This window comes from Taudactylus pleione, unplaced genomic scaffold, assembly GCF_031769625.1.
Source record: "Taudactylus pleione unplaced genomic scaffold, aTauple2 ptg000434l, whole genome shotgun sequence".
In the NCBI taxonomy this organism is placed as follows: domain Eukaryota; kingdom Metazoa; phylum Chordata; class Amphibia; order Anura; family Myobatrachidae; genus Taudactylus; species Taudactylus pleione.
The window spans coordinates 1028930-1101018 of record NW_028284836.1 but is presented as its reverse complement, the minus strand read 5'-3'; the positions used below and the strand labels follow the sequence as shown (position 1 = coordinate 1101018).

General features: G+C 46.9%; 1 protein-coding gene across 1 annotated transcript; it reads right to left on the bottom strand.

The window, feature by feature from the left end:
• Positions 1 to 17652: 17652 nt before the first annotated feature.
• RP1L1 (RP1 like 1) lies at positions 17653 to 39908 on the bottom strand. Its single transcript, XM_088447544.1, has 3 exons — positions 39285 to 39908; positions 32649 to 32820; positions 17653 to 25060 (listed from the first exon to the last, which is right to left on the bottom strand). Exons 1-3 carry the CDS (start codon positions 39906 to 39908, stop codon positions 19815 to 19817), a joined length of 6042 nt encoding a protein of 2013 aa, XP_088303670.1. The 3' UTR covers positions 17653 to 19814.
• Between the last annotated feature and the right edge of the window lie 32181 nt (positions 39909 to 72089).

The window sequence follows — 72089 nt, the reverse complement described above, 5'->3', positions numbered from 1 at the left end:
CGGATGAAGTGCATATACTGAACGTTCAGACGTTCAGGGTATGCAGATCAGTCATCCCTGAACATGGCAACCTGACGGCGGTCGTCAGGTTGACCGTCATGTTTGGGCGATGATTGATGTTAAAAATGACCAGCGGGCGCACGCATCGCTGGTCGTTTTTAACCTTTTACTGCCCGATTTGAAAGCGATTACCGAGCATTTGCACGATAACGACGTCGTTATCGTGCAATCGCCTGTCAAAATTGCCTAGTGGATGGGCAGCATAACACTGTGTATGCCCTGGACTGACATCAAAGGCTATTATACAATAGACCCTTAATTTAGAGGGAAAAAGGCCTGTATCTTACATAGTAATTCACACAATGTAAACTAAAGGTAGTTGACTGCACCTCTCAATTCTCTAATATATATATAATATATATATATATATATACACTGTATATATATATATATATATATATATATGTATGTATTGGTAGTCAAACCTGGCATCACACACATTATGTATATATATATATATATATATATATATATATATATATAAAATTATAGATAGATATGTGTGTATAATTACAGTGTAGACATACATAGAGAGATAGATAGATAGTGTACCTCATGTTATTTTTTTTTACTGTTCAACTATACAGTATAATAAACTCAAAATAATATTAAATATATAAAAAACAAACAAACATAAAATAGATATCCTAAAACTGCATGTTTCATTGTATCCTTAGGTGACAGTTTATGTGATGTTAAACAGGCCTCCCCACCTCCCCAGTATTTCCATTCTTGTCTCTCTCCTAGCATGTTCATCTGTTGGGTGTGTGCGCAGCTGGCAACGCAGTGCTGCGATGTCAGTCTGGCATAGGAGATCCCGGGAGTAATTCGTGATGACCAGACAGACTGTTGACACTGCCCGCCGAGCCATGCTCCAGCCTTGATTCCCCCCTTCTCTGGTGTGAACCGCAGCAGGGGGAGGGGTGGAGCATCTGACAGCCACTGAAGGCGGCCACTCGCAGCCTGCTGGGGGGGAATGGGGGGAGTGCCCTGATGCCCCCTTCCTGGTGTGATCTGCCGCGGGGGGAGGGGCATCAGATGGGACAGCCACGCGAAGCCTGCTTGGGGGGGGCGCTCGCGGCCCGCGATTAGGGGGTGGGGCATCGGACGCCTACTCGCAGCCTGCTGTGGCAGGTAAAAAAAATCCTGGCTACAACAGTCAACAGCACAAGATGCTGTGGGCCTGTTTTGACAAGGGGGCCTGGAGCTGTAGCTCCATCCGCCCCATTGTTAATCCGGCCCTGACTATGCATGCAGGGCTGGCGCTAGGTTTCTCAGCGCCCAGGGCCGTCCTGTGCTGCGCTATCGCCCTCCCCCCCGCGCTGCCCCCCCCTCTTGAGCAGATACCAATAACGCCAGCGGGTGGGTGGAGAGCGGGTTTTTTAATGTTCAGGCAGGGCTGCGCCTCTTCAGGCTATGGCGCTCCGGATGACGTCCCTGCTAGCCCGTGCCTTCAGCCAGCACTGCGTGCATGTGCTGATAAGTGTCTGTGCAATCACTCACAGTGCCCCCTAAGCCGCTGCCCGATTGAGATGCTACAGCCGTTTGAGGGTAGGGTAGGGTTGGCAATGGCCAGAATCCCAGAAAAAGGGGGCATGTCGACCACATTTTCTTGGCGTGTCGATGCCAATGTCTGCGTCTTCCGATGCTGCTTCACTGGCCCCGGCTGCGAGAAAACACTGGACATCCTGAGTAGCCTGAAGGTTACGCAGATGGACGATATTTGCGCAAATAATCCGATGGCGGTGTCCTCAGATGCCGCAGCTGATCACAGAAGCCGTCAGGAGGTGTCTAGCACACAAGGCGTCTCCTGCGGCATTAGCTGTTAGCATCACTGCTGTCTCCAATTCTCTGAATCAGTCCCATAGTTCCTTTTCTTATGTATATTGGATTAAATATTAGGGGTCAATTGTTATCAATGCCGGTGACTTAGTGCGCCTATGCCGGTAGCCCATAGATTGCGTTTTTAATATGCATCACAATGGCAGTACAAACTAAAATAGAAGTTGCTGCAAATTGGAGCGATTCGGTGTGCCACTGCGGGTGCTCTAACACCGTTACAACTGCATATCACCGGACTTGCCGGCAATTCGCCCTTAAAATTAATTTACCCCCTAGTGTCTATTTATATATGGGCAGCAAGTACATTTTATAAGTTCTCAGCCCCTGTTCTTATACTGTACATGTGAACATTTCAGTTACCTCTCACCATATAAAACACATTCTGCGGGTAAACTTGGATTTAACATTTAACATCAGGAGCATACAAGTTTTAGATCACTTTCATTTTGACTATAAAAGGGGGGAGATGTACTAAGACTTGGCGAGAGAAAAAGCGGACGGAGATTAAAGTACCAACCGATCATCTTCCACTTTGTTGGAAAAATGACAGTTAGGAGCTGATTGGTGGTACTTTATCTCCGGCCACTTTATCTCTATCCAAGACTTAGTACATAGACCCCTGAATTTAAAAAAATGACAGGAGCTGATTGCTTGGTACTTTATCTCTCCCCAAGCTTTGATACATCCCCCCCTTAAGGTTACTTTAGGCGTTTTTTTCTGATTTTGGAGTTAATGTGTTTTTAATAAATCTGAATTTATTAACATAGTTTTCTTTCTAACTCAGAAACGTCTCAGTTTGTAATTCAGTGTTTAATCCCAACGTGAAACCCAATCTCTTTTTGTCTTGTATTATTATTTGTACTTTGTTCTCCATTCTGCTAATTAGAAAAGCAATCAGGTTTGTGTCTCCCTTGTAGGGCTGAGGCAGGAGCTGTGTAGTACGAGGCCCTGGAAATCTCTTATTATCGCTCAGAAGTTTGTAATGTGATAAAAGAGACAGGAAGCTCAATGATTTCAGGCCTAAATTACACTCATTTAAGCAGTGGATTAATGGGCTGTCTCTTTGGCGTGCCAGCTGCAGAGATCCACCCACGCACTGCCAGTGTGGTATATAGGAGTCCTGCTCTTCCCCTGGGTGGAGAGTGGGCGTCAGAATCCATTAAGTAACAAGACCTTTGTTTAAGATACACTAAGAAACCAGCTGCACTTATAGGCGCCTGTCACTTACGGATAGTGACTTAGTGTTGCGGGACAAAGCGAATGTCAGGGAAAAATTATTATAATGTGACCACAAAAGCCCCCGACATTATTTCAGCACAGGGAGACACGGCCAGGAGTCCGCAGAGACGCCCTTTGATGTACGTCTGCCTTCCAAATTTGATCACGGTATTGCACTAGTTAGCACTTATCCGCCGCTTTCATAAATCTTGCCAGAATTCGCTTGGCGCAGGGGAATAGTACAAGAGCCAATTTGTTTAACGTGGCAGGGGCCAGGCGGGTGGGTTGGGGATGCGCTAAAGATCTTAGACCAAACAATGTGGTGGCTACCGGGCAAGTGTGATCTGAAGAAAAAAAAGTGATGCCGTAATCTAAACAGCATGCAACTAAAAAAAAAAAAAAAAAAATCTAAAAAAAAAATTTAATTTGAGAGGTAATATATTATATAACCTCGGGATTGTGAATTTTTGGGATGACTTGAGATTAAGGGGGAGGGCGGTCAAACTAAAGGTCTATGTTGCAACCTCTGTGAAACATATTGTATTGGATATAAATCACCAAAGTAACACGGAATTCCTTGTCCCAACTCTTTTATCTATGAAGTTGCAATTCTAGAGCAATTTCCATCAATCATTTTTTATTTTTTTATTTTTATTTTTTTTAAAAATGTGAATTCACAAGCCATGCTTAATCATCTCAAATTAAATTATTATTATTTTTTTAATATATAATTAATACAGTTCTCCCTAATCCATGTGAATATGGGACTGATCAATATCTTGCTGGAAGATGCAATAAATGTTTTACCACTTAACTGACGATTTTTTATTTTCTTTTTCAAATCCGTACAGTAATTGTCGTCCTTTTTCTTGATTATTTAATTAAGTTTAAAAAAGTACTTTTTAAAATATATTGAATTATTTTAATTAAAAAAATATATCTAGGGGATGATTTGCATCCCCCCCCAACTCCCCCTGTTCATAGCCCCCAGAGTCAAAAGATCCCCTGCAATAACAAGCCCCATCCTCCTAGTTATAATAGGTACCTGAGTAGAGACCTCACTCTCATCCCCAGGGACAATGGGTGCCCAATTTAGCCCCCCCCCCCCCACATGTGCCAAAATATATACATGTTAAAACATTTTTTTGATAACCCCACCCCCCAGCCAAAAAAATATTTTAGTGGCCTGCACCCCCCTCCGCCAGGGCCAAAAGATACCCCCGTTATCCCCCCTCCCTCTGTGACTTAGCCCCGCCCCCTCACATTTGCAGAGCGCAGCGGAGCGTTGGGCAGGGGGGACTGATCATCTCCTCTGCTAAAGCCGGGGGACAGAGCGGGCTGGTGTGGTCGCATGTAGCATGTAATGCAACCTTGCCAGATGAAGTGGTTAAATCCGCGCCACTGAAATCTTTGCATTCTCTTGTACAAGATAAAAGGACTCTTCACATCCATATTATTTCCCATATCTATATATGCTGTAAGGGCATGATTCCATGGTGCACGCTATTGCAGCTGCGACTGCCAGTTTTATGCTAATGCTGCAGCCAATGGGATTAGTACAGATGCATCATGCATCAACACTATGGGCCTGATTCAGAGCCGGTCGCTATTTGCGCTCGCTCGTCCCGAAAATAGGGGTGGCTATTCAAATGAACCGTTCGCTGTTTGCGGTATGTTCACGCCTCTAGGTCTGAACGAGCGAACAAAACTTGCGGTCGTTTTTTGGGAAACTACGCCCCCTGGCCGCTCGCATCCTACGTCATGTCCGCTATTTATTAGATTAATCGAGTACATCGAACAGGGTATGAACTGCTCGCTATTCTTGTGGTTGGTTTTTGCTACCACAATTTTGCGAGCAGTTCAGGCTCAAAAATAACCCAGTGACGTGGTCAATGACGCTGCTGTTTTAATTATGCACACCCATAAAACGCCCGTTTTGACCTTTAAGCATGCCTGCGATCGGATCTCCACTCCCCGTTTTCAAGCACCTTCCCCTGTTACCACCCACATACGCCTCATCCTGTCACTCAAAATAGCAGGCATTCGCTATTTTGCGAGCACATGAATTTCGGCCGCACTGACTGGTTCGCGCATGCGTATAACGATCCGTACGCATGCGCAGATGTGCGAACATCGGTCAGAACGAACGAGCGGCCGCTTACGAGTGGCTCTGAATCAGGCCCTATGTCAGGTGCAATTTCTCTATCTTGACATGGCTGCCGGGGTCAGAGCAGCGGCGTCTTAAGATGCAGACACTGACCGTGAGACGCCCGTGACATGCCCGCATCACCCGTGTTATCACCCAGGGATGCCCGCAGAAATTGCCTCTCTCTGTGTCCAAATTCATTCAGCGTCTTTCAACGGCAAACATTGGGACTGGGATATGCAGTGCAATGTGGACGTATGCGCATATTGAAAACACCGGCCACTTGCGTGCATCTTCGACATAGTGTGAACTTTTGTATCAGGCCCTAAATCAGAATACAGTGGATATAAAAAGTCTGCACACCCTGATTGACATGGCAGTTTTTTTGTCATGTAGATCTTTTTCTACCCTTTATGTGACCTTGAAACCAACAAAATGCAAGCGGGAGACAAACAGATATTATTTTTGCAAAAATAAGTTAAATACAAAACCAACAGTACGCTGATTGCATAAGTGTGCACACCCTTTCATAATGGGTTGTAGCTGTGTTTAGAGTTTACCTCCTGTTTGGATTTAATTAGCAGCATACACAAGGCAGCAGCAATGCCAGCAAGAGCAGATTGGGATGGAATACCAACCTGGGAAATTTATGGAAGCAGTCCTAATGGGGGGCGGGGTCCATTGAGGGGGCGTGGTCTGTCAAGGGGACGGGATCCCTCCTCTTAGGGTCTGATTCTGAGTAGGATGCAGTTGTGGCATTTTGCTGCAGTTGTCCCTGCAACTTTATGCCAGTGCCGCTACAATGCCCTTCCCTGGTGTACATCCGTATGCCCTAATGCGCAAGGACTAAGATGCTTTGTGCATCTTTAGACGCTACCATCGGTCACTTTAATAACTTTCGCCCACTCTATGCTAGGTGCAGATCATCCATCTGTGTATGGCCTCCAATGTGAGCAATTCAACATCTCTATACGTAAACACTTTCAGCAACACACCCGTGTCACTCCTGTAACATGGGCGTGTCACTCCTGTAACACGGCCGTGTCACTCCTGTAACACAACCGTGTCACTCCTGTAACACGCCCCTGTCACTAATGTAATGTTTCTATACATATTTGGTAACAAAACCGTGAAATTATTCTTAAATTTCTTTAATGGCTCCAGTCCTCCTATGGTCACTCACCCTTTCAAAACACCTCAAGGCTCTTTTACTTCTACAAACGCTGAAGCGGCAGAATTAATGAGATCCTTCTATTCTATTCTTAACTCGGATACCCCTTCCTCCTTTGTCAGATTTGGCGCCCCAGTTGTTGTAGAACTGTACATCCCAGCATGCCCTACCACAGTGGTGAGTTTTATAAAATTATTCTACCTAGAATAGGAGACCCTGGTTGTGGTCCTTAATTCTCTTCTCAAGTTTACTAACTTACCTCCTCACTTCAACTCAGCAATTTTGGACATTTTACCAAAACCTGGCAGAGACCTTTCTCTTCCTGGTTCCTGTCGTCCCATATTGCTCCTAAATCTGGACTACAAATTGCTCAACAAAGTTCTTGCAGACCGTTTGAAAGTTCTATTAAACACTATAATCCACTCAGACCACACAGAATTTATCTGGGGATGCCACTCTGAAGTTAATGTGTGAAGGGTAATTTCAGCTATCCATACATCTACCTCCACTTCCACCTCCCAAGATATTTTAATACTTTCTCTCGATCCCGAAAAGGCATTTCACCAGGTGGTTTGGAATCACTTATTCCAGACTCTTCCATATTTTGGCTTTCCAAATTATTTGTCAATATTTTAAAAGTATTGATACTCCTCACCACAGACCCAAGTCACTTGTAATGGTTTTCTTTCATCCCCGATCATTATATAAAAATGGACAAGGCAGGGTTGTGCACTTTCTTCACTTCGTAGCGATGGAGCCTCTGGCTATTGCGCTACGAGCTTCCAATGTTTTTAAAAGAATCAGAATTGGTGACGTTGATTTAAAAATTGCTCAGTTCAAGGATGACATGCTGTTATTCGTATCTGATCTCCATTCCTGAAATTCTACGGGTAATTGATTCTTTCAGGATGAGAGCAGGGGGGTTCTGGGCTATAGCAAGACAGTAATTGGTTAGACAATGTCTAGACAGACACCAGATGTTAGACAGTTAATAGTTAGACAAGGATAAAAGTTCGACACAGACAAAAGTCAGACAAACTAAAGTTAGACATGTAAAAAGTTCAACAGGTACAAAAGATTGACCGGGTCAAAAGTTTGAGATGAAAAAGATCGACACAAAAATGGTCGACACATTTTGTTTTTGTTTTTTAGGATTAGGGTTAGGTGTAGGGTTAGGCACTTACTGGAGGGTTTGGGTTAGGCACTTACCCCCACGGTTAGGGTTAGGCACTTACCCAGACGGTTAGGGATAGGAACTTACCCAGACGGTTAGGGTCAGGCACCAGGATGGAGGATTAGGCACCAAGGGGAGGGTTAGGGTGAAGATTAGGGCTAAAAAACAAAATAAAATAATTGTCGACCATGTTTGTGTCGACCATTTTCATGTCGAACTTTTGACTGTCGACCTTTTGTACCCGTAAAACTTTTTACATGTCTAACTTTAATGTGTCTGACTTTTGTTTGTGTCTAACTTTTTTCCCTGTCTAACTATTGATTGTTTAACATCTGGTGTCTATCTAGACATTGTCTAACTAATAACTGTCTATCTCTTATACCACACCCAGAGCAGGGTATCGAATAAACATTACCAAGTCTGAACTACTATCTCTCTATAAATATCGGTCAATTACCACTCCGATTGCCTCTTTTCCGTGCTCATTTCGGATTGCCCCCACCAAGATCTCTTATCTTGGGGTACAAATCCCTGCAGATCTTTCCAGATTATACAAAAAAAATTTTACATCCATGATTTCTAAAATCACTACCATGCTAGATAATTGGAAGCTCCTGCCTCTCTCCATTCTAGGCTGGGTTGCGGTGCTTAAAAGTATTATATTCACAAAAAAACGTTTTACTTAATATGCATGTTACCGATTTAGTCTTTCCAAAAAGAATATCACATGCCTTAGACAGTTAATGACATGTTTCATTTGGAAATTAAAAAAACCCTCTATAGCCTTGAACAAACTATTTGCTTCTAGACGGGTGGGAGGCATAGGAGTTCCTGATAATGCCGCCTATTCACTTTCATTATTTTTCAAAAATGTTGTGGATTGGCTACTAGACAGTGATGTGTTTACAGATTCCAAACTAGATGAAGCTTTGTTCTTCCCGTATTCTCCAGGCGCTCTTTCACATTGTAGGCCCTCCGATATCCCCCTCAAATCCTTTAAAATCCTCTGTTCCATGACACATTTTATGATTGGTTTTCCCTGAATTAGAAATGTAAAAGAAATCACTTATCAACTTCTCATATTCCTCTTTGGGGTAATCCTGCCTTTCTCCTATCCCTTTCAAACATTCACTTTAGTATTTGGAGAGATAAAGGATTATCAAACTCTTCAAAAGTTTTAGACACTGGAGGTAGACTTTATCAATTTTCTGAACTTAAAGAGACCTATAATCTTTCCCATTCTCATTTCTATATGTTCCTACAGGTACGACACTGTTTATCCTCCCTGCCCACTACTGGTTTCCCACCCCCCCTACAGATCCTGACCCGTTGCAGAATATACTCACTCTACATATCGCATTAGGTACCTTTATTCAGTACTCGTTGACATTTTATCTAAACCTAGCTGGGATAAACTGATTCTACAATGGCATAAATACATACCAATTCTCTCTGATACGTCACAACATAATCTTCAAGAAGTCCATTTACGCACACTTCAAAGGCCTACTGTACATCTCCCCAGCACAACATGCACAACATCCTACTAACTCTGGTGAATGTAATAAATGTCACATTAGCACTACTTCCTTTCTCCACTGTATGTGGGAGTGTGGGAAAATTAGGTATTTCTGGAATAAAGTTATTGCCTTCATCAATGACCTCTTTTCCATCAGGGTATCTCCAGATTCTTTAGTGTGTTTATGCGCTAATTTCTCTGAATGGGACTTGGGACCTGCTCGAAATGTCCTGATCCCAATCCTCACTATGTTAATTAGTAGTGTATGTCCCATTGGCCACGAGGGGGGGTAGTTTAGGTCTAGGACAAGAGGGCAGAATATACTCATATGCTGCTGCTCCTGTCACCTGGAAGTGGAGACAAACCCGCAAATCCTGGAAGCGTGGTGGCCAAGGCTAGGGTAAGGTAACTAGGGTGGTGCGGCCGGTGCCACCACACGGAGCGCAGGTGCCCCGTAGGCGGAACTGGCTGCCACCACCACCATGGTACAGTAAGTGCCCCCACTGCCTAGCGCCCACTGCAATGCATAGTAGTGGTGCACCCAGCTCCTTCACTGCCGGGCGCACCGCTATTAATATGTATTGGAGCGGGTGGTGCCTGTGACAGAATCGGTCTTCTGTAAAAGTCTCCCACAGTGTCTGCAGGGAGAGACGGAGAGATGTCATGATGTCGCGTCTCTCCTGCAGAAAAGCCGCGGGCTGGCGTCAGGTGGGTAACCAGGCAGCTGAAGGTAAGTCACTTGTTAGGGTTGGAAGAGACACTGGGGCTGGAATAAATGTAATCATGATTTACTAAAAGAAGTATAGGGAGGGGATTGGAGGGCGGTGATAATTTGTGCTATAATGTGTAAAGGGCATTACTGGGTGGCATAATGTGTTAGGGGCATTAGGCATAATGTGTATAAGGGCACTACTAATGTGTGGCATAATGTGTATAAGGGCACTACTAATGTGTGGCATAATGTGTATAAGGGCACTACTAATGTGCGGAATAATGTGTAAGGGGCATTATGGTGTGGCATAATATGTGAGGGGCAATACTGTGGCATAATGTGCACAAGCACTACTGTGTGGCATAATGTGTAAGGGGCACTACTGTATGGCAAAGTGTATAAGTGGCTCTTCTGTGTGGCGTAATCTGAATAAAGGACACTACTGTGCGGTGTAATGTGTAAGGGGCACTACTGTATGGCATAATGTGTATAAGGGGCTTTACTGTGTGGTGTAATGTGAATAAGGGACACTATTGTGTGGTGTAATGTGTAAGAGGCACTACTGTCCCCTGAATTACAGTAATTGCTTTCAGGAGTCAGTTCTTTCAGAACATCTACAGGATCTCATTGTTTAGGAGAGAAAGTTTATGGTCCTAGCACTGGTATGCAATAATGTGTCAACCACCTTATAATGGTACCACACAGTACACACATGGGGTGCTCCCAGAAGCAAACTAATTCAGATAAGAAAATACAGAAGAATGTGCACAGTATTTTTTATATTGAGGCACACACGGCACCAAAACCTAAAAAAAATAAAAAAATTAAACCTACCCTACACCTAAGACAGACAAACACAGATAAAAGGGAGATTTAGTATGTACTATGTAGTAAGTCTCAATTATATGTCTATTATAATAAACTCAATATAACCTGGGTTTAATTGCCCATAGCCGATGGATGGGAATGCACAATAGGACTCCTGGGTCATATATCCAGAAGTCTTCTCATCGCGGGGGGCATCTCTTATCAGTAAAACTGTGCCCGGGAGGTAAGTATTCCTGCATACCGGTGATCAAAACTGCAGAATTGCAGGCGAATGAGGGCTGGATGTATGGGAATTGTCTTGTGAACATTGATATTGATACCAATATTGCAATTAGTGCCATTGAGATCATTTGGAAGCTTGTACCTAGAAATGAATGATCTGTCCTTTCTATCAAGGTCTTGCATATAACCTTTGCAAAATAGTGTATTGCCTTAATCCCAGTGCATCATTTCCTGGTTAGCTCATAACTTCCTGTTATGCAGCAAACACATGAATGAGTATTACAGCTGCTGCCGAGACTTAGTCACTCACCGGTTTCAAGGGACTCATGGAAATACCATGGGCATGAGGCACAGATAGACCCATCCTTCCAGGTATGAATTGTCTGTTTGCTGTATTTATGAGGCCATGATTTGGGCTCTCATCCAATTCTGCTCCACATGCTTTCTCCGTCTCCTGCGTCCTATTCACCTTCTTTTCGTGTCTCCCCTGGGATTTTTTTAGAGAGGAGGGATGGAAATCTTGCTTCAACTTGTCTTTAGGTTTGTCCTTGTGACCAAGCGCTGGTTACCCGATACAATTTAATAAAGGTTATCCCCCATTGTCCTTATGTAGCCACGGGCAGTGTATTGTAATACACGTACAATGATGAAATATAAAAATGTTGGAGAAATATTGTAATAACTTCCAGCGAGAGATCTACAATCACACTGTCACACCTTCCCTTGAATTTTGTATCCTTTTATCCTGGTCTAACCACTACCCGTGTACTTGCCATTGTACCACCTTTGAGGGTGATCACCCAGTCTCTCGAGGGACCAATGCCATGGGAAGTCGTAGGTAGAGAGAGAGTCCAGCCTATGGCTTTTAAAATAATGGGTTATCCTGACGATGGAGCCAAATCCTCCACACCTTAAAATAGTCATGGGCCATGGTTCCCTATATAGAAACATAGAATTTGACAGCAGATAAGAACCACTTGGCCCATCTAGTCTGCCCCTTTTTTACCTTTAGGTAACCTCAACTCTATGTCTTTCTCGTCACTGCTTGGATCCACTGTCTGACAGCTTAGCGAGCCAGCCAAATCAGGGGACCTAGGAGGGACTAGGTAGAGACAAAGTTCCTTTACCAGACCGTAAGATAGGGGCAACCTATTCACAAAATCATGTTCTCCGAGTGCTCAAGCGTAAGAACTGGGGTAAACATTAGAAATGATGACCAGTTGGACGGAGGTGACCATTTCCCATTGGACTGTCATCGCTGATAGGGGGTAAGGGGCGAGATGTATCAAGCCTTGGAGAAAGATAGAGTGGAGTAGCTATCCAAAGCAACCAGTCATCTTCTAACAGTCATTTCAAAGGTATCTGGTCGACTGCCAGAATGTCGACAGGTTCTGAATGTAGACAGTCAGAATGTCAGCATAGTCATTAGGTCAATAATCAATATGTATATGTCATGCATTTAGGTCGACGTGGTTAAAATGTCGACACATTCACAATGGCGACATTTAACATTTCAACATTACAATGTTGACTTATTTTGATGATTTTTAGGGATAGGGCATAGAGTTGGGGTAAGATAAAAAAAAAATGTAGACATCTTGGTGTCGACAGGTTAAATGTCGACATTCTGAACGTGTTGACATTTTAACCCTGTTGACCATAATACTTTTAGACATTCAAAACCTGATAACATTCTGGTGTTGACCTTCTGAATGACGGCAAGTCGTACCACGCCCATTTCACAGACTGCGCTAGATATATGCCAATCAGAATTGAAGCTGTTTGCAACTCCCCCAATAAATTAAACTGTTGTTCGTTAGTAAATATACCTCTTTGTTTCAATTTCTTTTTTTGTGCTTACAGGTGAAAAATGTTAATAACATCGTTTATGAAAACATGCAGACACACAACATACTGGAAAAAAGTACAAAATAGATTTCAGGTTTTATGGAGGCTTAAAACACAGCTCTGTCCTCCATTTTCCGCTCAGATTTTTTTCACTGTAGCTTAATGTCAACAAAATATTTTGCCAATCCCGAGCTCTCCTGAGCCCAGTGACTCAGAACAACAGGAAGCAATCACAATGCATGTTATTAACAATTCTGGTGGGTGATCAAGGTCGTAGCTATAGGAAATACTTAACACTTCCAATTATGGTTAATGTCCCATCCTCTATGCCATAAGTAAGCCGCCAAACTTTTATTTTACTGCTGACGCGTAATAAGACACACTCGGGATGTACGGTTTGCAATATTGTTGTGTATTTTCCATAAAAGATATTGCTGTACGAAAAGACAAAATAACACTTCATAGGAAATATCCACCACTACTGAATTTTCATTATAAAATTCCTCGCCCCATCTAGCACAAGAGCCTGATATCCGAGACCCTTGTGCCTCCATGCCCTCTAATAGCCATTTATTTTGCTGCAGATGGTAGGAAATATTTGTAATTAATTCAGGCGATCATAGGTTTGAGTGCTGCTAGTCTGCCCAACGCAAGAGGGGGCAGCAATGCAGAAATTCTAGCAGCTGCAACCATGAAGTTAGCACCTACAGAATTTTGAGGGCCCTGGTCATCTGACCCTTACGCTCCTACTAGTTAGACAGAAAGAGATAGACAGAAAGAGATATACCATTAAATACGTAACATAGGTAACCATTTTTTTTTTTTTTTATTAGTAGGTACCTATTTGTCTTTACCTCTAATGCCATCTCGTTGCAATTGTTGGAATACATCAATAGCCTCTACTTAATGTTTACTGAGAAGCTAACTGGAGGGACTGCAGGGGGCGCTGTTACTAACCTGTTACTGCATACCCGCTCTATGTTGTAATAATCTTTATTATTAAAATGTTTTGCACTCCTCTATTCAGGGGCGGATCCATGGAGGGGGCGGGGCAAACACCCCCATCTCCCTTAATACGTTGTTTCGGCCCACTACTGCTGGGCAGGAGAGAAGTTTTAGAGGTTGGGGAGGCCTGATCGCCCCACCCTCTGGGTCCGGCACTGCCTCCATGGTGGTCTCAAGTTAAGTTTAGGGATAGCAATCGATGGGTTAACCATCGATGGTCAGCGGTTTCTAACCATCAGGAGGAAGCTATTGATAATGAAACCATGCACAGACCATGGGCCTGTTTCAGAGCCACTCGTAAGTGGCAGCTCGTTCGCTCCGAGTGATGTTTGCCCAACTGCGCATGCGTACGGATCGTTATACGCATGCGCGAACCAGTCAGTGCGGCCGAAATTCATGTGCTCGCAAAATAGCGAATGCCTGCTAATTTGAGTGACAGGATGAGGCGTATGTGGGTGGTAACAGGGGAAGGTGCTTGAAAACGGAGAGTGGAGATCCGATCGCAGGCGTGCTTAAAGGTCAAAACGGGCGTTTTATGGGTGTGCATATTTAAAACAGCAGCGTCATTGACCACGTCACTGGGTTATTTTATAGCCAGAACTGCTCGCAAAATTGTGGTAGCAAAAACCAACCACAAGAATAGCGAGCAGCTCATACCCTGTTCGATGTACTCGATTAATCTAATAAATAGCGGACATGACGTAGGATGCGAGCGGCCAGGGGGCGTAGTTTCCCAAAAAACGACCGCAAGTTTTGTTCGCTCGTTCAGACCTAGAGGCGTGAACAGACCGCAAACAGCGAACGGTTCATTTGAATAGCCACCCCTATTTTCTGGACGAGCGAGCGCAAATAGCGACCGGCTCTGAATCAGGCCCCATGTCTACTCATGTGCAGAACATCGCTGCCATCTGACATCGGACCTCCGTGGCCGATGTTCACCATAGGTAAAAATCCATCGATGGTAAAACTTTACCATTGGTGTCAGACCATTGATCGTTACTAACCATTGATGGCCAACCCTAGTTATGTTATGTATGCAATGACTGCACTGCTCGTACTAAATTTATTCTACATACATTATTTCTGTGTGTTTGATGACCGGAAGCACATTCTGCAACAGTAATCTGTGGAAGGCGTCTCATGGTTCTAAGGCAAAATGGCTGACAGGATTGGTGGGGTTCTCAGACATGTGTCTTGTGCAATGATGGCAGACAGGACAGTGATAAATTTTTCCTCATGGTCCCGATGCAGTATGTCCATAGTTGTTACTATCCCCAAACTAAGAAGATGACGGGGATGTGACTGTTGCCCTCTTCTTTCAAAACACTTTACTCTTACAACAAAATTCCAATTGGGCACCCTGGGAACTATAACACACATAAGAGCCCCCTTAATAAATGGTCTAAAGGTATAACTGCATCCTACACACTAACATTCCAGACAGGATAACTGGACGTCTGACACAAACCAGCTAGGATACAAACAAGGAACAAGACAGGAAACTCAGTAAAGAAACTTGGTTAAAACTTTTTTGGTTAAATAGTCCTGGGTTTATTGGTTAAAGATGTCTGCTCCACACCGTTCTGAAACGAGTTAAGGTGTGAGTAAAAGTATACGTACATACTGTGACCAGGGCTGGTTCCAGACTTTGCGGAGCTCAGGGCGAAAGTTTTCTTTGGCGCCCTGAGGTCAGGGGGCGTGACCTGATAGGGGCGTGGCCATGGGCACAAAAAAAAGACAAATTGTTGCAGCACGGATGGCGTAGTTATTAGCATCACATTACTGAGGTCATGAGTTCAATTCCTGACAAAGGCACTATCTGTGTGGAGTTTGTATGTTATCCCTGTGTTTGCGTGGGACTCCTCCCACACTCAAAAAACATTACTGGTACATTAATTGGCTTCTGACGAAAAAAAAAAAATAACAACCCTAGTGTGCATGTGTGTGAGCATATGATAGGGAATGTAGATTATAGACGCTAATGGGGCAGAGACTAAAATATTCACCATAAAGTGTTGAGTTTCTTAGCATGCTCAGAGGACGCGATATGATGATACATACAGTATTGGCCCTAGAAATAAGCAGTTTGTATTACACAATGCTATCTACTGTACATGCTGGAGGACAGTGGATGTCACCCAAAAATAATTGTTACACAAGGGGATGGGATATTCACGCGTAAGGCAGAGTCTAGATACCCTTCACGGAGAGGACCCTGACGTCATCATTTACTGTCCAATGTCATTCCCTACTATCCACGTGGACATAGAGGGGGAATATGAACCTGTGGTGAGCGAAGTGAGACCTCGAGGGGACAAATTTCTTCTTTCGGTGGCCTTTATGGGCATGGAACCGCACTTCCGCCCTCAGTGCACGTCACTTCCAGGTCCTTAGCATGAAGGAGAAATATAACTTACCATTCACGTAATAAATACAAATGCTGGATCAAGTGAAGAATACTGTATGTCCCCCTAGGACAGAATCTTCACTTGTTGCAAATCTTGTTAATACAAAGGAAGACACAGGGGGACATAGGGCCTGATTCAGCTTCAGAGGGAATGCAAAGCTGCTCGCAAGCAGCTCAGCTATTCCGTCTCTGCTGATATGATAATACACAGGGGGCGTCACGCGGTTGTCCAACGCAGCATCGGATACTTTGCGGGACATAGGCCGGCTAAGGTGACCCATGGGGTCACGCAGCCGGCTGCCGCAGTTGAGATGAAGATACCAGAAAAATTCCATCAGCCGACGGCTTCTTCTCACCCACCCCAACGGCGGCGACACGCTTCCGTTTCGGGGAACGGAGGGCATCGCCGCCCCCTTCCCGCCCACAAACGGCAGCAGACTGTCAATAACTGACAGTTTGCTGCCAGTATGTGCGCGGGATCACAGACCCGTTCTGCACATGCGTAGAACGGGTCATGCACCTGGGCAGATTCCCGAACATTTTTTTTTTCTGCACTTACAGTGCTTGCTAAGCTGCAGATTGTAAATATGGCGACAGGTGTAGGTGGGCGATAGCACACGGGCAAGCGGGTTGGTGCCAGCGAGGTGACTGTGGCTACGCCCCCCTGGGCAATAGCCCTGCTTGCCCGCCCCTAGAACCGCCACTGACTGCGACTTATTACTATTTTTTTTCCCCACTTACTGTTTGTCATACAAATTGTTTATGCTGTCTTAACTGAACCACAGGTCTCATGTTGTTATTACCTTCCTTCCATAACCGTATGTACTCATAGAGTTATAACCATTTATTATCTTGAAGCAGCGCACAATCTACTGTGATATTTGTAACTGACTTATAGCCAAGTAACCCATCTTACATGTAACTGACTACAAGGTACCACATGTATGGGCCCAAAATGATTTTGGACCCCAGTTAACATTTAATCGAGATCCCGATGTAACTACCATAGGTGCAAGAGGTGCAGCTACTATGGAGCACAGAGCCCAACTTCCTTGCCAAAATGACAAGGGTTATATACATTTTTCACCATTGGGTGGCACATAGCAGTCCTCACAAACTTTTGCTATGGGGGGCCTTTATATACCTAGTAACGCCCCTGCGGATGCAGACGGGTGACAGACGGGTCTGATCGTGTTTGCACTCATCATCCAACCAAGATAATGGTTCCATGTCAGCAATGGCCTTTCTGCCTGAGCACCATCCAGCTGTATCTTCCTGGTGTGTATGTATGTAATTGACCAATTCTGACCGGCTAAATCTGATCACTTGGTGGTTAGGCAAAGCAGCACCCTCACCCAGCAGATGGGCACCACAGGGTGCCTATATGCTGGGGTCTGTAATGTACACTAGCTGTCAGCAGAAACCACACCCACAAAGTAAACAAGACACACCCAGCTTAATTATTTTTATTTTATATACACAGCAGCAACACATTACATTATCCAGTGTCTGTTTCTCAACTCAGTGTTAGTGTATCTGCTCTGATGCACTAAAACATCAGTTTGGTTTCATAAATTCTGATGCTCTATAGCGCCGCCCTAAAAAAACAATGGGGTAAGTAATTTGTACCGCAGCTTCCAAACAGTGTTTTTTCTATTATTTATTTACCTAAATTCTGCATATATCATGGGCAAGCAGAAATCATTGTGTGTGGCAGGGAACAGCTTTCATTTATTGCCCCATCTGCAGCTTTATATGACCTTACGCGTTTCATCGCAAGGCAAAAACCAAGACTCTTTGAGCTGCACTTGTAAACTAGATAAGCCCTGAACATGATACCTAAGCATGTTAGTCATGCACGCCTGCCCTTTAGTGACACGATAGCATTAAGATCAATAGAATATTTAACATTGTTTTCTCATGTCCTACATTATGTACGAGTCGGATTGTTTAATGCAGGTATTGAATTAAATGCTTGGAGTGAAGCTGTTTTAACTGTAGAGAAAACACTAGATGACTCCAGTTGGTGAGTTATATTATATATTCCTCGCTGCCCCGTGTGTCTGTGAATTACGAGGTCAGCCTGCTCTAGCACCAGTGACGCGTTTGGCGACAGAGTCTTCCAGCTGTAGTTAAGCCGTGCAATACAGGTACATGTGCATTCTGTGGTACAGTAAAAAAGCAAAAGCAAGGGAAAGTAAATTCATCGCTTACCGAAAACACATATTAAGAGTCGTGTAATCAACGTTAAATAATGCGTAGGTCCTTTTTACAGTGTTTACATAATATATACACTCCGAAATTTCTTTTTTTTTTTATTTACGTGTTCCTGGCTCTTTTCAGTTTTATTATCAAAGTTTCCAAAACAGTTGACGTATTGCCTGCAAAGTTTCGCATGAACGTGACAACAATTCATGTCACTTGATAAAACTTGGATAAATACGATGAACGCCAGTTTGTAGAGCTCGCACAACGCTTGTGGCGATCATTATGAACACTTATTCCTCTAAGCTCGCCAATTTTGAATGTGATGTACTGTAGTGAGGAACTGAACTGGAAATCCCAGTAAGCGGGGTGGCAGTGGATCCTAACTGCAGCCTTTCATGGTGAAGTTATCATTCATATAACCTTTACACATTATGATTTCCAATTTGCACCCTGTAAGGGGGACAATCACATTTTACAGAGACACACTTACACACTCTGTAGCAACCAATAAGAAATGTCCTTTATTTTCTAAAATGAGCTGAATGTGATTGGTTGCCACGAGTTACAGAACATATGTACATTAATATAATTGTATTACATCAGCCCCCGTGTGTCTATTCATCCTCTAGAGCCATTAAGAGCTCTGGTGTTTCATGTGCTGACGGAATGAAGGAGAAAATTGTATTAAACCTTCTAAAGAGGACTAGTGGAAAAGCTGCAGCCAGTCGGATTCTACTTATCTTACCTAGTGTACATTTTATAAAATGCTAGGTAAAATCTGATTGGCTGTTATATGAAACTTCTCCTGTTGTCCTCTTCGGAAGTTTTTACACACTTACTGCCTGCGCCCCTAACTTATAACATTACATTGGACAGAATGTCCGCAAGATAAGTAATATAAACAAATAAAACGGACAAGCAAAATGGACCAATTGGTCTTTATCGGGATTCAACATTCTATTTCTCTGTTCAATTGTTCAGACGTTGATAATGCTGAATAACAGTTGTTGTCAAAACCAATCCCCTGGAAATGGTTACACTAGTTAGCTGTGAAGTTATTGGATCATTTTGTTTCTCTCCTACTGAATGTAACCTCAGAGATTATGACGCAGTCATGGAAACTTGTGTTGCAAGCAAATAATTGAATAATCGCTGTTGCCAACTTAACCAGCCAATCACAGATCAACCTGCTATTTAGAGTCCGGGAGGCCTCTTAAAACTAAGTGTCCAACACTGGTCCAGCAATGCCAAGTTACAAGGTCAAACTTGAGGTCTAAAATCTTCCTAACCCCTAACATCAGATTGCAGAGGTACTCATAGAAATAATACAGATAGAGATAAACTGAACCGCATTTTATGGTTCTGTAATTTTTATATGAACAATATTTCTCAATTTCGAAAGATTCAACTTCTCCGTTAGTGTCAAGCGAAGAGATTCAAAGCTCCAATGCTTCCTAGAAGTCCAAGTCGTCTTGATCAATAATGTCCTCATCCAAAATCTTCTTCGATTTATTGTCACCATCCTCAAAGCTGCCATCCTTGTTTACGTAACCCTGATCAATAGTTTCATTTTTACTTATGCCGACGGGACTTGCACACGTTGTGACTCCATCCTCGCCTTCAGAGGAACTCGCTGGGTACATCTGTGACAGTTTGCTACCCGAACAGTTTGACTGTCCATTCGAAGATGTTTCTCCTAAGTTGCTATTTATTTCATTGCACCCTCTGTCTGCGTCTTCACTAGAGTCATTCTGTGTTATTAGAGAGCCCTGACACAAAGAATACTTCTGGAAGTAGGAGCCACTGGTTTCTAAAGTCTCATCGTCTCTTTCCGGAACATGTCCTTCAACATTGTTGATGGCGTTCACCTTATTTTCATTGCAATCCTCATGTTCTGAAGATTTATCTTTTGAAACATTAGCAGGGTCGGTCGTATTTGGCTCATCGCCAGATTCTGAGGTCTCTTTGGTTTGCTCGGAATTAGTTGCTGACTGTTGGGTGGTGACTTCAAGTAGTTCTTCATTTTGCTCATTTTGCTTTTCCTCTACGCACTCACTTGTAGTTTCATCATCTGTTGGACATTCCATGCTCATCTCTTCCACTTTTACACTGACAAAACTTTTGTCCGCCTCATCAGACTTAGCATTTTCCAGTTCTTCTAAACCTTCTGAAGACTTGTTCTCCTCTTCAGGGTTACTCTCCAATGGTTCTGTGTCCTCTTCATTATGTGTAACATTACACTGAAAATCATTTGATGTACAACCTTCACATTCATCCACTCCTGACCTGTCCTCGTGACAATTAAGTTCATTATGGTCTATTGAAATGCCAGATGTTGCTTTTATATTTTCATCTCCAGCCCCACTGGGGTCTTCTTCACTCTCAGAAGAGCAGTCATTTCCCATGCTGGGTTCAACATCATCTCTGCCATGATCTTCTAGTGTAGGAATGATAGCTCCGTCATTTTGATTGATTTGGGGATCATTATTCTCCCTCTTCATTTTTAAGATCTGTTGAAGGTCAAATGCTTTAATGATAGGAGCATCAGCAACAGCTTCCCGGGGTTTGGCTAATTTGATTGCCCTTTTCTGTTGTATACATTTATCACATGGACAGAATTCATCATATGGTTGTCCAGTGCTCTCATCTGCAAAAGAAGCACTGAAAGTTAGGTCTTCTTCATCCGTTTCACATGAAATGTAATTTGTGCCATCTTGGAATGACCGCTGGTGCATTGTTTGTAAGCGTCTTCGTCTTTCCTCTGCTTGTATAGAAGACTTGCGCCTTGCACTTTCTGGGGGTCTCGGCACCTTAGTTCTTACCCTACTTTTTATTCTCTTTAGTTCATTTGAAATGCTCCTCTCGATCCTTTTGCTGACCTCATTCTTAAGCTCAGCAATCATTTCATCAAGGTTCTCGTTGTCTTCTAAATTCCACCTGACTTTGAATTCATTCATTGCATCCACGTAATGAGTCATGAATTCTTTCTCAATCTTTTTCAGCAGTTTCAATACCCAAACTGGGTCAGCATCAGATGCTTGTTTATCAATAATTGGTGCATTTTTCCCATTTGAATCAGCTGTAGAAATGACAGTTGACTGACAGTTAATTGGTGAATCAGTGCAGTTTGTCTCCTGTGAAGTGGACTTATTGGATGTGGGAACATTTTCATTGTGGTTAAGAATGTTCATGTTATCATGACTACAAATCCTGGGTTCCTCTAGGGTTTCTATGCACTCATCATTTATATTATTCACAGAATCATTATCGCCGCACTCTTTCTTCAAGTTCATTTGCAAGTTATTGTCACTGTGGTCAATCTTTTTCTCATTCATATTTTCATCCATAACACATGATTTGATCTCATGAAAGCAATCGTTAAGGACTTCCGCTGACATCTGTTGTCCATGACCTGTGTCTTCATCTCCAGAAGCAACTAGCTCTTGTTCACAGTTTTGTGTATTACTGGTAGCACGCTTGATGTCATTGGTTACTGTGGACAACTTTTCAGCTATTATTGCATTGTCACCTCCACCAGTTAAACTGCCATCACCAGATCCTCCGAAACCACTGTTGATATCAACTCCTGAAGAGGAAACAGGAGTTAATTCATCTTCTCTGATGTAGTTCTTTCCAGAGGTTATGCTTGTTATTATACTCTTACTAGTTGGATCTCCTGCCCATAGTGCCTGAAATATGTTTAGTAATTCAATGTACTTACATTTGTTCAAGTCATTTGAGTTCTTTGTGGGGTCAGTAGGACCTTCATCGAGAAGCTTAAGACTAGCGAGACATGAGATCAGGACTTTTGCTGAATTACTGAGCTTTCTCCCCATGGTTTGTGATAGTTCAGGTAAGCTGTTCGACCGATCAAACTTTGATTCTAGTGAAGGGCTTAACAATGCTTTCATTATCTGCACCGAGGTCTGAATACTGTTGGGAAGGGATTTTTTATCCCACGTAGCCTCTGTAGTAACGGCCCCACTCTTCAAATTATTTGTTGTTATTGTTGTTGTGTTACTTAACACCTCACTTTCTTTTTTGTCACAAATATTTGGATCTGGAGTGTTATCTGCGCTGTTAAGATAGCACACACCATGTGCAATCTCCTCTGTAACTTTACTGTTATTTTGTATTTCTGCTATAGAATCCTTACCCAGCTCTCCGTCTTCTTGTTCTGTCTTTGATGTTTCATTTTCTGCTTCTGTACAAGCTTTTTTTTGGCATTCTTCCATTTCATATTCAACGACCATTGTTTGTGAAGGAATCTTCCTTAACCATTCATTTACCACTTCCTCTGGGGTCACATTTGGTAACGCAGATGGGGTAAGATCACCACTTATTTTATTATCTACATCTGAAGATTCTCCTTTCAGTTTTCTCTTTGAAGAACCGGAGCTGTTTTTACGAATTTTGTTATTTTGGACTTCCTCCGTACTATTATGTGTAGCTACAGCTTTTTTTGTGTTTTTGCAGGTCTCCATACTGGCCCTCGATGCCAACATTCCCTTTAATCCTGGTGTAGAAGACCTTGAGCTGTCTGTATTTTCGCCATTGGCAGTTTTCATTGCGTCACTGCCTATGCTAGTATTGGAATATTTAAACTGGGCTGATCTTACATGTCTGATTGCTGGTTTCCCCTTGGGTGGAGATGGACTATAAATACAATTAGTCTCGGAGGTTGTTTCTCTGCCACACGTGACAGCATCTGGATTGTGGTCATTTGGTGTCTCACCTTCTTGTGATGTTTCTCTGGCACTGCCTTTTGATGAGTCCTGGTCGCACATTTCAGGGGAACCTAAATGTCTGCTCCTTTTTTCAGATATTGACGAAACTCTGGAACTAAAACTGAAAACTTTGTCATTTTCCTGGCAGCTAACATTGTTGTAGTTAGAGTTAAATGACTGGGATTTACTTGATGACCGTGAAATGGGAAGTCTAGCCTGACCATCGTCATCTGAAGTAGCTGTGGAACAAATATCTGACTTGTCTGTGTGGTGTGTTTTAGTGGGTTCTTTGCAGCCTTCCTGGTGGTTTAGGATTTGAGGTTCTTCTTTTGCTGATAAGGCTGATTTAGTTACAGATGACATTGATGCATGTGAACTGTCGGATTGAATGCTTTGTCCCTCATTTCCTGTATAGGACTTTCTTTTAGACTTAGGGGTAGACTGGTTTTCTTGCTCTATGTCGTTCTCACATGCATCTATACTTCCATGTTTGTGCGATAGGCTTTCACTATTTTGTTTTGAAATGGAAGTCAAGCATGGAGAGCTACATAAACCCTGATGATCAATTTGGCTATGAATGTTTATTTCCTCCTTAGCAGAAGATATGGAATGAGAAGAAGATCCTGTTGGACAGTTATCACAGTCACTGTGACTGGATCGCAAAGGACCAGTTGCTGATATATTTTCATCATTGTTGTGCTCGTCAGGCATTTCGCTATCATTTTGGCTCTTGTCTTGTTCTGTAATCTCGTTATGGAAGAAGTCTTCTGAGACTCCTGTTTCCGTTGACATGCCTTGCGTGTTCTTCAGTGATGCTTTAGTGCTAAGTTGGTCTTTTTCCTCTTCATTATAGCTGATATTTGACCCAAAACTTTTTGGGTTACTGCTATTTCGCTTCAGCAGTCTCTTCTGACTCTTTGCAGATTGTAGCGATGACTGTGAAATAACACTTGCTCTTTGACTACAGTTCTCACCATCAAAACAGGGTGTGGGTGAAATTTCAGCCGGCTCTTCAAAGCTACCACCTTGGCTTTTCAGGTCTTGCTGTCCTTCGAAATTTGGAGATTGTTGGTTTTGCAAGGAAGCTTGACTTTTTAAGCTGGAACATGACTTGTATTGGCTGTCACCTGTTTTTTTTTGCCCATTACCCGATATTGCGTCTACGTTCGAGGTTATAGCCGACTGACCACTACAGCTTGTGCACCGACTAACACTTGAATATCTAACCATTGTTTCTCCACTTTCTCTGGATTCTGAATAATGTGAAGATTTGTGCACAATATGTTCTGTGTACTCCTCAGAAGACATGGTATGGAGACTATCTATAGATGTATTTTGATTGCACGTTAATTTGTGGTGTGAGGACGTGCTTGAAGCAGATGACCGTGTCTGCCATGTGCATCTCTTGATGTAGTCCTCTTGCTGATTGGCATGCATAGGGTTTTTCCAAATATCATACTCTTGACACTGCATGCCACAGTTGGCACAATACATGTCCTCTAAATCTGCGTCATTAAGCTTTGAGCTGTATGAGTCAGCATCACATGGGTAGAAGGAATCATCTGTCTCTGAAAAGGTTTCCAGGTTCATGCCCTCTGTTTTGCCATTTTCATTGCACATGGAAAGTTGCTCGTACTTTGACTTGCCAAATGCGCTGGACTTTTTTATCTGTGTGGACCATTGTAGCGTTTCCTCGTTGAGCAGACGAAAGCGGACCTTCATCTCAACTGAAAGGCTGCCGTCTTTGTTTACGTGGACCCTTTTCTCAATGTCATCGTTCACTATAGAGTGCCCAGTGTCCTCTGATTCTTTACGTGGGCACGTGTTCGGATAAGAGCCAAAGCCGCTGTTGGCCGGCGACATGTTTAAACCATTAGGGTAAGATTTTTCTGAGGACAAAGAGAACCTGGTCTTGTTGCTTGATGGTGAGCGAGGGTGGATCACACTCTTCTTGGCTTTCAGACCAAAATTTGCTGGAGGACGCCAACAGGCCACCAAAGGATAAAAAGAAAAACATATGAGAGGTATTAGAAATTCATAATTCATTGAGCACACGTATTAGAAGCATTTTTCTTTACCAAGTAAACCCTGTGATGTTTTTAATTAATATATGAACCACTTTAGTGGAATGGTCGCATGGACGTCCACGGTTGCATACCATGCAACTGTGCCCTCTTGCTCCATCTCCTGCCGCCCGTCACACATGCATTGCTGAGCTCTGCTATGTTGGAGGGGCTAACAGCACGGGGTTGGGGGTGAGGTCTGGGGCCATTTTGGGAGCGGGGGGAGCAAACCAATTTCTACTGGGGGGTTTTGAGAGGTGTGAAGTTGATGTTGCTGAGGGGTCGATTGCTCCTGGGGGATGGGGGCTAAAACAAAATTAGGGACATATGGGCACTGGGGGTGGTGGTGGGTAATGTTACAAATAAGACTTAGGGACAGGGGGATTGAGGTAATGTCACAAAAATTACATAGGGACACGGGGGGGGTGGGGATGCTACAATAGGGTGGTCTCAATGGCTACAAGAAGATCTATGCTGACAAAGGTGTAGGGATAATGCTGCATAAGTCTGCTAGACATGCCCTTAGGGTGGTCCTAGACACCCCCAGGCACATTTTCGTTAACATAGCTAAAATAGTTTTTAAATAGCTATACTAATCGCAAAGGGGTAAATTTACTAAAGTGAGCGTTTTTAGAAGTGGAGGTGTTGCCCATAGCAACCAGATTCTTGCTATTATCTTCTTGAAGGTGCTAGTTAAATGTTAAGTAGATTCTGATTGGTTGCTATGGGCAACATCTCCACTTCTAAAAACTCTCACTTTAGTAAATTCACCCCAAATAATAAAAAAGTCAATTTCTGATTATTTTATTTACTTTTTAAATGATATCCGCCAGTTATGTGGCTAATAATTGTGGCCCATTTAGCAACTAGTTTTATCACATGCAACAAGTTTTAAAACTCGCTACGTATGATAAATGGTGCTCCAGCCAATCGGCTCCCAACTGTCATTTTTCAAACAGACGGCAGTTTGGAAGAGATTGGCTGGGGCATTATCCTATGGAGTTTTATCATACGCAACAAATTTTAAAACTTGTTGTGTATGTAAAACTCATTTATAAATAGGCCCCTTAGGGGCCCATTATCATTCAATATTTGAGGTAAAATCCCCGAAAACACACATTTTCGGGGGTTTACTTCAAATACTAAGAATCCCCCGGATGTATAAAGAAGGGACCGCAGCGGGTCCGATACCTGCTGCGATCCCTCCATTGCCGCTGGCAGCCGCCCCCCCCCCATAGGTTTCTATGTGGAATGTGATGCTACCAAATGCATCAATATCGGGAATGTGAAGCATTCCCGATATTGGCCCCAGCAGCTAACGCCATCTGAAGATAGTGTTAGCCGCTGTAGCCTATGGCAACTTACCGCATATCAGCCAGCGGAGGGATCTCACGGAACCCTCCGCCGGCAATGAGAGCCACTCATGTGCAGTCCGCGGGACTGCGCAAGTGCAGAAGCCCCGACTGCCCTCCGGAGACACCGCAGGGATGGGCACCTTTCGGAGCCCGTCTCCCTGCATGTCCCGGATAATACATCCAGCCGATAGGATCGCATTTTGCAATGCGATCAGGGGCGTTACTGGCATGCCCTGATTGCATTGCAAAAGCGATCCTTGAGAAATGGGGCTGTTAGTCACTAAAGATGAGTATTTACTAGTACATTTGTCTAGCGTACAAAATATAAAATGAACACAAAAAACAAATGGAGTTAGAGAACTACTAGCGCTTGTGATTTCTAACACACTGTTGTTGATCTATGCTTTATTAATAGTGGTGTTTGAGAGCAACTCCGTCTCCATAGGAGCCCTGCACAGGGTGCGCCTTACCATGTGATCGCGCTTCATTCGTTCAATCAGGCACGTGTAACCTATCCTAATCATTCTCACCAAAGTTTCTTATAAGGCGCCACAAGTTCCGTAGCGCCGGACAGGCAAGGAGATGAACACAGTAAAGTAAAGAAAGAAGGAACAAGCCCATCTGGTAACAGCTGCGTGTCAAAATAGGTCATGTGCAAATCATGTAACAATCATACAGTTAGCGATAGCACCAAGGATGGACAATGTGCGAATGGGTAGATGCGGGGAGACAGACAGGAGACATAGGAGCTGATTCAGAGCTGGGAGCAAAGCAAAAAGAGTGAGAAAAGGCCACCACAGATCTGCATTGGATTGGGGCCATACCCTGATCCCCAGATCCCGGGGTCGGAGCATCAGTGAAATCCACCCTCCCGCATAACCTCACTTCCCACAATGTCATTATCTATTAACGGCACAACCATCTCCTCTGGGGGCCCAAGTGCGCTGTCTTGGATTTATTCTGGACTTCTACCTCTCCTATAAACACACACTCAGCACCTCTCGCAGTTCTGCCATTTCCATCTCAAAAATATTTCCAGGATCAGACCCTTTCTCACCCTGGATGCTACTAAGACTCTCGTCCAGTCACTGGTCATCTCCAGATTATACTATTGTAACCTCCTCCTATCTGGCCTCCCTGACTTCCACCTCTCTCCGTTCCAATCTGTCCTCAATGCTGCTGCTCGGCTCATCTTCCTCTCCAAACATTCTACATCTGCCTCCCCTCTCCTACAAGCCCTCCACTGGCTCCCTTTCACCTTCAGAGCCCAATTCATACTCCTCACACTCACTTACAAAGCCCTCACCCAATCCTCTCCCATTTACATCTCTGACCTCATCTCCCTTCACTCTCCCGTCCACCAACTTCACTCAACAAATGCCGTCTCTCCTGCCAACTGATTACTTCCTCCCACTCCCACCTCCAATATTTTGCCTGGGCTGCTCCCTACCTCTGGAACTCTCTCCCTCTCCCTATCAGACTCTCCACCTCTTTACTAATCTTCAAACAGCCTCTCAAGACCCACTACTTCATCAAGGCCTTCCAGCTCTCATCCTAACCTGCTTCATGCTCTTTCCTCACTATCTACCCCATCTGTGTCACGCCTGTCTGTCTGCCCCTCCCCTTTAGAATGTAAGCTCTCACAGGCAAGGCCCTCTTCCCTCATATGCTTCTCCTTCCCTTACTTATACTATTATATACGCCTAACTCCCCACAACGGCACCCAACACTGGGTTGCTGACTCCCTGCTACTTATTTAAGGGATGTAGTTAAGAGATCTTATACCGACTCTTGGACCCCGACAAAGAAGTTAAGATAGGCGTCGAAATACCGAAATAAAAAAATTCAAACCTAAATTGCAGTGTAAGAATAAATTAAATTTCTGGGCTACATGCAAAAGCAGTCAAAACAGTCTCCTGGGTGTGTCACTGGCGTGTAGTTGGAGTTACACGCGTATGCCAAGTGGATGCCTATTTCCTTCGTGTCTCTTGCACCTGGCATGAGGTAGGTGTCTGTGCCGATAATAGTGATTAAGATGGCTGCTCTAGTGGATGCTGAGGCCCGAGGGCGGCGCAGTCGCAGAGAATAAGGGTAGATACTTTAAATTAGGCTTGCATGCAGAATTTTGTCAGGGTTGCGGTACTCGGAATCAGGCCCTAGGTAGCTGCACGCTATTCCGTAGCATTTCTTGCAAGATGCTCAGAAATCAAGATAGTTTATGTGTACAGAATTAAAGAGACAGCGCGGATCCTCACGTCCTTTCTCCTTTAGCCGAGTTCTCATGGCAGTCTCTGCCGCTCTCCTGGACGCACTAACTTTGAAGTACGTTACTAAAAGCTGAATCATGCCCGAGATCAAACAGTGTTTCAGGGCCTCTGGATTAGCCGAAGATGGTAAAGCCACAGGGATAGAGAGCAAGGCACGGTGCTTCTGTGTAACCCTCCCCTTCCTGAGCTCCCAGAATTAACATCTCAACGTTCCTGATCTATGTAGCAGTCAGTTTTATTGCAGAATAATAGGACCTGATAATAATATCTGTTTAATGAACTGCAAGTTTTGTTATTGGCCAGGCCTGGGGTGGCGTTGAGGGCAAGTGTTTTTTCTAGTTATTGTGCATATATCTGGAGTTCTATAAATATTAATTCATTTAAAGTTAGATATATGATGACTGTGTAATTAAAAGAAAGTCTGTTCATGTACGAACTAATAATTGGATTACATTGTTTCATGACATCAAAGGTAAACTACAGACTTATGAAATTGTTAGTTTCACAGTCTAAGTTTCGCCATCTTCCCAGTGAGTGCCCATGAGATGGAGACACTATTGCATTTTATATAGAGACCTCAGGATTTATAATAGTTCTACCTCTTACAATTTCCATAGTATGTTGCATTTACTTATTAAAGCAAATGAGAAGGTAAATAATTATTTTAAATGCAAAAATATAACAGGTGCTCACTGGTCAGTCTCTGCTAAACCCATTTATTGTATCTGTCAGTGATTGGCTGAGAAGCACTCTGACAAAGATGATGGCTCCTGATTGGACATGGACAAATACAAACTAAACACATGCCTCTAAATACAATTTACGTCCAATCACATGCTGCCATTTTTGTCACATGGTGCCCAGTTCCTTTCTGGTATCAAAGTTGACCATTTTTTTTTAAATAAAGCAATTGAGTTTAATGCCTGTAGACAGCGCACACCCTTTAAAAATATTGTCCTTAAAAATGTACTACGGGACTTTTGTCTGGCAGGTTAGATAAAGGCACCACAGTAATAGTAGCAAAATGAGTAATGTGTCTGTGTCAACACCACAGCTGACTGCAAAATAGTGACATGAAATATAAAACAATGCTGAGTAAATGAAGATGACCTTCATTTTAATGTATTTTGCCTTTACTGATTGATACATATTGCAGCATAAAACACTTTTACAGCGAGTTCCTATCAGGATCAGACACTCAGCTACGGTTCTTCTTGCTTTTTAGAAAATAGATCTAAATAAAACCGACCTACAACACTAAAACTTGGCATGTAATATGGCTTATATATCCTGCACTATATTATATACCCTGCACTATATACCCTGCACTATATACCCTACACTACATATACTGCACTATATACCCTACACTATATACCCTGCACTATATACCCTGCACTATATACCCTGCACTATATACACTGCACTGTATACCCTGCACTATATATACTGCACTATATACCGTGCACTACATACCCTGCACTACATATCCTGTACTACATATCCTGCACTACATACCCTGCACTACATATCCTGCACTACATACCCTGCACTACATATCCTGCACTACATACCCTGCACTACATATCCTGCACTATATACCCTGCACTACCTAACCTGCACTATATATACTGCACTACATACACTGCACTACATCTCCTGCAGTACATACCCTGCACTACATACCCTGCCCTATATCCTGTACTACATACCCTGCACTATATATACTGTACTACATACCCTGCACTACATACCCTTCACTACATACCCTGCACTACATATACTGCACTATATAGCCTGCACTACATACCCTGCACTACATATCCTGCACTACATAACCTGCACTATATATACTGCACTATATACCCTGCACAACATATCTGCTGCTTTGAAGGTCCCAATGAGCACAGTGGCCTCCATCATCCGTAAATGGAAGAAGTTCGGAACCACCAGGACTCTTCCTAGAGTTGGCCGGCCTTCTAAATTGAGCGATCGGGGGAGAAGGGCCCTTGTCAGGGAGGTGACCAAGAACCCGATGGTCACTCTGTCAGAGCTACAGCATTCCTCTGTGGAGAGAGGAGAACCTTCCAGAAGGACAACATCTCTGTAGCAATCCACCAATCAGGCCTGTATGGTAGAGTGGCCAGACGGAAGCCACTGCTTAGTAAAACGCACATGGTAGTTTGTCTGGAGTTTGCCAAAATGCACCTGAAGCACTCTCAGACCATGAGAAACAAAATTATCTGGTCTGATGAGACAAAGATTGAACTCTTTGGCGTGAATGCCAGGTGTTATGTTTGGAGGAAACCAGGCACTGCTCATCACCAGGCCAATATCATCCCTACAGTGAAGCATGGTGGTGGCAGCATCATGCTGGGGGGATGTTTCTCAGCGGCAGGAACTGGGAGACTAGTCAGGATAGAGGGAAAGATGAATGCAGCAATGTACAGAGACATCCTGGATGAAAACCTGCTCCAGAGCGCTCTTGACCTCAGACTGGGGCGATGATTCATCTTTCAGCAGGACAACAACCCTAAGCGCACAGCCAAGATATCAAAGCAGTGGCTTCAGGACAACTCTGTGAATGTCCTTGAGTGGCCCAACCAGAGCCCAGAATTGAATCCAATTGAACATCTCTGGAGAGATATGAAAATGGCTGTGCACCAACGCTTCCCATCCAACCTGATGGAGCTTGAGAGGTGCTGCAAAGAGGAATGGGCGAAACTGCCCAAATATAGGTATGCCAAGCTTGTGGCATAGTATTCAAAAAGACTTGAGGCTGTAATTGCTGCCAAAGGTGTATCAACAAAGAATTGAGCAAAGGCTGTGAATACTTATGTACATGTGATTTCTTAGTTTTTTTTTTATTAATTTAGCAAAAATCGCAAAAAAACTTTTTGCACGTTGTCATTATGGGGTATTGTGTATAGAATTTTGAGGACAAATATGAATTTATTCCATTTTGGAATAAGGCTGTAACTTAACAAAATGTGGAAAAAGTGAAGCGTTGTGAATACTTTCCGGATGCACTGTACACTGCACTACATATAATGCACTACATACCCTGCGCTACATACCCTGCACTACATATATTGCACTACATACACTGCACTACATATCCTGAACTACGGGATGTAGTCAGCATCCTGGCGTGCAGGACGCCGATGGGTGAAATACCGGCGCCGAAATCTCAACATCGGGACACCTCGCACCATAATCACAACTGCTGGCATCCCGAAGATAAGTATCGGGTGTTAGGGGGAGTGGTGGGGTGCAGGGTTAGGCTTAGGCACTAGGGGGGAGGGTTAATTTACTGTGCGGGGAGGGGGAGGTTAGGTTTAGGCACTAGGGGGAGAGGTTAGGTTTAGGCACCGGGGAGGGAGTGTTAGGTTTAGGGTGCGGGGAGTGGGAGGATAGGTTTAGGCACTAGAGGGGAGGTTAGGTTTAGGCACTAGGAGTAGAGGTTAGGTTTAGGCAGCAGGGAGGGAGTGTTAGGTTTAGGGTGCGGGGAGGGGGAGGTTAGGTTTAGGCACTAGGGGGAGAGGTTAGGTTTAGGCAGCGGGGAGGGAGTGTTAGGTTTAGGGTGCGGGGAGGGGGAGGTTAGGTTTAGGCACTAGGGGGGAGGTTAGGGTTAGGCACCGGGGAGGGAGGGGTAGGGGTAAGAGTTAGTCTTACCTTCTTTCCTTATGGGTGTCGGGATTCTGACTGTCGGGATGCCGCGGTCTGTATTCTGACCAGCGGCATCCAGACCACCGGGATCTCATACCCAACCCGTGCACTTCATATCCTGCACTGCATATCCTACACTGCATATCCTACACTGCATATCCTGCACTACATATCCAATTATCTATTGGATAAATACATTTCACTTACCATTTTTCTTATTGTCCAAGACCTCGGTGTTATTGCTCTGAAGAGATCGGAGGCCTGGCAGTTTCTCCGTAGTGCTTTTGCGCACATTTTCTGTTTGCAGCGACTTAAAGGGCTCCCGCCCCACACACAGGAGGATGCTGGGAGATTGCAGAACCGCCTGTATGTTTTCCAACTGTCAGATTCAGAAGAAACAGAATATGTCACTTTTATCACATAAGTACACAATAATATTTCTCTGCCAGATGGTAGTCATGGGAGTTCAGCATTTATGATGGCACAGAAAATAGAAGTATTATATGGTGTTATTTAAAGCTTTGCAGCAAAATGACCATTATCTATTGAGTTGTTGGTGAGTGTTATATACTGCTCGTTTGCAACCTTGGACTCCTCATCCTTTGTGGATCTATACTGCCCAGCCTGTGCTAGTCAGCTTTTGGCTCTCCCAACCCTTGTATACCTAAGCTTGATCTATGTAGCGAATCCAGTCATAATCCCGACAGTTGGGATAATGGCGCTTAGAATGCCAGCGCCGGAATCCTGACACCTATCAGAATCCCGGCACCGGCATCCCGACGGTAAGTATTAGGCTTAGGAGAAGGGTTAGGGTAAAGCCCCCCACACACAGTACGACATATCGTTTAAAAATAAGCAGTGTGTGGGGCCAACAATGATGCAATGCTTGCTCCCGCGGGTCGTTGGTCGTGGTCACTGATCTCTTCTACAGGCAGAAATATCAGCGACCTGTCTTTCACGATTTGGCACACAAAACGATGTGATGGCCGACACAGATGCATGCACGGATCAGAGAGATCCGTCTGTGTTTAAAATAATTAAAACCTGTGTAAAATTAAAATATAAAAACAACGTGCCTTCCTCCCCCCCAAAAAAAGAACATCCAGCACCGGGCTTTGAAGACCCAGTACTGATTGTGCAAAATACAGGGGACAAATGACGTAGGGATCCCCTGTATTTAGCGCAACCAGCACTGGGCTCTGAGACGGTCCTGGTTATGGAAATACAGGGGACAAAAAGCGTAGGGGCCCCCAGAATTTTCCATAACCAGCACCTTTCACCGGGTCCGGGCCCATACCCCCCTAATGTGCAATCAGCCAGCTTCCTAATGTGTCCAGCCAGCCCCTTATGTGCGTCCAGCCTTCCCCCTCCTTTCACAGGGACACAGCACAGTCAGCCTCGTACAGCAGCGCGTTTAAACTTACCAGCTGCTGTGCTGTCTCCTCTGCTGAGTCCCGGCCCCCGGACATTGACGCACCTACGCGTGCTGCTGGAGCCGGACGTACAGGTGCTGTTAGAGCTGCGCGGATCCTAGTGCCCGCCGGCTCGATCTAATCTGACGGAGACAGCAGCAGCGCTGCTGCTCTCCGGAAAAAGAAAATTCCACAACTACAGGGAGGGGAGGCATGGTAGGAGCGGGCCCTCCCATTCTGCCAGGTGTCAGGGACTGCAGGCCCGAAAGTCTACCCCTGATGGCGGCCCTGCTGGTATACATCGTAAATTTAGCCCTCATGTACAAGTTGAAGATAAAAAGAGAAGGGAGACCGCTACAGTAGCTCTAAGCAATGTAAGAGCCAAGCTGTTGTAAATTGACATTATACAAGGCATAAATAAGCCTCCAATGAGCTCCAAAGTTCCAAAGCGTCTAAAACAGTGGCGTAACTAGGGGGTGTCGGCCGGGGCTCATACTCTGGGCGCCATCGGACTGGCAGCACAGGGGGGGGGGGGCATCGCCGGCTGAAGTCCATGTCCGTTTCGTACTACCCGGCGGTGGTGTGTCAGTTTTAGTAGCCAATGAGAGTGAGACAGACTCTCATTGGCTGCTGCACCCACGGCCGCAGCTGGGCTAGAGCTCACTCATGAGCTCAGCTTTCTGGCTCCCACAGTGGGTGAAGGGAGAGACGTCATGTCGTCTCTCCCATGGTGCAGAGCTGACTGGGAGGACGGAGGAGCAGACGACGGCGGGCGCAGGAGTGGGGATTAAGGTAAGTATTGTTTTTTGTTGTTGTCTGTGTCTGTGTATATATAAGGGGCACTACATAATTGGGACCACTACTGGGGGCACTGTAAAAAGGGCACTGTATAGGGGGGCACTGCATAAGGGAGACCACTGCTGGGGGCACTGCATAAGGGAGACCACTACTGGGGGCACTACATAGGGCCATTACTGGGGGCACTACAGAGGGGGGACCACTACTGGGGGCACTGTATAAGAGGCACTCTCTTTCGCATCTTACCGCCAGAAAGGTAGGTGTACATGAATTTCTACTTAACAAAGCTATATATATCATCAAATCAAACTAATGCGATATATAGTGAAAAGTAGAAATTCAGTTTTCACCTTTTTCATGAATAGATCAGTTAGTTATAGCCTGTGATGTATGGATGTAGCTGAGAGGCTCAATTTACAATATAGTGTTCACTGGGATGCTCAATGTACTGTATGATATTCTCTAGGATGCTCAATGTACTGTATGACATTCACTGGAATGCTCAATGTACTGTATGACAATCACTGGGATGCTTAATGCTTCAATATGGCGATCACTGTGATGCTCTCCGTACTATATGGTAGTCACTGTGTTGCTTCCAGTATTGCACGGCAGTCATTGAGATACTGTCTGTGCAGAATGGCAGTCACTGGAATACTCTCTGTACTGTATGGCGGTCACTGGGATGCTGTCTGTACTGTATGATGGTTGTGTAGGGTAGACTCACACTTTTGTACCAGTCATGTGAAAGCTCTCTGTACTGTCTTATGGCTAAAAGTTGACCAACCTGCCACTGTTTTTGTTGGCCCCGCTTACATTTAATTTGGTCCCGTCTACCTGAGGTCACTTCCACAATTTATTTTTTTTCGCAAGGCCACCTTAAATTACCAGTTTGCCTCTGCTGCTTTTGATAATCCAAATTACAGAATATTGCTGCAAATTCAATGCAGAGGAGCCTTTAGGGGGCAATCCTGTTGCCCCAAAACCATCTCAAATTGGAATCCTAACAGTTCTGTGGTTTAAAAGGAGGAAAAAGTTTCTAGGACCCTTTCAGTTAGTACCAGCATTTAAACACTATGACACTTTGGGCCTGATTCATTACCGATCGCAACTGCGATTACACACGCAAACGGCCGATTGTTGCGTTCTGCGCGTGTGCAAACCAGCCACTGCGAACGGGACTGTGATCACAGTGACTACGCAGATCCATCGCAGAGTGATTGACAGGAAGTGGCTTTGTGGCTGATGACGGGGAGTGGTCGGCGAAAGGCAGGCGTGCCAGTGCGTTTGAACGCCGTTGCATGGGCATGTATAAATTATCCAATGTGATGCCATACGCAGCCTGAGGCCTCATAGCGTGCGGCTCGCAGCAGAGCTGTGTGTAAGGTATTAGCTGGATACTAATAAATGAGGAAACTCACGTCAGAAACATAGGTGTTTGCCATGCATACGTTACCTGCATTTTTACTCGCGTTTGGATCTCACTGTACTGAGCTAAATGCACTGAAGATGACAAGAGACGGTGCACACAGGTGATTCTGCGACGCTGCGTTTGCACCCGGAACTGTAACAGTAATAGACGCGCAAATGTGAAAGCACACACGGGGTGACGCAGAGCTGAATGCAGGTCAGTTCTGCAATGCTCCTGCATCTCCACTTGCGGCTAAATGGAGTAACTGGGTGGCAGTGGGGAGTTTACACATCAGGTAAGTTTAATGAATGACAGAATTGCAGGCGATTTGCAATTATGTCATCAGGCGGATCTTTTGCACCAAGGATAGAGTTAGTGCAAGTGTGACACTGATGATGAGATTGCAGGTATGAAATAAAGCATACGGTTCTGTCCATACATGCGTGCAACTGTGCAGATGGTTGTGTGTCTGTGTATATATATATATATATATATATATATCTAGAGGGGTTGGGTATGAAATCCCGCCACTTGGGATGCCTGCTGTCAAAAGACCAACAGCAGCATCCCGATACTGAGAATCTCAGCAGGAGAGAGGTAAATACCCTAACCTACCCTCCATAACCCCAGAACCCTAACTCTCCTGTCGTGCACCCTTACCCTAAGCCTCCACGTTAGTGCCTAAACCTAACCCCCACTTATTGCCTAACCCTAACCCCCCCTGGTTGTAGCCTAACCCTAACCTCCCCCCTCCCGTAATCTAACCCAGCCCTCCCCCCCATTCCCGTAGCCTTACCCTAAATCCTCCCCCTGCTCCCGTAGCCTAACCCTAAACCTAACCCCCCCACCCTCTGCAGCTAAGACCTAAAGGCGCCCGCTGTACTTACCATCAGCATGCTGGCTGTCAGGATCCCGGCATCGGCATCTCCCTTCTTGTCGGGATTCTAGCACCGGTGTCTTGTCCCCGGTTCGGGATTCCAGCGCCGGGATTTCGTCACCCGGCATGCCGATGGTCGGCATATTAACTACATCCCATCTAGAGATATAGAAATTAAAGTCCCCAATTTAGGGGTCTTTCTGTTAGTTTGGGCTAATCTCTTGAGCCACTGGACGGATTTTGTTGGGGTTTTTACTATTCTATACAGCATTGGTCGAGGAAGGTTTACGTGTATGAAGCATTCATCTATGATAAAAGGGAGCTGAGCGGTGATGACTTTAGTGAAGCAAGACAGAAAAAATCTTGCACCAAGCTTTTGTATAGGAGCTGGCCGGGGTGCTGAAACAGCATTAAAGCATCTGAAACTGAGGCTTGGAATGAAGTAGTTCACAGAAAAGATTGTTGTGCTCTGTGAGAGACTGACTGATGCTTCAGGGCTGAGGGCTGTGCTCTGATTCACTCTCTGAAACAGTGAGAGCCAGTCAGAGATAGCAATGTGCCCTGTTGCTTAGCAGCAGCCAAGTGAGGGGTAGGAGTCAGGAACTGAGCAGGGTCATGCCTGAGGCAGACAGAGTGAGAGACAACCTCCAACGAACCCATGAAGATGCCCTCATGCAGACACAGTAGCCAGGAAGGAGCCAGGGGAGGCATAGCTATCAGGAATTTCATAAAAACAAACAACCATCGGAAAACCATTAAATGATTTCCATTGTCAAACATTGGACCACCACCATCAAATGGTAAAAACACTTCCATGATAAAACCCCCCCCCCATAAATGGTTAGAAACCATCGGATTACGATGTCCATCCCTACGCTGAACCTGTAGGTGGACTCCGGCCACCACTCCTTTACTGTGAAGTGCTTCCGCCTCAGCGTGATGGTTCCGCTCAGCCACATGCCCTCGGTGAACAGGAGGCACCTCCCATTGAAGTCAGCACTGTTCTCGGACAGGGGCACCATGGCAAGAAAGCTCAACAGTAAGACCAGGAAATACAGTGTACATGGGGATCGATTCAGACATGCTCGCTAGATGCGTTTGCACGCTAGATGCGTATGCATATTTCGGCAAGGCAAGCGATCACACGGCAAGGCACTAGCATGCCCACTATGTCTTGGCGTGCGATCGCTTTGTGTCTTAAGACGCCCACTTGCACACGTCATCTCCAGGAAGTGTATGCAACCATCGGTACATTGGGTACCATCGGAAGCAAACGCAGCGCTTGTGGCTGACCCATACCCTACCACAAGCACTGCGAGTGCTTCAGTGTGAAATACAACCAAGTGATGTGTATTATGACGCTGCCTCTTGATTATGCACGCCTCTGAAACGGCGTTAAGATGCTCAGGCACGCCTGTGTTCGCACCTCCACTCCCCCGTTTCTAGTGGCCAGCCCCTGTCACCACCCACAAACGGCTTCTCCTGTCACTCACTCAGCCAGGCAGTCTATGCGCAGCGAGCATACACTTTCCGATCGCTTGCACTGGTTTGCGCATGCGCACTGCGATGTGTACGCATGCGCAGATTGCAAAAATCATCTGGCTGCGTGCGAACGCAGCCTAGCGAGCGGGTCTGAATCGGGGCCATTGTGCAAAGAGGACATTGCTCATCGCCATGTTTGACAGCTGGGGAGGGGTGCGCATGTAGGCTGCAGAAATATGCATAGGTGCCCCATCCCCGGGGACATGCCGCTGATAATGCTTACGGTAGCTGCAATACAAATCTCTCATCCATGATCCTCCTGCCCTTCCCAGCACATCCCAGTGGCCAGGCCCAGGGCAGCAGCAGCGGGCGTTGTAGGTGTAGGTTGTTGTGAGATGCAGGGGGCAGTGGTGAGATGATATTGCTCCTGTGTGAAGCCGGGGCGGGTTGCTAGTATATATATTTATATATGCAATTAATTCCACGCCTGGGCAGTTGCGGCCTACACACATTCAGCTCAGCACCCTCCTCATTAAGTGTACATGCTCACTCAATAAAAATAATACTGAAATTATATCTCTTAGTAAAACTTGTATGAAATTATATCATTAACAATAGTTTTTCTATATAATAACATTGACTGCTGATAAAAATGATATCATCACTTTGGAATGTAAGGATAGTCTCAGCGCCGACCCCTCCCACCAGTTTCAGAGATGTACAGGAGAGAGTGAGGGGGTGGTGATAGAGACAGTGGGGGGAGGGAGAAGGAGAAGTGAGGATAAAGTGTTGGGGTGGGGACAAGAGAAAAGGAGGAGGAGCTAGTAGGCAATTGTGCATTATAAAGCAACCTTATTACTTACTCTCCTTCCGTCCACAGTGTACAGCCTCCGCACAGTATACTGCAAGAGATCCGAAGCATCCTCAAGGAAAGTCCTGAAATTGCGAGTGTTCCGGCGGTTTACGATGATGGAACGTCTAATGGTGGGATCTCCATTTTTCACTAGGACTATCTTCTTCCTTAGTTTCGGCACCTGTTGAAAATGAGCTGAAGAGCACTCCTCCTCTGGCTCCTCCTGATGACTCTGTTTTCGGGCACTTGCTGGGCGGCTGACTCTCTGAGTGCCAATTTTCCGTCCAACCATGGGTTGCACATATTTTTTATCGGAGCAGATATAACTCCCTCCATCTTGAAGTTGCTCTAGTTTGCTTATGCTATGAGTTCCCCTAGGAGTCGTGATCGTCCGCACCCCGAAGGGCAAAGGGACTCGGTTTGAGAGATCATCCATGAGGGCGCTGAAACTTTTGAAACTGCGCCGGCTAATGGCCATCTTCACTCCCCCGAACTGAGGATCTCCACTCTTAAAGAAGGTTATCTTCTTGGCCGGTGTCACTTCAGAGACTGCATGAGTTCGAGCCACGGGTGGTAAACGCTGGTCTGGACTGGATAGAGAGGCCAATTGGCCTTCAGCCGCAGCTAGGTTCATTTTGAATGATGATCTGTGGGGCAAAGTGGAGAATACAGAATCATTACTGCAAAATACAAACTCCAAAAATAAAATGATTGTCTCAGGCACAGCAAACATTTACGTGGCTTTTTCAATAGAAAAATAAAATAAATTTGGCCCTAAAATATGAGTTTACTCTTTAATGGTTTCTTCTGAATCCTGACCCTTCCGAATACTAGTCCCTATCTATTATTCACTATATTTAGCAAAGCACCATCCCAATTTAGTCCATAGATGGTTCCTCTACCGACCACATTTGATCCTGCTCAACTCTTCCCCATACCAAAAAGGCAGAGAGTGTAATAACTAAAAATCATAGGTAACGTTGGAAAACATTAAGGGTCTAATTCAGAGGTGCAGGCGATGGCAATGACGTGCTCAAATGACAATGTTGTAAGTCTGCGCAGGAGTCTGATGTGGCAGTGCATATGCATCCCGATTGTTACAGCTCAAAGACGCCAGACAGATTCGGATGTAGGGTCTGTGGATTTTAGTGGCTGTAACTGGGAGAAAACGGGGAGTGGCAGAGCAGGCACAGGGCGTGTTGTTGAAAGCGGCTGTGTCCAAAGACACTGATCCGCTCATGCAAGAGGCCATGCTCAGATGGGGACTTGCATCTGCCATAGGGCTGGTGCAAGTGGTGTTATAAAGCAGTGCGCACCTCACTGTGCATACAAGCTGGTCACTAGGACTCAGAGTCTGCAGGGAGGTTCGACCTCTAACCTCATGTGCTACTATACATGTGACTGCAGCCATCTCTACTGTGTAGAGTGACATGGTGGGAGACAGAAGTCTCCTACTTATCTGCTAAAGAGAACCTGGTTAATAATACCTTCCTGCACTGCTTCCCATTTGCAGCACCGGTTGGTGAGCTGCATAGAACCCCGCTCTGCTCCATTACAAGTGTGCATGTAACAGTGAGTACGGCAGCATCGGCTATATCTATCAATAAACCAACACCACTGGTTAAGTAACTGGTCTGTTCATATTTTGAGTCATCCGCTGGTGTGTGCCTACATAACTCTGCAATATCAATACCTCCACATACATCATATCCAATGGATGGTGCACCCATGGCCCATCTAAAGACGCTCCAAGGCAGAAATGCACCGTCTCAAGGCGCTGCAAGTGGGCCTCTCAGTTTGTAGAAAAGTGTCTGCGACATTTGCATAAAACTTGGTACACATTTACCCAACTTTGCGGTAGACCGGCCGTCAAGCCAGCCGAGTGGCCGGTTTGGTTCCATATTTGGCCACCCAGTTGTGATGTCAGCATCGGCAGTGGTCGGTGGGTCACCCATAAACAGATGCAGATGCACCGATATTTATATATATATATATATATATATATATTATACATCAGCATCGGCTGTGCTGCAGGGCCAACCTAATATTTCATATCGGGGGTACAGCCCCACCGATCCTCTACCGTTATATCATTTGATTGAAAAGTATATATACTAGTGTATACCCATCTTAAATGTACATGAAGTACGTATATGTGTACATTTTCGGGAGGTTTACTGCAAGAAGCTATAACACATGTCATGGATAAATGTGAAATAAAATATTGAGACATACTGAGGCAGCCCCTTGGATGAAAGCCCATCGCAAACATTTCTTTCAGTATCACTCTGCAACAGCCAACACTGCCCATAGTGATGGATTTATAATATTAATAGTGATAATTAACTATATCTATAAATCAAGAGCAGTGTCTCCTCTGAATGTGAGCAGTGTTTTATGGCTTTAGTCATCCCTTATCGAATATCCCCTGTGTTTATTGTCAAGGACTCATTTGATTTTGCAATCTTCCTTATCGGTGAAGTTATGAGATACAGAAACAGGAAGGAACAATTATTTTTATATACGGTCACTATTTGCTCATTGCATGGAATTAGTACAGGAATCCTGTTACAGAACAGGTATCAGTATATTTCCCAGACTTGGTACAGTTCACTAGCAATGGCCCCTTCCTAGATTGCACTCGTACATCCAAACCAAACGTACATCAAAGTGGCCGGTCGGGGGAAACACTCTGGGCCCGATTCAGACCTGGATGCTAAGCTGCGGACGCACGCTATGGCCGATAATCGCCCATTTGCGCATGCATTTGCGTCAATATTAGGGGTGTGCACCGGGCACTTTTCGTGTTTTGTGTTTTGGTTTTGGATCTGGATCTTTCTTCGTGTTTTGGATCTGGATTGGTTTTGCCAAAACCACCCTTCCGTGTTTTGGGTTCTGGGTTTTGTGTTTTGGATCTGTATTTTTTTGAAAAAAAGCATAAAAACAGCTAAAATCACAGAATTTGTAGGTTTTTCTGCTCCTATGCTATTATTAACCTCAATAACCTTAATTTCCACTCATTTCCAGTCTATTCTGAACACCTCACACCTCACAATAGTGTTTTTATATACAAAAGGTTGCACCGAGGTAGCTGGATGACTATGCTAAGAGACACGAGTGGGCGGCACAAACACGTGGCCCATCTAGGAGTGACACTGCAGTGGCAGACAGGATGGCAGTTTGAAAAACTAGGCCCCAAACAGTACATAATGCAAAGAAAAAAAAGAGGTGCAAGATGGAATTGTCCTTGGGCCCTCCCACCCACTCTTATGTTGTATAAACAGGACATGCACACTTTAACAAACCAATCATTTCAGCGCCAGGGTCTGCCACACAACTGTGGCTGAAATGATTGGTTCGTTTGGGCCCCCACAAAACAAGCTGGCAATTAATGTGTCCCTGCACAAACTGGCTCTATGGAGGCAAGATGTCATCCTCATCCTCCTCATCCACCGATTCCTCACCCTCTTCAGTGTGTACATCCTCATCCTCACAGAGTATTAACTCGTCCCCACTGGAATCCACCACCACAGGTCCCTCTGTATGTTCTGGAGGCTGGTCTCCCTGGAAGAGCTGATAATTCATTTTGATGAACATCATCTACTCCACATTCTGTGGAAGCAACCTCCTACGCCTTTCGCTGACAAGGTTCCCGGCTGCACTAAACACTCTTTCGGAGTACACACTGGAGGGGGGGCAACTCAGGTAAAATAGAGCCAGTTTGTACAGGGGCCTCCAAATTGCCTCTTTTTCCTGCCAGTACAGGTATGGACTGTCTGACATGCCTACTTGGATGCTGTCACCGATGTAATCCTCCACCATTCTGTCAATGGTGACAGTATCATATGCAGTGACAGTAGACATGTCAGAAATTGTTGCCAGGTCCTTCAGTCCGGACCAGATGTCCAAACTTGGTCCTGCCTGCCCTGCATCACCACCAGCGGGTTGCTTAGGATACCTAAGTTTTTTCCTGGCAGCCCCAGTTGCGGGAGAAAATGAAGAAGGAGCTGTTGACGTGTCACGTTCCGCTTCAGATGACAGTGTGTTCACCAGCAGGTCTTTGCACCTCTGCAGGCTTGTGTCGGCCGGAAAGAGAGACACCACATAGGCTTTAAACCTAGGATAGAGCACGGTGGCCAAAATGTAGTGGTCTGATTTCAACAGATTGACCACCCTGGAATCCTGGCAAAGCGAATGAAGGGCTTCATCCACAAGTCCCACATGCCGAGCGGAATCGCTCCGTCTTAGCTCCTCCTTCACTTTCTCCAGCTGCTTCTGCAAAAGCCTGATGAGGGGAATGACCTGACTCAAGCTGGCAGTGTCTGAACTGACTTCACGTGTGGCAAGTTCGAAGGGCTGGAGAACCTTGCACAACACGGAAATCATTCTCCACTGCGCTTGAGTCAGGTGCATACCCCCTCCTTTGCCTATGTCATAGGTGGATGTATAGGCTTGTATGGCCTTTTGCTGCTCCTCCATCCTCTGAAGCATATAGAGGGTTGAGTTCCACCGCGTCACAACCTCTTGCTTCAGGTGATGGCGGGGCAGGTTCAAGAGTGTTTGCTGGCGCTCCAGTCTTCGGCACGCAGTCGCTGAATGGCGAAAGTGGCCAGAAATTTTTCGGACCACCCAAAGCATCTCCTGCACGCCCCTGTCGCTTTTCAGAAAATTCTGCACCACCAAGTTCATTGTGTGAGCAAAACATGGGACGTGCTGGAATTTGCCCAGAAGTAATGCCCGCACAATATTGGTGGCTTGGCACTACTTTGTTGATACACGTGCGGCTACTGCGCACACAATTCACAAACACAGAAAATATTTTTTTTTTGGACTGGAGTGTACTTTGGGGGTTACAGTAGCCGCACGTGCATCAACAAAGTAGTGCCAAGCGTGCGCCTGTGTCATAAGTAAAGGGCCGGCTGGCTTGACCGTTAAGGGTGCTGTAACCCCCGAAAGTACACTCCAGTCCAAACCAAAAAAAAAATTATATATTTTCTGTGTTTGTGAATTGTGTGCGCAGTAGCCGCACGTGCATCAACAAAGTAGTGCCAAGCGTGCGCCTGTGTCATAAGTAAAGGGCCGGCTGGCTTGACCGTTAAGGGTGCTGTAACCCCCGAAAGTACACTCCAGTCCAAACCAAAAAAAAAATTATATATTTTCTGTGTTTGTGAATTGTGTGCGCAGTAGCCGCACGTGCATCAACAAAGTAGTGCCAAGCGTGAGCCTGTGTCATAAGTAAAGGGCCGGCTGGCTTGACCGTTAAGGGTGCTGTAACCCCCGAAAGTACACTCCAGTCCAAACCAAAAAAAAAATTATTTTCTGTGTTTGTGAATTGTGTGCGCAGTAGCCGCACGTGCATCAACAAAGTAGTGCCAAGCGTGCGCCTGTGTCATAAGTAAAGGGCCGGCTGGCTTGACCGTTAAGGGTGCTGTAACCCCCGAAAGTACACTCCAGTCCAAACCAAAAAAAAAATTATATATTTTCTGTGTTTGTGAATTGTGTGCGCAGTAGCCGCACGTGCATCAACAAAGTAGTGCCAAGCGTGCGCCTGTGTCATAAGTAAAGGGCCGGCTGGCTTGACCGTTAAGGGTGCTGTAACCCCCGAAAGTACACTCCAGTCCAAACCAAAAAAAAAATTATATATTTTCTGTGTTTGTGAATTGCGTACGCAGTAGCCGCACGTGCATCAACAAAGTAGTGCCAAGCATGCGCCTGTGTCATAAGTAAAGGGCCGGCTGGCTTGACCGTTAAGGGTGCTGTAACCCCCGAAAGTACACTCCAGTCCAAACCGAAAAAAAAATTATTTTCTGTGTTTAGCCACACGTATATATCAAATCGATATAACATAAATGGAGGACCAAACTTTCTCCGATAAAAATAAAATAGAGAAAGATCAAGAACCACTTCCTCCTAGTGCTGAAGCTGCTGCCACTAGTCATGACATAGACGATAACATGCCATCAACGTCGTCTGCCAAGGCCGATGCCCAATGTCATAGTAGAGGGCACATACAATCCCAAATGGCAAAGTTCAGGAAAATGACCTTGAAAAAGACATTTAAATCAGCTGAAGAGAAACGTAAACTTGCCAATATGCCATTTACGACACGGAGTGGCAAGGAACGGCTAAGGTCGATCCCTAGTATGTTCATGACTAGTGGTTCAGCTTCACATGACGATGGAAGCCCTCCTCCCACTAAAAAAATCAAAAGAGTTAAGCTGGCAAAAGCACAGCGAAGAACTGTGCTTTCTAAGAAGATATCACAAATCCCCAAGGAGAGTCCAAGTGTGGTGGTGGTTGCGATGCCTGACCTTCCCAGCACTGGACGGGAAGAGGTGGCTCTTTCCACCATTTGCACGCCCCCTGCAAGTGCTGAAAGGAGCACCCACAGTCCACTTGCTGATATGCAAATTGAAGATGTCACTGTTGAAGTACAACAGGATGAGGATACTGGTGTAGCTGGCGCTGAGGAGGAAGTTGGCGAGGAGGATTCTGATGGTGATGTGGTTTGTTTAAATCAGGCTCCGGGGGAGACAGTTGTTGTCCGTGGGATGAAAAAGCCCATCACGGTCATGCCTGGGCAGAAGACCAAACATTCCACCTCTTTGGTCTGGCAATATTTCTATCCAAATCCGGACAACAACTGTCTTGCCATATGTACCATATGTAAAGGTGAAATAAGTAGGGGTAGGGACGTCAACCACCTAGGAACATCCTCCCTTATACGGCACCTGCAGCGCGTTCATAAAAAGTTACTGTCAAGTTCAAAAACTTTGGCTAAGACCGTAAGCAGTCCAGGGACACCTAAATCCCGTTGTCCTGTTGTATCCAAGCGCCTGCAAACCACACCGTCAACTCCCTCCTCGTCAATTTCCTCCTTAGTCAGGATCGGAAGTAGTCCTGCAGGCCATGTCACTGGCATGACTGACTCTCCTATCCGGGATTCCTCTGGAGGATCCTGCATTGCTACGCCTACTGCTGCCGCTGCTGCTGTTGCTGCTGCTGGGAGTCGTTCATCATCCCAGAGAGGAAGTAGGAACACCACTACTTTTACTAAACAATTGACCCTCCAACAGTCCTTAGCGAGGAGGATGAAGTACGACAGCAGTCATCCTGAAGCAAAACGTATAACTGTGGCCTTGACTGCTATGTTGGTGTTAGACGTGCGTCCGGTATCCGCCATTAGTGCAGTGGGATTTAGACAACTGATGGAGGTAGTGTGTCCCCTTTTCCAAATCCCGTCTAGATTCCACTTCACTAGGCAGGCGATACAGAGACTGTACAGAAACGTCAGAAAAAGTGTCCTCAGTGTCCTGAAAAATGCCGTTGTACACAATGTCCACTTAACCACGGACATGTGGACAAGTGGAACAGGGCAGACTAAGGACTATATGACTGTGACAGCCCACTGGGTAGATGTATCACCTTACGCAGCAACAGCAGCAGCGTCACCAGTAGCAGCATCTCAGAAACGCCAGCTCGTTACAAGGCAGGCTACGCTGTGTATCACCGGTGTCAGTAAGAGGCACACCGCCGACAACCTCTTAGAGAAACTGAGGGAAATCATCGCCCAGTGGCTTACCCCACTTAGACTCTCCTGGGGATTTGTGATATCTGACAACGCCACCAATATTGTGCGGGCATTACATCTGGGCAAATTCCAGCACGTCCCATGTTTTGCTCACACAATAAACTTGGTGGTCCAGAATTTTCTGAAAAGCGACAGGGGCATGCAGGAGACGCTTTGAGTAGCCCGAAAAATTTCCGGCCACTTTCGCCATTCAGCGACTGCGTGCCGAAGACTGGAGCGCCAGCAAACACTCTTGAACCTGCCCCGCCATCACCTGAAGCAAGAGGTTGTGACGCGGTGGAACTCAACCCTCTATATGCTTCAGAGGATGGAGGAGCAGCAAAAGGCCATACAAGCCTATACATCCACCTATGACATAGGCAAAGGAGGGGGTATGCACCTGACTCAAGCGCAGTGGAGAATGATTTCCGTGTTGTGCAAGGTTCTCCAGCCCTTCGAACTTGCCACACGTGAAGTCAGTTCAGACACTGCCAGCTTGAGTCAGGTCATTCCCCTCATCAGGCTTTTGCAGAAGCAGCTGGAGAAAGTGAAGGAGGAGCTAAGACGCTCGGCATGTGGGACTTGTGGATGAAGCCCTTCATTCGCTTTGCCAGGATTCCAGGGTGGTCAATCTGTTGAAATCAGACCACTACATTTTGGCCACCGTGTTCGATCCTAGGTTTAAAGCCTATGTGGTGTCTCTCTTACCGGCCGACACAAGCCTGCAGAGGTGCAAAGACCTGCTGGTGAACACACTGTCAGCTGAAGCGGAACGTGACACGTCAACGGCTCCTTCTTCATTTTCTCCCGCAACTGGGGCTGCCAGGAAAAAACTTAGGTATCCTAAGCAACCCGCTGGCGGTGATGCAGGGCAGGCAGGACCAAGTTTGGACATCTGGTCCGGACTGAAGGACCTGGCAACAATTTCTGACATGTCTACTGTCACTGCATATGATACTGTCATCATTGACAGAATGGTGGAGGATTACATCGGTGACAGCATCCAAGTAGGCATGTCAGACAGTCCATACCTGTACTGGCAGGAAAAAGAGGCAATTTGGAGGCCCCTGTACAAACTGGCTCTATTTTACCTGAGTTGCCCCCCCTCCAGTGTGTACTCCGAAAGAGTGTTTAGTGCAGCCGGGAACCTTGTCAGCGAAAGGCGTAGGAGGTTGCTTCCACAGAATGTGGAGAAGATGATGTTCATCAAAATGAATTATCAGCTCTTCCAGGGAGACCAGCCTCCAGAAGGTACAGAGGGACCTGTGGTGGTGGATTCAACTGGGGACGAGTTAATACTTTGTGAGGATGAGGATGTACACACTGAAGAGGGTGAGGAATCGGTGGATGAGGAGGATGAGGATGACATCTTGCCTCCGTAGAGCCAGTTTGTGCAGGGACACATTAATTGCCAGCTTGTTTTGTGGGGGCCCAAACGAACCAATCATTTCAGCCACAGTTGTGTGGCAGACCCTGGCGCTGAAATGATTGATTTGTTAAAGTATGCATGTCCTGTTTATACAACATAAGGGTGGGTGGGAGGGCCCAAGGACAATTCCATCTTGCACCTCTTTTTTTTCTTTGCATTATGTACAGTTTGGGGCCTAGTTTTTCTAACTGCCATCCTGTCTGCCACTGCAGTGTCACTCCTAGATGGGTCACGTGTTTGTGCCGCCCACTCGTGTTGCTTAGCATAGTCATCCAGCTACCTCGGTGCAACCTTTTGGACATAAAAACACTATTGTGAGGTGTGAGGTGTTCAGAATAGACTGGAAATGAGTGGAAATTAAGGTTATTGAGGTTAATAATAGCATAGGAGCAGAAAAACCTACAAATTCTGTGATTTTAGCTGTTTTTATGCTTTTTTTCAAAAAAATACAGATCCAAAACACAAAACCCAGAACCCAAAACACGGAAGGGTGGTTTTGGCAAAACCAATCCAGATCCAAAACACGAAGAAAGATCCAGATCCAAAACCAAAACACAAAACACGAAAAGTGGCCGGTGCACACCCCTATGTACAAGTCACTTGGTTAGATATCAGCCTGCAGTGATCGCAGTGCTTGCGGTGGGGTAGGGTCTACCTCAAGTGCTGCGTGCAGCTCCGATGGCTCTCGATGTAACCGATTAATCACACACTTCCTGGAGATGACGTGTGCTATGAAAGAAAGGTGGGCGGCTTTATACTGGCGTGCGTTCGCTCTGCCGTCACTCTCTAAGACATAGAGGGCGCCCTTCCACCAGACAGTGCGTTTGCGGCATTTGCATACCCGGCCCCTTTTGGCAGCGAGAGAGCGCAGCTTAGCGTCCGGGTCTGAATCGAGCCCTCTGTCACTTCACAGAAAGCTGGCTCCGCTCGCAATCTATGGTGGCACAAGCATAATCTGCCTGCCGCAAATGGCCAAGAAAATACGCAACGTGAGCAGCCGATGGCCCTTGCATTGAACACTCCATGTTTTGTTCTTATGCAATAGAGAGTGTGGTGTATTTATACATACACATGTGATAATCAGATATATCAGTAATATAGGAAAGCTGGCAGGCCACACTGGGACATGTACTATGACAGCGCTTACATAAGCTTTGGGTTAATGCACTGAAGCAACACGGGCCCCATTACATAAGGCTGGGATAATGCTGTCAGATAAGGATGCTTAGTAATGGAAAAAGAAGAAACTGAGGTGTTTACTGCAATGAGCTCTAGCAGTACTGTATGTAGTAATAGCGGAGGGAAGTTATGCTTTATATTATTCTGATTTCCTCGTGATAATATGAATAAACACGTCATGACATGATGCAGGCCTCTGTCCTAATCCAGGTGCAGAATTACCAATATTATATATTTGCTGCGGGACATCAAAATATCACTGGCAATGTACAGCAAATCATGTGCACGTAAATTGGTGGAAATTAGCTAAAACATGGGAAAAGATCCCTGCAAAATCTAAGCATCCCCAGGATGTACCAAGTAGGGACAGCAGCATATATCTCAGGTATCTGTCACGGCCCTTCGATTTCAATACTGGCAGTAAACTCCCGACGGTCAGAATCCCGATTAATTTTAGTAAATAATCTAACTGTAACCCTTACACTAACCCACCCCCTCTGCAGCCTAATCCATCCCTCCTGCAGCCTAACCCTCCCCTCCCGCAGCCTAACCCTAACCGTCCCCTCCCACAGCCAAACCCTAACCGTCCCCTCCCACAGCCTAACCGTACCCGTCCCCTCCTGCATCCTAACCCTAACCGTCCCCTCCTGCATCCTAACCCTAACCATCCCCTCCCACAGCCAAACCCTAACCGTCGACTCCCACAGCCTAACCCTAACCGTCCCCTCCCGCATCCTAACCCTAACCATCCCCTCCCACAGCCTAACCCTAACCATCCTCTCCTGCAGCCTAACCCTAACCATTCCCTCCCACAGCCAAACCCTAGCTGTCCCCTCCCACAGCCTAACCCTAACCGTCCCCTCCTGCATCCTAACCCTAACCGTCCCCTCTCGCATCCTAACCCTAACCGTCCCCTCCCGCATCCTAACCCTAACCATCCCCTCCCACAGCCAAACCCTAACCGTCGACTCCCACAGCCTAACCCTAACTTTCCCCTCCCGCAGCCTAACCCTAACCATTCCCTCCCACAGCCAAACCCTAACTGTCCCCTCCCACAGCCTAACCTTAACCGTCCCCTCCCACATCCTAACCCTAACCATCCCCTCCCACAGCCTAACCCTAACCGTCCCCTCCCGCATCCTAACCCTAACTGTCCCCTCCCACAGCCTAACCCTAACCGTCCCCTCCCGCATCCTAACCCTAACTGTCCCCTCCCACAGCCAAACCCAATCCTTTCCCCTAGTACCTAACCCTAACCGTCCCCTCCCGCATCCTAACCCTAACCATCCCCTCCCACAGCCTAACCCTAACCATCCCCTCTCTCAGCCTAACCCTAACCATTCCCTCCCACAGCCAAACCCTAACTGTCCCCTCCCACAGCCTAACCCTAACCGTCTCCTCCCGCAGCCTAACCCTAACTGTCCCCTCCCGCATCCTAACCCTAACCATCCCCTCCCGCAGCCTAACCCTAACTGTCCCCTCCCGCATCCTAACCCTAACCGTCCCCTCCCGCATCCTAACCCTAACTGTCCCCTCCCACAGCCTAACCCTAACCGTCCCCTCCCGCATCCTAACCCTAACCGTCCCTTCCCGCAGCCTAACCATCCCCTCCCGCAGCCTAACCCTAACTGTCCCCTCCCGCATCCTAACCCAAACCATCCCCTCCCACAGCCTAACCCTAACCGTCCCCTCCCGCATCCTAACCCTAACTGTCCCCTCCCACAGCCAAACCCTAACCGTCCCCTCCCGCATCCTAACCCTAATCGTCCCTTCCCGCAGCCTAACCCAATCCTTGCCCCTAGTACCTAACCCTAACCGTCCCCTCCCACATCTTAACCATCCCCTCCCACAGCCTAACCCTAACCATCCCCTCCCACATCCTAACCATCCCCTCCCACAGCCTAACCCTAACCATCCCCTCCCACAGCCTAACCCTAACCATCCCCTCCCACAGCCTAACCCTAACCATCCCCTCCCACAGCCTAACCCTAACCATCCCCTCCCACAGCCTAACCCTAACCATCCCCTCCCACAGCCAAACCCTAACTGTCCCCTCCCACAGCCTAACCCTAACCGTCCCCTCCCGTAGCCTAACCCTAACCATTCCCTCCCACAGCCAAACCCTAACTGTCCCCTCCCACAGCCTAACCCTAACCGTCCCCTCCCGCATCCTAACCCTAACCATCCCCTCCCGCATCCTAACCCTAACTGTCCCCTCCCACAGCCTAACACTAACCGTCCCCTCCCGCATCCTACCCTAACCGTCCCCTCCCACATCCTAACCCTAACTGTCCCCTCCCACAGCTTAACCGTAATCGTCCCCTCCCACATCCTAACCCTAACCGTCCTCTCCCGCATCCTTACCCTAACCGTCCCTTCCCGCAGCCTAACCCAATCCTTGCCCCTAGTACCTAACCCTAAACCTAACCCAATACTAACTGTCGGGATTCTGATTGTCAGGATTCCGGAGCTGGTACTGTGATGACTGCTGGGATTCTGGAGCTGAATTGCATCATCATAGTCCCGCCTCCTGCTTTATAATGCCGGTAATAATAATAACGGCATTATAAAGCGGGAGGCAGGGCCACAATGAAGTAATGGCGTAGGCGCACCCCTGCTCCACCTGCCTAAACTTTCCCCACCCTCCCTGCTGCTCCAACCAAATGTCGGTAAGTATGATATATACTGTATATGTAGATAAATATACACACGCTGGTTAAAGTGGGCCGAAAAGGGGTGGTACTCCAACCTGTCAGTTGTATTTGGGTAGCGGAATGGGTTCTGTCTCGCCCGCGCCGCCTTATTTACCTGGCCATAGCATGACTACAGGCAGTGATGCGGGCCGAAGCTGGCTGATGAAGAAGGAGAGAGACTTGCTTGGCTGCTGTGCCGCCCGCCATCACGCTGCCCATATCAATAGATGCAGCAGGTGGGCAGCACTACAAAGAGTGACTTACTTTGCCGGGCCCACCTCCCCCAGTGTGTTCCCCTTCTACGGCGCTGGTGGCACAGGAATGAGACAACGCAGTAATGTCATCGGGCGTCTGAAAAAAATTATATTTTATACAAGATTTAAGTTTTGAGAGCGCCTACTCTCTGCTAAAAAATGACCTGGGACGTATCTACCATATATTGTTTATTATTGTGCACAATACTTGATATTAAAGCGTTGCGGAATATGTGTGCGCTGTATAAATAACTGGTCCCAAATAAATATTATGCTTGATTTATTTAGGGTGATTTTGCTTCTTAAGTGTGTGTGTGTGTGTGTGTCATGTCACAAAGTAAGTCTGTTTCATGATGACTCAGCTCATTAGTGGGGAAATGCTGGTTATCGTTTTCTCCCATGCCTTTTCCAATGACAACACCTTGTTCTAATTATCAGCCACTGGCAGGGGCGGATTGGGAACATAAAGTGGCTCTGGAAAAAATTCGGAGAGTGGCCTCATTCAAATTTAAACTGTATGGGCCCCAACACAAACACAAGTGGTTCTAGCAAACAGCCAACTTGACAGCCATACAATACAGAGAGCTTCTTTGTGCCTGCCATACAGCACAAACAGCATCCCAGTCAAGGGCGTAGCTCAAACTTTCCAACTCTCCCTCATTGTCAGGGAGACTCCCTGATATAGTAGCAATCTCCCTGATTGCACCTTACCCCCATTATAAAGCTGTGGATCAGTAGTACAATTTCCCTGCATTGGTTATAAGGCAAAATGATCACTATGGCTACATGCATTTTCTGAAAAGTATTAGGGGTCTATTTTAGGGGTGAGCGGGTTCGGATTTCTGAAATCCGAACCCCCCCGAGCCCCCCCGATCCGAGTCCGATCCGAGTCAGGCTCGACTTTTCCCGCCTGACTCGGATCTGAAATCGAGGCAAAACGTCATCATCCCGCCTTCCGAGTCTCGCGGGTTTTGGATCCTATATTAGGTACCCGCGTCGGCGCCATTTTCTCACTCGGCTGTGGACAGTGAAGAGGGAGGGTGGGAGTTAGGGCTGTGTAGTGTAGTGTAGTGTAGTGTAGTGTAGTGTAGTGTAGTGTAGTGCTGCTGTTGTCCACTACTTCAAAGTCCATAGGGGCTGGCTGTGTTGTGCTGTGCTGCTGTTGTTAATAGGGGCTGTGTCCACTACTTCAAAGTCCATAGGGGCTGGCTGGACTGTGTTGTGCAGTCAGTTCTCCATAGGGGCTGTGTCCACTCCAAAGTCCTGTGCAGTGTCCCAGTCCTAAAGGAGTGCTGTAGTGTTGTCCAGGGGGTGCTCTGTCCATCAGGGGTGCTCCCCCCAAGTGCTAAAAAAATAATATATTTTCTGTGTTTGTGAATTGTGTGCGCAGTAGCCGCACGTGCATCAACAAAGTAGTGCCAAGCGTGCGCCTGTGTCATAAGTAAAGGGCCGGCTGGCTTGACCGTTAAAGGGTGCTGTAACCCCCGAAAGTACACTCCAGTCCAAACCAAAAAAAATTTATTTTCTGTGTTTGTGAATTGTGTGCGCAGTAGCCGCACGTGCATCAACAAAGTAGTGCCAAGCGTGCGCCTGTGTCATAAGTAAAGGGCCGGCTGGCTTGACCGTTAAGGGTGCTGTAACCCCCGAAAGTACACTCCAGTCCAAACCAAAAAAAAAATTATTTTCTGTGTTTGTGAATTGTGTGCGCAGTAGCCGCACGTGCATCAACAAAGTAGTGCCAAGCGTGCGCCTGTGTCATAAGTAAAGGGCCGGCTGGCTTGACCGTTAAGGGTGCTGTAACCCCCGAAAGTACACTCCAGTCCAAACCAAAAAAAAAATTATTTTCTGTGCTTGTGAATTGTGTGCGCAGTAGCCGCACGTGCATCAACAAAGTAGTGCCAAGCGTGCGCCTGTGTCATAAGTAAAGGGCCGGCTGGCTTGACCGTTAAGGGTGCTGTAACCCCCGAAAGTACACTCTAGTCCAAACCAAAAAAAAAAATATTTTCTGTGTTTGTGAATTGTGTGCGCAGTAGCCGCACGTGCATCAACAAAGTAGTGCCAAGCGTGCGCCTGTGTCATAAGTAAAGGGCCGGCTGGCTTGACCGTTAAAGGGTGCTGTAACCCCCAAAGTACACTCCAGTCCAAACCAAAAAAAAAATTATTTTCTGTGTTTGTGAATTGTGTGCGCAGTAGCCGCACGTGCATCAACAAAGTAGTGCCAAGCGTGCGCCTGTGTCATAAGTAAAGGGCCGGCTGGCTTGACCGTTAAAGGGTGCTGTAACCCCCAAAAGTACACTCCAGTCCAAACCAAAAAAAAATTATTTTCTGTATTTGTGAATTGTGTGCGCAGTAGCCGCACGTGCATCAACAAAGTAGTGCCAAGCGTGCGCCTGTGTCATAAGTAAAGGGCCGGCTGGCTTGACCGTTAAAGGGTGCTGTAACCCCCGAAAGTACACTCCAGTCCAAACCAAAAAAAAATTATTTTCTGTGTTTGTGAATTGTGTGCGCAGTAGCCGCACGTGCATCAACAAAGTAGTGCCAAGCGTGCGCCTGTGTCATAAGTAAAGGGCCGGCTGGCTTGACCGTTAAAGGGTGCTGTAACCCCCGAAAGTACACTCCAGTCCAAACCAAAAAAAAATTATTTTCTGTGTTTGTGATTTGTGTGCGCAGTAGCCGCACGTGCATCAACAAAGTAGTGCCAAGCGTGCGCCTGTGTCATAAGTAAAGGGCCGGCTAGCTTGACCGTTAAAGGGTGCTGTAACCCCCGAAAGTACACTCCAGTCCAAACCAAAAAAAAATTATTTTCTGTGTTTGTGAATTGTGTGCGCAGTAGCCGCACGTGCATCAACAAAGTAGTGCCAAGCGTGCGCCTGTGTCATAAGTAAAGGACCGGCTGGCTTGACCGTTAAAGGGTGCTGTAACCCCCAAAGTACACTCCAGTCCAAACCAAAAAAAAATTATTTTCTGTGTTTGTGAATTGTGTGCGCAGTAGCCGCACGTGCATCAACAAAGTAGTGCCAAGCGTGCGCCTGTGTCATAAGTAAAGGGCCGGCTGGCTTGACCTTTAAAGGGTGCTGTAACCCCCGAAAGTACACTCCAGTCCAAACCAAAAAAAAATTATTTTCTGTGTTTGTGAATTGTGTGCGCAGTAGCCGCACGTGCATCAACAAAGTAGTGCCAAGCGTGCGCCTGTGTCATAAGTAAAGGGCTGGCTGGCTTGACCGTTAAAGGGTGCTGTAACCCCCGAAAGTACACTCCAGTCCAAACCAAAAAAAAATTATTTTCTGTGTTTGTGAATTCTGTGCGCAGTAGCCGCACGTGCATCAACAAAGTAGTGCCAAGCGTGCGCCTGTGTCATAAGTAAAGGGCCGGCTGGCTTGACCGTTAAAGGGTGCTGTAACCCCCAAAGTACACTCCAGTCCAAACCAAAAAAAAAATTATTTTCTGTGTTTGTGAATTGTGTGCGCAGTAGCCGCACGTGCATCAACAAAGTAGTGCCAAGCGTGCGCCTGTGTCATAAGTAAAGGGCCGGCTGGCTTGACCATTAAGGGTGCTGTAACCCCCGAAAGAACACTCCAGTCCAAACCAAAAAAAAAATTATTTTCTGTGTTTAGCCGCACGTATATATCAAATCGATATAACATAAATGGAGGACCAAACTTTCTCCGATAAAAATAAAATAGAGAAAGATCAAGAACCACTTCCTCCTAGTGCTGAAGCTGCTGCCACTAGTCATGACATAGACGATAACATGCCATCAACGTCGTCTGCCAAGGCCGATGCCCAATGTCATAGTAGAGGGCACATACAATCCCAAATGGCAAAGTTCAGGAAAATGACCTTGAAAAAGACATTTAAATCAGCTGAAGAGAAACGTAAACTTGCCAATATGCCATTTACGACACGGAGTGGCAAGGAACGGCTAAGGTCGATCCCTAGTATGTTCATGACTAGTGGTTCAGCTTCACATGACGATGGAAGCCCTCCTCCCACTAAAAAAATCAAAAGAGTTAAGCTGGCAAAAGCACAGCGAAGAACTGTGCTTTCTAAGAAGATATCACAAATCCCCAAGGAGAGTCCAAGTGTGGTGGTGGTTGCGATGCCTGACCTTCCCAGCACTGGACGGGAAGAGGTGGCTCTTTCCACCATTTGCACGCCCCCTGCAAGTGCTGAAAGGAGCACCCACAGTCCACTTGCTGATATGCAAATTGAAGATGTCACTGTTGAAGTACAACAGGATGAGGATACTGGTGTAGCTGGCGCTGAGGAGGAAGTTGGCGAGGAGGATTCTGATGGTGATGTGGTTTGTTTAAATCAGGCTCCGGGGGAGACAGTTGTTGTCCGTGGGATGAAAAAGCCCATCACGGTCATGCCTGGGCAGAAGACCAAACATTCCACCTCTTTGGTCTGGCAATATTTCGATCCAAATCCGGACAACAACTGTCTTGCCATATGTACCATATGTAAAGGTGAAATAAGTAGGGGTAGGGACGTCAACCACCTAGGAACATCCTCCCTTATACGGCACCTGCAGCGCGTTCATAAAAAGTTACTGTCAAGTTCAGAAACTTTGGCTAAGACCGTAAGCAGTCCAGGGACACCTAAATCCCGTTGTCCTGTTGTATCCAAGCGCCTGCAAACCACACCGTCAACTCCCTCCTCGTCAATTTCCTCCTTAGTCAGGATCGGAAGTAGTCCTGCAGGCCATGTCACTGGCATGACTGACTCTCCTATCCGGGATTCCTCTGGAGGATCCTGCATTGCTACGCCTCCTGCTGCCGCTGCTGCTGTTGCTGCTGCTGGGAGTCGTTCATCATCCCAGAGAGGAAGTAGGAACACCACTACTTTTACTAAACAATTGACCCTCCAACAGTCCTTAGCGAGGAGGATGAAGTACGACAGCAGTCATCCTGAAGCAAAACGTATAACTGAGGCCTTGACTGCTATGTTGGTGTTAGACGTGCGTCCGGTATCCGCCATTAGTGCAGTGGGATTTAGACAATTGATGGAGGTAGTGTGTCCCCGGTTCCAAATCCCGTCTAGATTCCACTTCACTAGGCAGGCGATACCGAGACTGTACAGAAACGTCAGAAAAAGTGTCCTCAGTGTCCTGAAAAATGCCGTTGTACACAATGTCCACTTAACCACGGACATGTGGACAAGTGGAACAGGGCAGACTAAGGACTATATGACTGTGACAGCCCACTGGGTAGATGTATCACCTTACGCAGCAACAGCAGCAGCGTCACCAGTAGCAGCATCTCAGAAACGCCAGCTCGTTACAAGGCAGGCTACGCTGTGTATCACCGGTTTCAGTAAGAGGCACACCGCCGACAACCTCTTAGAGAAACTGAGGGAAATCATCGCCCAGTGGCTTACCCCACTTAGACTCTCCTGGGGATTTGTGATATCTGACAACGCCACCAATATTGTGCGGGCATTACATCTGGGCAAATTCCAGCACGTCCCATGTTTTGCTCACACAATAAACTTGGTGGTGCAGAATTTTCTGAAAACCGACAGGGGCGTGCAGGAGATGCTTTGGGTGGCCCGAAAAATTTCTGGCCACTTTCGCCATTCAGCGACTGCGTGCCGAAGACTGGAGCGCCAGCAAACACTCTTGAACCTGCCCCGCCATCACCTGAAGCAAGAGGTTGTGATGCGGTGGAACTCAACCCTCTATATGCTTCAGAGGATGGAGGAGCAGCAAAAGGCCATACAAGCCTATACATCCACCTATGACATAGGCAAAGGAGGGGGTATGCACCTGACTCAAGCGCAGTGGAGAATGATTTCCGTGTTGTGCAAGGTTCTCCAGCCCTTCGAACTTGCCACACGTGAAGTCAGTTCAGACACAGCCAGCTTGAGTCAGGTCATTCCCCTCATCAGGCTTTTGCAGAAGCAGCTGGAGAAAGTGAAGGAGGAGCTAAGACGGAGCGATTCCGCTCGGCATGTGGGACTTGTGGATGAAGCCCTTCATTCGCTTTGCCAGGATTCCAGGGTGGTCAATCTGTTGAAATCAGACCACTACATTTTGGCCACCGTGCTTGATCCTAGGTTTAAAGCCTATGTGGTGTCTCTCTTTCCGGCCGACACAAGCCTGCAGAGGTGCAAAGACCTGCTGGTGAACACACTGTCAGCTGAAGCGGAACGTGACACGTCAACGGCTCCTTCTTCATTTTCTCCCGCAACTGGGGCTGCCAGGAAAAAACTTAGGTATCCTAAGCAACCCGCTGGCGGTGATGCAGGGCAGGCAGGACCAAGTTTGGACATCTTGTCCGGACTGAAGGACCTGGCAACAATTTCTGACATGTCTACTGTCACTGCATATGATACTGTCACCATTGACAGAATGGTGGAGGATTACATCGGTGACAGCATCCAAGTAGGCATGTCAGACAGTCCATACCTGTACTGGCAGGAAAAAGAGGCAATTTGGAGGCCCCTGTACAAGCTGGCTCTATTTTACCTGAGTTGCCCCCCCTCCAGTGTGTACTCCGAAAGAGTGTTTAGTGCAGCCGGGAACCTTGTCAGCGAAAGGCGTAGGAGGTTGCTTCCACAGAATGTGGAGAAGATGATGTTCATCAAAATGAATTATCAGCTCTTCCAGGGAGACCAGCCTCCAGAAGGTACAGAGGGACCTGTGGTGGTGGATTCAAGTGGGGACGAGTTAATACTTTGTGAGGATGAGGATGTACACACTGAAGAGGGTGAGGAATCGGTGGATGAGGAGGATGAGGATGACATCTTGCCTCCGTAGAGCCAGTTTGTGCAGGGACACATTAATTGCCAGCTTGTTTTGTGGGGGCCCAAACGAACCAATCATTTCAGCCACAGTTGTTTGGCAGACCCTGGCGCTGAAATGATTGATTTGTTAAAGTGTGCATGTCCTGTTTATACAACATAAGGGTGGGTGGGAGGGCCCAAGGACAATTCCATCTTGCACTTCTTTTTTTTCTTTGCATTATGTACAGTTTGGGGCCCAGTTTTTCTAACTGCCATCCTGTCTGCCACTGCAGTGTCACTCCTAGATGGGTCACGTGTTTGTGCCGCCCACTCGTGTCGCTTAGCATAGTCATCCAGCTACCTCGGTGCAACCTTTTGGACATAAAAACACTATTGTGAGGTGTGAGGTGTTCAGAATAGACTGGAAATGAGTGGAAATTAAGGTTATTGAGGTTAATAATAGCATAGGAGCAGAGAAACCAACAAATTCTGTGATTTTAGCTGTTTTTATGCTTTTTTTAAAAAAAATACAGATCCAAAACACAAAACCCAGAACCCAAAACACGGAAGGGTGGTTTTGGCAAAACCAATCCAGATCCAAAACACGAAGAAAGATCCAGATCCAAAACCAAAACACAAAACACGAAAAGTGGCCGGTGCACACCCCTAGTCTATTTACTAAGCAGTGTTAGGAGACAGAGGAAAAAGTAATAGGAAAGTGATAAGGTGCCAGCCAATCAGCTCCCAACTGTCATTTTTTAAACACAACCTGTGAGATGGCAGTTGGGAGCTGATTGGCTGGCACCTTATCACTTTCTTATCACTTTTCAATCTGTCTCCTAACACTGCTTAGTAAATAGACCCCCAAGTGTGTTTTCATCAGCAAGCAGATCTTACTAACTGCTTTGGGGCTCATTTACATTTGGATGTAAGTCAGTGTCATGACACGCCCCTCAGATGTAGTAGTACACGCCCACTTTATCGATGCGCTCATAGGTGCTGCTTTCACAATCTCCCTTTTCAAAAGTAGGCAAGTATGGCGTAGCTATAGTAGGTGCGGAGAGTGTTGCTGCAGGGCATTTAGACCCAGAGCTCATCCAAGCTACAGCCATTTCTAGCTGCTGGCTGCATGTACTGTGATGTCACAATGCAGGTCACAGCCCCATATAAAGGATGCCCAGCTACTGGCAGCCATTTTGTGGTGACATTTTGTCCTACATTGATACTCTCTGAGTAGTTCCTGCTTTATTTAGGCGACTTTGGATAACGACTACTGATAAGGACTTTAGATTATATCTTTCAATAAGGTCTTGAACAGCAACATCTTCGGAAAAAGAATCTGAATAACATCTTTAGGTAAGGACTATATAACAGATTTTGAACTGTCACCCTTACCCCTTCATGCACCTCCCTTCATTTTATCTGCAGTTTTAATATATAAACATTGGTTAAAGCAAATTATTCATCTGATAGCGTTCCCACTTGGCTGTTTTAACGGGGTGCTGCGCCCTGCCCGATTTCAAAAGGGCAGAATGCGCCCTGCTAAAACAGCAGTGTCCTGCAGATGGGAAAAATAGCGGTGCAGCGATCACCGCCGGTGAATAGATGCCTTGCGCACGTGCACGGGATCTATTCACAGAGAGAGGAGAGCTTGGGGGTGTGTCCGGCACAATCCCCAGACTGATGAAAAGGGAACGCGTCTTAAAGACACGCCCTTTTCTTGTGGCCATGCCCCCTTTTCAGTTGCGCCTTAGGCGCACGCTGAGGGCCCCTTCTAGGTGCAGCGGCACCCTGCCGTCGCCGGACCTACAGTTAACAATCTGATATCTGGTATGACATTTCATGGGTTAAGATGGGTACACACTTGTCCAATCCTCTGAGGATCCAACTCCAGACCAGACTGTTGACACAATCCTACTGGAGACCTGGACGCAGATTCAACACCCAATATATCCCTACACAGCTGTGCAATTCTGCAGCAGATCTCAGACAGCAGGTGCAGAGAATCTGAGAACCTGTTGCTGCAGGGCATCTGCTATTACTGGCCCAGCTGTCTCTGCCTCCATCTCTCCTCACTATGGGGCCTATTCATCAACACTAAAATAACGTTTTTAAGGACATTTTCTTAAATAACGTTATTTTGGTATTCATGTAGCCACTTAGCACAGGAGATATCACAGATATCTCCTTGCTAAGTTCCCCTGCGTTAATTTCCACACTCCCCATACATTAGTACATTAGTACATTGGTATGGGTACATTAGTACATTAGTACATTAGTATGGGGATGTGGAAATTGTGGTATTCATCAAATTCCGAAAATTATGAATTTTCGGAATTTGATGCACTTACTATTCGCCACTGTGAGGTGGCGAATAGCAGAATCGACTTACCTGTATCCACGTGTGCAGGTCCCCCGACGAGTCCCTCCGGCGCTCTGCTCCGTCCTCAGGCTCCGGAGGCTGGTCGGACATGTGTGCTCCCCAGCAGAGCACAAGAAAGTTTAGACAAAAAAAAAAAAGTGTTTTTTTTTTTTTCTAATCTGTCATGTGGTCTGCTGGGAAACCACATAACAGACCAGCAGGACGGAGCCGGAGGCTGCTGCGCGGACAGGTAAGTCGGGGGGGGGGGAGGTGAGCGGAGGGGGGTGGGGGTCGGGGGTCGGGGGGGTACACAAACTTAACGCACCTGTAGGTAGTGCTGCGCATGCGCTGATTTTACAGATGTAACAGCGCATGCGCAGCACTGTTTCCAGATGCGATAAGGTAGTGTAGACAGGGAAAAGTATCTATTTCCCGAAAAGCTGTCATCGCAAAAATGACAGCTTTTCGGAATAGATACTTATGGAGAGGTGGATTTGGTATGGAAGGGTCAAGGGAATATTGCAGATAGGTAGTGGTGAGTATGGCGTGGTCAGGGACGTAGTGTAGAGAGATAGTGTTTGGTAAGGAGGGGTCAGGGGCTAGTGCAGATAGGTAGTGGAGAGTATGGAGGGGTCAGTGAGGTAGTGGTGAGCCACCCAGTAACCCTTGCAGTGGTGATCAGTTATGGGTAAATGAGACCTCTACACATGTACTAACATTATGCCACACTGTAATGCCCACACTTTATGACACACTGCAGTGCCCACACTGAGCCAGAAGCCACAGCATCCTTAGGCAGCCGGCAGTGCAGCAGTCACAGCCTCACAATGAGTCACACCCATGAGGCTTCACTGAAGCTGTTCTCAATGGGTCAGAGGAGCATGTGATGGGCTCATCCAATCAGATCTCAGCACATGCTCCTTTGACTCCTCTGCAGAGACTTCTGGGATTTATTACCCAGTAGTGTACTGCAGTGCTGAGTCTGAGTGACTGCACTGTGCTCCCGTCCCCTGCATGTAGCTCCCAGCTGGCTCAGTCACAGCCTTGAAGACTGCCTGGCAAGCAGGTGCACTGCAGCCTGCTACCAACGAATGGTGCCGTAGGCCTTGCCCCCCCCCCAATAGAGGGCGTGGCTACAAGTTACCGGGGCCCACCGGGGATTTCCGAGCCTGGCTGGTGTGTCCGGAGGTGGCAGAGACATTTACACAGTACACAATAAGTGCAGACTTTTTATGCAGCCTATTTGAATGGCTGCACACAGGGGAGTTACACAACTGGGCAGCGCAAATATACTATTTACAGGATATACAAAATAAAAACACAAAGCAGCAGACTGGGAATTACTGGTGAAGCTATGGCCAATTCGCTCATGTCCTCAGCAGGGAGTGTACAGGGGCCTAACCCCAGTATAGGTACCCCCTCAGCAGTGAGTACTCAGGGGGCTGCCCCCAGGGTAGGTACCCCCTCAGCAGTGAGTGCCCATGGTGCTAACCACAGTGTAAGTACCCTCTCAGCAGTTAGTGTCAAGTGTGCTGGCCCCACTTTCTGTACCCCTTCAGCAGTGAGTGCCCAAGGTTAAGTGCGCAGGGGGCTGACCCAGCTGCACTAACAAGAGTCGCAACTTGTGCACACGTGTTTTCAGCCACTATAGGAGTTGGATTACCAGGAGTAGAGGGCACCCAGCTCCAGCAGTGCCTTAAAGTTTGAACGAGTCCTGTAAGGGCAGAGAGGAGAACACATACACCCCCAGCCTATTCCCTACCAGCCTTACAGTCTGCCTGCCTAAATGCCCTGGTGTACTTCGTTCCAGGGGCCTGTCATACAATGCTATGAGAGATGCTGGCGCCCCCACAGATGACCAGGTGGGTAAACACCCCGCAGAGCCCCTCCTGACAGCAGCTCCCAAAGTGCATGCACACCCCAGAATTCCACAGAGACACTCACCCAGCGGCAGGAAATGCTTGGTATCTGCTGCTGGCTAACTCATGCCCAGTGATGACACACACACACACACACACACAGCGCATCCAAAATGCTGAATGTCTTGTACTTTGAGCGAAGAAGGGGGGACACACTGTACTCAGTCTGAGACCCCGAACTGCCGAAGGCGTGACCTCCGACCCTCCTGCGCCACTGTGCAAACCTGTTCTGCCTCTCTCTGCTGCTCCGCACCCCCCACTCCGTCTTATCCCACTTCCACTCCAAAACTTACTCCTTCTGGTCCTCCTACTTTCCTCCCTGGATACGCCTGGTCCGTCTCCCTATCAGTGGCAGCTATTGGCCAGGACGCTGGAGGTCAGCCATTCTGAGGAAGGGCAGAGCACCTGCTGAGCTGAGCGTGAAACACATAAAGAGATCAGTGCTCCCAGAAAAGGGGCATGGTGTGGACGGTGCATCCCTTGCGGCTTCGCCCAAACCACGCCCCAGCAAGGACGCACTGATCTCTGTATAAGGCATAATGTGAACAAGGGGCACTACTATGGCATAATGTGAACTATGGATATTCCTGTTGATAATATGAAATGTGGGGACTACTGTTTAGTATAATGAGAAAAAATAGCCCTGAACTGTGGCATAATGCAAATTAGTGGGTACTCATGTGGGCATAACGTGCATTGTGGCCATTATTTTGTAACATAATGTGAATAAGGGGCACTACTGTGGTGTAACACGAATAAAAGGCACTACTGTGTGGCGTAATGTGAATAAGTGCACTACTGTGTGGCATAACGTGAAGTGTGGGCACTGCTGTGTGGTTTATTTTTAATTGGTGGAATTACTTTAGTGGGTTGGAATATATCTAGTCCGCCATGTCCCAGTTTGATACTGCCCCTAATGTTTATTTTTATTTCCCTATCATTTGCCCCTACATGCTGGACACACCGCCTACCTGGCACACTTGGGGGGTGGGGGCGCGGTAGCACACACATGCTCGGGGCGCCATGGCTAAATGCTACACCCCTGCAGACGATATATGAAATATGGTGTAAATTGAGTCTGGGGTTCTCAGATGAACAATATGCAGAAAAAAGGTGAATGACACAAAGCAATTTACAAGAAAATGAGACAAAACACTATAGTATCTATGTACTAAGCCTTGGAGAGAGATAAAGTGGACGAGATATAGTACCGACCAATCAGCTCCTAACTGTAATTTTTTCAAACACAGGCCCTGATTCAGAGCCGGACGCTCTGACCAGAGCGCTCGCTCTGAATCAGGGCCCACCTCCATTAATATGGAGCGTCCTCCTGGACACTCGTATAGCTGTGGGTCAACACCCAAAGCATATACGAGCGTGCAGGATGATGGTCGCGATGGTCTTGACCATCGCGACCATCGAAACTGCGAGCAGAAGCCTGCGGTTTAGTTTTTCAACCGCAAGGCCAAGAGTGATTTTGGCTCTATCAGAGCCAAAATCACTCCCACTGACATCACTAGTGATGTCAGTGGGGCCGGCTTCAGACGGTAGGCGTTCCCTTGGGAACGCCTCCGTCTGGCAGGCACGCCCCCGGGGGCCTGCTGTCAGTCAACATCGACAGCACGCCCCCTTTGATGAGACACTCCGAGCGAAGGAAAGTCCTTCGCTCGTAGGGTCTCGCGCATGCGCATGACGGAGCTCCCTCCGTCGTGCGCATGCGCAGTGCGGACTATCGACCCACTTGCGAGCGGACAGCCGCTCGCGAGTGGGTCTGAATGAGGGCCTCAGTTTGTAAAGTGACAGGAGCTGATTGGTTGGTACTTTATCTCCAAGGCTTTTTACATAGACCCCTATGTTCTTCCGGGAGCACCTGGTGAGTTCAGTCTCCCCCTGGCATAGACATGCAGAAGGCGTTTTCTCCCACTCCCCATAGGAGAACTCTACCCCCTGTCACAGAGCTGCAGTTCTTACTGAGAGAAACCTCAAGCTGCCTTGTTACTGGCAGCAGCTGAAGGTATTCATCACCGCACGATAAGGGATGATTATAGTGACGAGCAGTCACTTATTGTGATGTATGTGTAACACCTAGAACCCCGAGGCGCTGTCCTTCTGCCCTCTATACTTGAAGTTAGTGATGGAGCAGCGACAGGTCTGTAAACTCTGTGATGATTGGGGGAAGATCAGAATCCCCACCACGGGACGGGATGATAATAGGGGCTATTATACAAATGAGAAAAACACCAAAGTGTGTATTATGCTTCAAGCATTGCAGCCAAATAACCAGCAACATTTTGGGCTATAGCCTGCCCTTTATTATACAGTATATAAGAAGCTCGTGAGTGAGGTGACTATGCTGGCGCTATACTGTATATAAATAAATATTATTAATAATAATAATTAGTCAGTATTTTCTTGCTCACTAAAAACTCACATTGTGTTAATGCACAGCTTCCACCCTCTCAATGACTTATGTCAGTGGTTCCCAAACTGCCACAGGGCGCAACCCTGTCCACCACCATATACCTGAACCTAAGGAATCATGGGGCAGCACTGTGACTCACAGTACTGGGGTCATGAGTTCAATTCCGTGTGTGGAGTTTGCATGTACCATCTTTGTTTATGTACTCAGTGGCGTATCTATAATGGGTGCAGTGTGCGGGGCACACGGGCCTCCGGGTCCAGGGGGTCCCGCACCGCACACCCTGCACCCATATTTTTTTAACTTACCTGTTCGTGGTCCCACGTCGGGTGTCGGCGCTGCTCAGAACATGGGAAAATGGCCGCACTCTAGTGCCCAGAGTCTGCAGAACGCCAGAAAATGGCCGCCGCGGCCATGTTTCCTGCGTTCTACGCATGCGCAGTAGATTCTGGCCACACTCTAGTACCCGGAGTCTACTAATGCTCAGGTGGCTGGCCAGCCGCGTCAGTCGGCTGCCGGCCACCTGGGGGAGAGGAGGGGGCCCCACACGGGGAGTGCACACGGGCCCCCTCCTCTGTTAAGATGCCCCTGCTCACACTCTAAAAACATACTGACCGATTAATTGGTATCTGACAATGTTAGGGAATTTAGGCCCTCATTCAGAGCCGTACGCTCTGAGCAGAGCGCACGCTCTGAATGAGGGCCGCCCTCCATAATTATGGAGCGTCCTCCTGGACGCTCGTATAGCTGTGGGTCACCACCCACAGGCTATACGAACGTGCAGTTTGATGGCCGCGATTGTCTTGACCATCGCGACCATCGCCACTGCGAGCCGGAGCCTGCGGTTGAGGTTTTCAACCGCAAGGCCCGGAGTGATTTTGGCTCTATCAGAGCCAAAATCACTCCCACTGACATCACTAGTGATGTCAGTGGGCCGGCTTCTGCCGGTAGGCGTTCCCTAGGGAACGCCTCCGTCAGGGAGGCACGCCCCCGGCACGCCCACCAAAGGGGGCGTGCTGTCAATCAACATTGACAGCACGCCCCCTTTGATCAGACACAACGAGCGAAGGAAAGTCCTTCGCTCGTCGCGTCTGGCGCATTCGCACGACGGAGCTCCCGCCGTCGTGCGCATGCGCAGTGCACAACATCGACCCACTTGCGAGCGGACAGCCGCTTGCGAGTGGGTCTGAATCAGGCCCTTAGACTGTAGTCTCCAATATAGCAGGGACCAATGGACGCGTTTCATTTGAAAGCAATGATGAATAGCCCCAGGAGGGAGCTCCCAGCGCTATTCAATTCAGCGCGATGTTTGGTCCGGCTAAAGGATTTCTTCTCGCACCCCCCTGAGGGTACGAGGAGAAACCTGACAAAAGTGCTGGCCACGCTGCTGTTTGCCAGCTTAGTGCGGCGCCAACAGCCTCTCGGCCGGCACTTTAGTCTGAGAATGCTGGGTCTCACGACTAAACGAGAACCGGCATTCTCCGACTTAACAACGCGCTGAATTGAATCGCGGCAAATGTTACTGAGAAATGTACTTTGTACAGTGCTACATACCCATTTGCCCAGCTATATCCTTGTTGCTGGCGCAGCAAATCTTGCCACGCCATAGCGTGCGACCCATGCCCGCGAGCGGATATGAGCACTGCGTACACGTCCGTGCCTCCATAGGAGTGCATGGTGCGATTGCGCCATAGAGTAGCGTATGTAGGCGCGGGAAATTGCATGGGGCGATGCGTGCTCACGTTTGTGTCGCGATCAGCCACAATGTAACTGGGCGCATCTGTAATATGGTGATGCTATGTAAATAAATAATAGCTATAGATTTTTATTTCTGCAAACACCCCCTCAGACGATGTTATCGCCAGTGGTTTTGCAGTGGTACTGTACAAAAGTACTGAGCTCCTCTGTACAACATACGGAGAAGCCCCTGCTGGCCCGTTTTCTGGTCTGCAGGTAAGTGTAATGAAGGGAGGGGGGGTCGCGGGGGTCTGCGACCACGGGGGGCGGAGCTTAGCACCGGGGGCAGGGCTTCCGTCGGTGGGGGGTAGTAGCGGTGGTCGGTTGGCGCATGCGCGGGCTCTTAGTCGCGGTATTTTTTCCAAAAATACCGCGACTAGAGTGCGGATAGGATCCGCAGGGACAGAGCTTTATCGCAAGCTCTGTCCCTGCAAGGGATTGATAGTAAATCCCTGTGATATTGCCTGAATTCGCAATGCGAATTCACTCGGTAATATCACACTACAATCCGCATTCAATGGCCCTCATTCAGACCCACTCGCGAGCGGCTGTCCGCTCGCAAGTGGGTCGATGGGCCCCACTGCGCATGCGCACGACGGAGGGAGCTCCGTCGTGCGCATGCGCGAGACCCGACGAGAGAAGGACTTTCCTTCGCTCGGAGTGTCTCATCAAAGGGGGCGTGCTGTCGATGGTGACTGACAGCACGCCCCCTTTGGTGGGCGTGCCGGGGGCGTGCTTGCCAGACGTAGGCGTTCCCAAGGAAACGCCTACCGTCTGAAGCCGGCCCCACTGACATCACTAGTGATGTCAGTGGGAGTGATTTTGGCTCTGATAGAGCCAAAATCACTCCTAGCCTTGCGGTCGATGGTCGCGATGGTCAAGACCATCGCGACCATCTTCCTGCACGCTCGTATATGCTGTGGGTGGTGACCCACAGCTATACGAGCGTCCAGGAGGACGCTCCATATTAATGGAGGTGGGCCCTGATTCAGAGCGAGCGCTCTGGTCAGAGCGTCCGGCTCTGAATCAGGGCCAATATGCGGATTGTAGTAAATAGAGCCCTTGTATTAATTGTATTGCATATGAGAAGTAGGTGAAATAAAAACAAAAAATAATAGAATGTGTATAAAACAATTGTTCAGTAGGTGCTCTTCATTGTCTGACTAAATATTATTCTCTACCGCACACAAAGATTTGATGTCCTATGAATAAGGTCCCACTTAGCTAGTGCACCTATAATGATGTTATATCTTGATAATCTAAGAATCTATAGGTGACCCACATTTATTCAATACTTATATAATATGTATTGAAATAATCTGGTATGTATTGCTAGTTATGAGAACCTATTAAGATTCTCTTTTAATCATGTTGTAACGATTTCAATAGTATTATAAAACAGTTACATTAGTTTCATCAGATCCGCAACATGTGTAAACAATGTTGCAGGAACATGAGGTTCATTATGTCTGGTGGTTTCTTTTATAGTGGTCTCTGGGCCTGATTCAGAACCGGACGCTATTTGACTAGTTACCTGTGTGTACCCAGGGGCGGATTGGCCCTTACCTTTAGCGGGGAGAATCCCGGTGGGCCGATTGGTCTGTGGGGCCGCTTTTCAACTGTGGCCCCGCCCCCCGAATTGCATCACCTGACTGTAATTTTTTTTTCTGCAGCAGCATGACAGGCAGCCCGGCTGTCAGCTCCCTGCGGCCTGCCTCTATCGCGAGAAGAGGCTTTGCCGAAGGGAGCTATGTCAGACTCCGGGTGCCAGCACGTGACCTGGTTGGAAGAGCGTTTTGGTGCTGGTTCGTGGCTGGCGGCGGTGGCGGCATTTGGGGTAAGTAACTTGCTGGCCAAGCAACCAGCCAGGGCCCGGGCAACCCGCTTAGTCAGCAGAGCCTTAACTGCAGGGAGACGCCAGGCTGGAGAGGCGCTCTCCCTGCAGCTGCTGCTGCTGGCTGCCGCTACTCCTGTCACACTATATGACAGTCAGCGGCAGTCTTACAGCAGAGAAGAGCTGCTCTTCACCCCTTGTTGTTCCCCCCTCCTGGCTGGGTCCTCTCTCCTCTCCTTCCCCTGCCGCGCTTCGCTCCACCTGACCACAATAGAACAGGCTGTGAGTCTTGACGTTAGGCATTGGGCCGAGCTAGGGGCACAGACATTGGCGGGGGGTTTTCTTATGTGTGCCCAGTAAAATAGGAGGGTGTTGTTAAGTGTGCCCAGTAAGAGTGAGGGTAGTTCCGAGGAAGGGGGTGCCAAGTGAGTCCAAGAAGGGGGTAGTTCTGTCCTGGCACTGTCCTGTGCCTGTGTCCAGGTTTTGTCTCCTCTGTCCTGGTGCTGCCAACTTTGTCCTAACCTGCCTGCTCTATGTCCTGTCACCTCGGTCCCACCCTGCCCTATGGCCTGTCACATCTGTCCTGCCCTGTCACCTCTGTCCTGCCCTGTCACCTCTGTCCGGCCATGTTACCTCTGTCTTGGTCCTGTCACCTCTGTCCGGCCCTGTCACTTCTGTCCTGCCCTGTCACCTCTGTCCTGGCCCTGTCACCTCTGTCTGCCCTGTCACCTCTGTCCTGGCCCTGTCACTTCTGTCCTGCCCTGTCACCTCTGTCCTGGCCCTGTCACCTCTGTCTGCCCTGTCACCTCTGTCCTGGCCCTGTCACTTCTGTCCTGGTCCTGTCACCGCTGTCCTGGCCCTGTCACCTCTGTCCTGCCCTGTCACCTCTGTCCTGGCCCTGTCACCTCTGTCCTGGCCCTGTCACTTCTGTCCTGGTCCTGTCACCGCTGTCCTGGCCCTGTCACCTCTGTCCTGCCCTGTCACCTCTGTCCTGGCCCTGTCACCTCTGTCCTGGCCCTGTCACTTCTGTCCTGGTCCTGTCACCGCTGTCCTGGCCCTGTCACCTCTGTCCGGCCCTGTCACTTCTGTCCTGGCCCTGTCACCTCTGTCCTGGCCCTGTCACCTCTGTCTGCCCTGTCACCTCTGTCCTGACCCTGTCACCTCTGTCCTGCCCTGTCACCTCTGTCTGCCCTGTCACCTCTGTCCTGGCCCTGTCACTTCTGTCCTGGTCCTGTCACCTCTGTCCTGGCCCTGTCACCGCTGTCCTATCCCCACTATCCTGTGCCTGTAACCTCTGTCCTGGCCCTGTCATCCCTCTCTCCTGTCCCCTCTGAACCGTATTGACCCTGTCTCCTGTGTTCCCTCTTTCCTTGCCCTGTCACCTCTATCCTGCCTCTGTCACCTCTGTCCTGGGGCTGGACTGGCTTGCTGCCTGGGAGACTTACATTGGCACCTAATGGAAGTGGCTGATAGGAGAGATCTGTCTCATGGGGGAATGCCTGGCGGGGGGAATTATTCTGATCTGTGAGGGGGGCAGGTTATTCTGTAATAAAGGCATATGATCTGTGTGTGGGGGAGGGGGACTATTATGTGCTAGGGCAAGAGGATGGTGCTGGGGAGAAGCAGGATAATGGCACTGAGGAGACGCAGGATAATGGCATTGGGGACACCCAAGGCGATGGTGCTGGAGACACACAGAGAGGACGGAAGGACCGCTGGTACTATTAGAAGAAAAGAGTGGGGGACAATAATCTTCAATAAGACAACAATTCTAATGAAACCATATTACTGATGCAAATGGAACCTAATTAGCAAATATATTTTATTAATATAAAATTGTTTGATATTGGAAACTCACATTTGTCCTGCCCCAAAACTGCTTTTACTATCTGGTTGCATGATGATGACATTTTCTTTATTACCACACAAATAGGCAGCTTCGATGTGATCTCCTGCATGAATAGTAAATACCGACTCAAGACACTGCCTGTCCAGGGAGGATAAATTTCTTCAAGGTACCCTTGTTGCAGAGAAATCATGTAGGTAAGAAAATGCTCATTCACATGCTCGCTGGGCTTATTCACTGGAGAGTGGTACTGGGGGGATGGCTATCAGCTCCTGGAGCTGTGGGCATGCCCCTAGCATGACAAAAATGGGGGAAGTGGCTTGCGGGCATGGCATTTCATATTAGGCCACACCCCTGCCACAAGGCCACACCCACTTTTAGAGCGCGCGCACATAGGGCCACTTTCAGACTTTTTTCCAGGGCCACTTTAAATTCCCAGTCCGCCCCTGTGTGTACCGATGTAAAGATTTATTGTCCCTCTAACCCTTTCCCCTGTCAAGTGAACAATATATGTCCATATACTGTCTTAGGTAGCACCCCTTCCTATAGGAGTGTCTGAAATATATAGTACATTATCTATATTATATTGATGCTCTTAAGGGAGAGGTAACTTCTATTTTTGAATATACAAATAGATTCCTATGCAGTGGATTCACTTATGGGTGCCCTCTGTGTATACCCAGTGGCTGCGGAGGAGCAGCTGCCGGGGAATTGTAAACATCGTAGCGGAGCTTCTTTCCCCCAGCCAGTACAAATTATCGTTACTTATCAATTTTCTCAGTATATAAAAAAATCGATTATTATTATTATTATTATTAAAATTTAAATGGTTTTATTGTAAAAGCTA

Coding starts and splice junctions, on each gene's coding strand:
- RP1L1 (XM_088447544.1), bottom strand. CDS start 39,908: ATGAACCTAGCTGCGGCTGAAGGCCAATTGGCCTCTCTATCCAGTCCA. Junction 32,821..39,284: donor ACACTGTGGACGGAAGGAGA/GTAAGTAATAAG, acceptor TGAATCTGACAG/TTGGAAAACATACAGGCGGT. Junction 25,061..32,648: donor CTTGGACAATAAGAAAAATG/GTAAGTGAAATG, acceptor GGCGTCCTCCAG/CAAATTTTGGTCTGAAAGCC.